General features: G+C 39.4%; 2 protein-coding genes across 3 annotated transcripts; both read left to right on the top strand.

The window, feature by feature from the left end:
- Nucleotides 1-27718: 27718 nt before the first annotated feature.
- LOC104107947 (E3 ubiquitin-protein ligase SDIR1-like) lies at nt 27719-32928 on the top strand. Its single transcript, XM_009616884.4, has 8 exons — nt 27719-27836; nt 28404-28458; nt 28553-28605; nt 28714-28942; nt 29098-29212; nt 31583-31631; nt 32124-32243; nt 32546-32928. Exons 1-8 carry the CDS (start codon nt 27834-27836, stop codon nt 32651-32653), a joined length of 732 nt encoding a protein of 243 aa, XP_009615179.1. The 5' UTR covers nt 27719-27833; the 3' UTR covers nt 32654-32928.
- A 3716-nt stretch (nt 32929-36644) lies between these two features.
- On the top strand, nt 36645-46840 carry LOC104101946 (zinc transporter 2). Of its 2 annotated transcripts, none has more exons than XM_033657589.2 (3): nt 36645-37160; nt 37755-37985; nt 44518-45158. In XM_033657589.2, exons 1-3 carry the CDS (start codon nt 36647-36649, stop codon nt 44832-44834), a joined length of 1062 nt encoding a protein of 353 aa, XP_033513480.1. In that variant the 5' UTR covers nt 36645-36646; the 3' UTR covers nt 44835-45158. The 2 variants fall into 2 exon arrangements, with proteins under 2 accessions (XP_033513480.1, XP_009607802.1); XM_009609507.4 differs by lacking the exon at nt 44518-45158 and adding an exon at nt 46180-46840 and having other exon boundaries at nt 36736-37160.
- Nucleotides 46841-72089: the final 25249 nt, after the last annotated feature.

The raw sequence follows: 72089 nt of genomic DNA, 5'->3' as shown, positions 1-72089 counted from the left end.
CTTAACCCAGGTAGAACCTTTTCGCCTAGGGGGATCCAGCTCATAGTTTTCGGGTAGAAGTACACTTTTCTCAAGATGTTTTACGTAGATTGACCCAGGAAGAATGTTTTTGCCTAAAGGGATCCAGCTCATATTTCCGGGTTCAAGTACTCTTCGCCTAGATTATTTTAATGTAGCTTAACCTAGGTAGAACCATTTCGCCTAGGGGGATCCAACTCATAGTTTTCGGGGTAGAAGTACTCTTCGCCCAAGTGGTTTTACGTAGCTTAACGCATGAAGAACCTTTTAGCCGAAGGGGATCCAACTCATAGTTCCGGGTAGAATTACTCTTTGCCCGGGCAGTTTTTCGTAGCTTAACCCAGGTAGAACCTTTTCGCCTAGGGGGATTCATCTCATAGTTCCGGGTAGAAGTACTCTTCGACCATGCTATTTTTCGTAGCTTAACCCAGGTAGAACCTTTTCGACTAAGGGGATCCAGCTCATAGTGTCCGGGTACTCTTCGCTCAGGTTATTTTAGGTAGCTTAACCCAGGTAGAACCTTTTCGCTTAGGGGGATCTAGCTCATAGTTTCGAGTAGAAGTACTCTTCGCACAGGATGTTTTACGTAGCTAAGCCCAGTTAGAACCTTTTCGCCTCGGGGGATCAAGCTCATAGTTCTAGGTAGAAGTCCTCTTCGCTCAGGTTGTTTTTCAAAGCTTAACCCAGGTAGAACCTTTTCCCCTAGGGGGATCCAGCTCATAGTTTCCATGTAAAAGTACTCTTCGCTCAGGTTGTTTTACGTATCTTAACCTAGGTAGAACCTTTTTTCATAGAGGGATCCAGCTTATAGTTTCCGGGTAGAAGTATTCTTCGCTCAAGTTGTTTTACGTAGCTTAACCATGGTAGAACCTTTTATCATAGAGGGATTCAGCTCATAGTTCCTGGTAGAAGTACTCTTCCCTCATGATGTTTTACGTAGCTTAACCCATGTAGAACCTTTTCACCTAGGGGGATCCAGCTCATAGTTCCGGGTAGAAGTACTCTTCGCCCAGGATGTTTTTACGTAGCTTAACCCAGGTACAACCTTTTTGCCTAGAGGGATCCAGCTCAAAGTTTTCGGGTAGAAGTACTCTTCGCTTAGGTTGATTTTCAAAGCTTAACCCAGGTAGAACCTTTTTCCCTTAGGAGAATCCAAATCATAGTTTCCGTGTAAAAGTACTCTTCGCTCTGGTTGTTATACGTAGCTTAACCTAGGTAGAACATTTTAGCATAGGGGGATCCAGCTCATAGTTTCCGGGTAGAAGTACTCTTCGCTTAGATTGTTTTACGTATCTTAACCCATGTAGAACCTTTTAGCATAAAGGGATCCAGCTCATAGTTCCAGGTAGAAGTACTCTTCGCTCAGGTTATTTTTCATAGCTTAACCCAGGTAGAACTTTTTTTCCTTGGGGGATCCAGCTCATAATTCTAGGTAGAAGTACTCTTCGGCCATGCTGTTTTTCGTAGATTAACCCAGGTAGAACCTTTTCGCCTAGGGGGATCCTGCTCATAGTTTTCGGTAGAAATACTCTTCGCTCAGTATGTTTTACGTAGCTTAACCCAGGTAGAACCTTTTAGCATAGAGGGATCCAGCTCATAGCTCCGGGTAGAAGTACTCTTCACTCAGGTTATTTTTCGTAGCTTAACCCAGGTAGAACCTTTTCGCCAAAGAGGATCCATCTCATAATTCCGGGTAGAAGTACTCTTAGCCCAGGCTATTTTTCATAGCTTAACCCAGGTAGAACCTTTTCGCCTAGGGGGATCCAGCTCATAGTTTCTGGGTAAAAGTACTCTTCACTCATGATGTTTTGCGTAGCTTAACCCAGGTAGAACCTTTTCACCTAGGAGGATCCAGCTCATAGTTTCTGGGTAGAAGTACACTTTTCTCAGGTTGTTTTACGTAGCTTAACCCAGGTAGAACCTTTTTGCCTAGGGGGATCCAGCTCATAGTTCCGGGTAGAAGTACTATTCGCTCAGGATGTTTTACATAGCTTGACCCAGGTAGAATGTTTTTGCCTAGAGGGATCCAGCTGATATTTCTGGGTTCAAGTACTCTTCGCCCATGCTGTTTTTCGTAGCTTAACCCAGGTAGAACCTTTTCACCTAAGGGGATAAAGCTCATACTTTCCGGGTAGAAGTGCACTTCGCTCAGGTTATTTTACGTAGCTTAACCCAGGTAGAACCTTTTAGCCTAAGGGAATCCATCTCAGAGTGTCCGGGTAGAAGTACTCTTCGCTCATGTTATTTTACGTAGCTTAACCCAGGTAGAACCTTTTCTCCTAGGGGGATTCAGCTCATAGTTCCGGGTAGAAGTACTCTTCGCCCATGCTGTTTTTCGTAGCTTAACCCAGGTAGAACCTTTTCGCCTAAAAGGATCCAGCATATAGTGTCCGGGTAATCTTCGCTCAGTTTTACGTAGCTTAACCCAGGTAGAACCTTTTCGCTTAGGGGGATCCAACGCATAGTTCCGGGTAGAAGTACTCTTCGCTCAGGCTGTTTTACATAGCTAAACCCAGTTAGAACCTTTTCGCCTAAGGGGATCCAGCTTATAGTGTGCGGGTACTCTTCGCTCAGTTTTACGTAGCTTAACCTAGGTAGAACTTTTTTGCATAGAGGGATCCAACTCATAGTTTTCGGGTAGAAGTGCTCTTCGCTTAAGTTGTTTTACATAGCTTAACCCAGGTAGAACCTTTTAGCATAGAGGGATCCAGCTCATAGTTCCGGGTAGAAGTCCTCTTCGCTCAGGTTGTTTTTCAAAGCTTAACCCAGGTAGAACCTTTTCCCCTGAGGGGATCCAACTCATAGTTTCCGGGTAAAAGTACTCATCGTTCAGGTTGTTTTACGTAGCTTAACCTAGGTAGAACCTTTTAGCATAGGGGGATCCAGCTCATAGTTTCTGGGTAGAAGTACTCTTCGCTCAAGTTGTTTAACGTATTTTAACCCAGGTAGAACCTTTTAGCATAAAGGGATCAAGTTCATAGTTCCGGGTAGAAATACTTTTCGCTCAGGTTGTTTTTCATAGCTTAACCCAGGTAAAACGTTTTTGCCTTGGGAGATCAAGCTCATAATTCTAGGTAGAAGTACTCTTCGCCCATGCTGTTTTTCGTAGCTTAACCCAGGTAGAACCTTTTCACCTAGAGGGATCCAACTCATAGTTTCCGGGTAGAAGTACTCTTCCCTCAGGTTGTTTTTCGTAGCTTAACCCAGGTAGAACCTTTACGCCAAGGGGGATCCAGCTCATAGTTTTCGGGTAGAAGTACTCTTCGCTCAAGGTGTTTTACATAGCTTGACTCGGGTAGAACCTTTTCGCCTAGGGGGATCCAGCTCATAGTTCCGGGTAGAAGTACTCTTCGCTCAGGCTCTTTTACATAGCTTAACCTAGTTAAAACCATTTCGCCTAGGGGGATCCAGCTCATAGTTTCCAGGTAGAAGTACTTTTCGCTCAGGTTTTTTTATGTAGCTTAACCTAGATAGAACCTTTTTGCATAGAGGGATCCAGCTCATAGTTTTCGGGTAGACGTACTCTTCGCAAAAGTTATTTTTCATAGCTTAACCCAGGTAGAACCTTTTAGCATAGAGTGATCCAGCTCATAGTTCCTGGTAGAAGTACTCTTCGCTAAAGATGTTTTATGTAGCTTAACCCATGTATAACCTTTTCACCTAGGGGGATCCAGCTCATAGTTCCAGGTAGAAGTACTCTTCGCCCAGGCTGTTTTTACGTAGCTTAACCCAGGTAGAACCTTTTCGCCTAGAGGGATCCAGCTCATAGTTTTCAGGTAGAAGTACTCTTCGCTTAGGTTGTTTTTCAAAGCTTAACCCAGGTAGAACCTTTTCCCTTAGGGGGATCCAACTCATAGTTTCCGTGTACAAGTACTCTTCACTCAGGTTGTTATACGTAGCTTAACCTAGGTATAACCTTTTTGCATAGAGGGATCCAGCTTAGAGTTTCTGGGTAGAAGTACTCTTTGCTCAAGTTGTTTTACGTAGCTTAACCATGGTAGAACCTTTTAGCATAGAGGGATCCAGCTCATAGTTCCTGGTAGAAGTACTCTTCGCTCATGATGTTTTACGTAGCTTAACCCATGTAGAACCTTTTCACCTAGGGGATCCAGCTCATAGTTCCAGGTAGAAGTACTCTTCGCCCAGGCTGTTTTTACGTAGCTTAACCCAGGTAGAACCTTTTCGCCTAGAGGGATCCAGCTCATAGTTTTCAGGTAGAAGTACTCTTCGCTTAGGTTGTTTTTCAAAGCTTAACCCAGGTAGAACCTTTTCCCTTAGGGGGATCCAACTCATAGTTTCCGTGTACAAGTACTCTTCACTCAGGTTGTTATACGTAGCTTAACCTAGGTAGAACCTTTTAGCATAGGGGGATCCATCTCATAGTTTCCGGGTAGAAGTACTCTTCGCTTAGATTGTTTTACGTATCTTAACCCAGGTAGAACCTTTTAGCATAAAGGGATCCAGCTCATAGTTCCGGGTAGAAGTACTCTTCGCTCAGGTTATTTTTCGTAGCTTAACCCAGGTAGAACTTTTTTTCCTTGGGGGATCCAGCTCATAATTCCAGGTAGAAGTACTCTTCGGCCATGCTATTTTTCGTAGCTTAACCCAGGTAGAACCTTTTCGCATAGAGGGATCCAACTCATAGTTTCCGAGTAGAAGTATTCTTCGCTCAGGTTGTTTTTCAAAGCTTAACCCAGGTAGAACCTTTTCCCCTAGGGGGATCCAACTCATAGTTTCCGGGTAAAAGTACTTTTTGCTCAGGTTGTTTTACGTAGCTTAACCTAGGTAGAACCTTTTAGTATAGGGGGATCCAGCTCATAGTTTCCGGGTAGAAGTACTCGTCTCTCAGGTTGTTTTACGTATCTTAACCCAGGTAGAACCTTTTAGCATAAACGGATCCAGCTCATAGTTCTGGGTAGAAGTACTCTTCGCTCAGGTTATTTTTTATAGCTTAACCCAGGTATAACTTTTTTGCCTTGGGGGATCAAGCTCATAATTCCAGGTAGAAGTACTCTTCGCCCATGCTGTTTTTCGTAGCTTAACCCAGTTATAACCTTTTCGCCTAAAGGGGGTAGAGCTCATAGTGTCCTGGTAGAATTACATTTCGCTCAGGTTATTTTACGTAGCTTAACCCAGGTAGAACCTTCTCGCCTAAGGGAATCCAGCTCATAGTGTCCGGGTAGAAGTACTCTTCGCTCAGGTTATTTTACGTAGCTTAACCCAGGTAGAACCTTTTCTCCTAGGGGATCCAGCTCATAGTTCCGGGTCGAAGTACTCTTCGCTCAGGTTGTTTTACGTAGCTTAACCCAGCTAGAACCATTTCGCCTAGGGGATCCAGCTCATAGCTTCCGAGTAGAAGTACTTTTCGCTCAGGTTGTTTTACGTAGCTTAACCCAGGTAGAACATTTTAGCATAGAGGGATCCAGCTCATAGTTCCGGGTAGAAGTACTCTTCGCTTGGGTTGTTTTTCGTAGCTTAGCCCAGGTAAAACCTCTTCGCCTAGGGGGATCCAAATCATAATTTCGGGTAGAAGTACTCTTCGCCCAGTCTGTTTTTCGTAGCTTAACCCAGGTAGAACTTTTTCGCCTACGGGGATCCGGCTCATAGTTTCCGGGTAGAAGTACTCTTTGCTCTGGTTGTTTTACGTAGCTTAACCCAGGTAGAACCTTTTAGCATAAAGGGATCCAGCTTATAGTTCTGGGTAGAAGTACTCTTCACTTAGGATGTTTTACATAGTTTAACCCATGTAGAACATTTTCACTTAGGGGGATCCAGCTCATAGTTCCGGGTAGAAGTACTCTTCGCTTAGGTTGTTTTTTGTAGCTTAACCCAGGTAGAACCTTTTCTCCCAGGGGGATCCAGCTCATAGTTCCGGGTAGAAGTACTCTTCGCTCTGGCTGTTTTACGTAGCTTAACCCAGTTAGAACCATTTTACCTAGGGGGATCCAGCTCATAGTTTCCGGGTAGAAGTACTTTTTGCTCAGGTTGTTTTACGTAGCTTAACCCAGGTATAACCTTTTAACATAGAGGGATCCAACTCATAGTTCCGGGTAGAAGTACTCTTCGCTCTGGTTGTTTTTTGTAGCTTAACCCAGGTAGAACCTCTTCGCCTAGGGGGATACAAGTCATAATTCCGGGTAGAAGTACTCTTCGCCCGGGCTGTTTTTCGTAGCTTAACCCAGGTAGAACTTTTTCGCCTACGGGGATCCAGCTCATAGTTTCCGGGTAGAGTACTCTTCGCTCTGGTTGTTTTACGTAGCTTAACCCAGGTAGAACCTATTAGCATAAAGGGATCCAGCTTATAGTTCTGGGTAGAAGTACTCTTCGCTTAGGATGTTTTACGTAGTTTAACCCATGTAGAACATTTTCACCTAGGGGGATCTAGCTCATAGTTCCGGGTAGAAGTACTCTTCGATTAGGTTGTTTTTCGTAGCTTAACCCAGGTAGAACCTTTTCTCCTAGGGGGATCCAGCTCATAGTTCCGGGTAGAAGTACTCTTCGCTCAGGCTATTTTACGTAGCTTAACCCAGTTAGAACTATTTCGCCTAGGGGGATCCAGCTCATAGTTTTCAGGTAGAGGTACTTTTTGCTCAGGTTGTTTTACGTAGCTTAACCCAGGTAGAACCTTTTAGCACAGAGGGATCCAGCTCATAGTTCCAGATAGAAGTACTCTTCGCTTGTGTTGTTTTTCGTAGCTTATCCCAGGTAGAACCTCTTCGCCTAGGGGGATCCAAGTCATAATTCCGGGTAGAAGCACTCTTCGCCCTAGCTGTTTTTCGTAGCATAACCCAGGTAGAACTTTTTCGCCTACGGGGATCTGGCTCATAGTTTCCGGGTAGAAGTACTCTTCGCTCTGGTTATTTTACGTAGCTTAACCCAGGTAGAACCTTTTAGCATAAAGGGATCCAACTTATAGTTCTGGGTAGAATTACTCTTCGCTTAGGATGTTTTACGTAGTTTAACCCATGTAGAACATTTTCACCTAGGGGGATCCAGCTCATAGTTCCGGGTAGAAGTACTCTTCGCTTAGGTTGTTTTTCGTAGCTTATCCCTGGCAGAACCTCTTCGCCTAGGGGGATCCAACTCATAATTCCAGGTAGAAGTACTCTTCTCCCAGGCTGTTTTTCATAGCTTAACCCAGGTAGAACCGTTTCTCCTAGAGGGATCCAACTCATAGTTTACGGGTAGAAGTACTCTTCACTCAGAATGTTTTACGTAGCTTAACCCAGGTAGAACCTTTTCGCCTAGGGGGATCCAGCTTATAGTTTTCGGGTAGAAGTACTCTTTATTTAGGTTGTTTTTCGTAGCTTAACCTAGGTAGAACCTTTTCGCATACGGGGATCTGGCTCATAGTTTTCGGGAAAAAAGTACTCTTCGCTCAAGTTGTTTTACGTATCTTAACCCAGGTAGAACCTTTTAGCATAAAGGGATCCAGCTCATAGTTCCGGGTAGAAGTACTCTTCGCTCAGGTTGTTTTTCATAGCTTAACCCAAGTAGAACTTTTTCGCCTTGGGGGATCCAGCTCATAATTCCATGTAGAAGCACTCTTCGCCAGGCTGTTTTTCGTAGCTTAACCCAGGTAGAACCTTTTTGCCTAGGGGGATTCACCTCATAGTTGCGGGTAGAAATACTCTTTGCCCATGCTATTTTTCGTGGCTTAACCCAGGTAAAACCTTTTCGCCTAAGGGGATCTAGCTCATAGTGTCCGGGTAGAAGTACTCTACGCTCTAGTTATTTAATGTAGCTTAACCCAAGTAGAACCTTTCCGCCTAGGGGGATCCAGCTCATAGTTTCGGGTAGAAGTACTTTTCGCTCAGGTTGTTTTACGTAGCTTAACCTAGGTAGAACCTTTTATCATAGAGGGATCCAGCTCATAGTTTTCGGGTAGAAGTACTCTTCACTCAAGTTGTTTTACGTAGCTTAACCCAGGTAGAACCTTTTAGCATAGAGGGATCCAGCTCATAGTTCCGGATAGAAGTACTCTTCGCTCATGATGTTTTACGTAGCTTAACCCATGTCGAACCTTTTCACCTAGGGAGATCCAACTCATAGTTCCGGGTAGAAGTACTCTTCGCCTAGGCTAGTTTTACGTAGCTTAACCCAGGTAGAACCATTTCGCTAGAGGGATCCAGCTAATAGTTTCCGGATAGAAGTACTCTTCGCTCAGGTTGTTTTTCAAAGCTTAACCCAGGTAGAACCTTTTCCCCTAGGGGGATCCAGCTCATAGTTTCCGGGTAAAAGTACTCTTCGCTCAGGTTGTTTTACGTAGCTTAACCTAGGTAGAACCTTTTAGCATAGGGGGATCCGACTCATAGTTTCCATGTAGAAGTACTCTTCGCTCAGATTGTTTTACGTATCTTAACCTAGGTAGAACCTTTTAGCATAAAGGGATCCAGCTCATAGTTCTGGATAGAAGTACTCTTCGCTCAGGTTGTTTTTCGTAGCTTAACCCAGATAGAACTTTTTCGCCTTGGGGGATCCAGCTCATAATTCCAGGTAGAAGTACTCTTCGGCCATGCTGTTTTTCGTAGCTTAACCCAAGTAAGACCTTTTCGCCTAGGGGGATCCAGCTCATAGTTTATGGGTAGAAATACTCTTCGCTCAGTATGTTTTACGTAGCTTAACCCAGGTAGAACCCTTTCGACAAGGGGGATCCAGCTCATAATTCCGGGTAGAAGTACTCTTATCCCAGGCTGTTTTTCGTAGCTTAACCTAGGTAGAACCTTTTCGCCTAGGGGGATCCAGCTAATAGTTTCTGGGTAAAAGTACTCTTCACTCATGATGTTTTACATAGCTTAACCCAGGTAGAACTTTTTAGCCTAGGGGGATCCAGCTCATAGTTTCCGGGTAGAAGTACACTTTTCTCAGGTTGTTTTACGTAGCTTAATTCAGGTAGAACCTTTTTGCCTAGGGGGATCCAGCTCATAGTTCCGGGTAGAAGTACTCTTCGCCTAGGCTAGTTTTACGTAGCTTAACCCAGGTAGAACCATTTCGCTAGAGGGATCCAGCTAATAGTTTCCGGATAGAAGTACTCTTCGCTCAGGTTGTTTTTCAAAGCTTAACCCAGGTAGAACCTTTTCCCCTAGGGGGATCCAGCTCATAGTTTCCGGGTAAAAGTACTCTTCGCTCAGGTTGTTTTACGTAGCTTAACCTAGGTAGAACCTTTTAGCATAGGGGGATCCGACTCATAGTTTCCATGTAGAAGCACTCTTCGCTCAGATTGTTTTACGTATCTTAACCTAGGTAGAACCTTTTAGCATAAAGGGATCCAGCTCATAGTTCCGGATAGAAGTACTCTTCGCTCAGGTTATTTTTCGTAGCTTAACCCAGATAGAACTTTTTCGCCTTGGGGGATCCAGCTCATAATTCCAGGTAGAAGTACTCTTCGGCCATGCTGTTTTTCGTAGCTTAACCCAAGTAAGACCTTTTCGCCTAGGGGGATCCAGCTCATAGTTTATGGGTAGAAATACTCTTCGCTCAGTATGTTTTACGTAGCTTAACCCAGGTAGAACCCTTTCGACAAGGGGGATCCAGCTCATAATTCCGGGTAGAAGTACTCTTATCCCAGGCTGTTTTTCGTAGCTTAACCTAGGTAGAACCTTTTCGCCTAGGGGGATCCAGCTAATAGTTTCTGGGTAAAAGTACTCTTCACTCATGATGTTTTACGTAGCTTAACCCAGGTAGAACTTTTTTGCCTAGGGGGATCCAGCTCATAGTTTCCGGGTAGAAGTACACTTTTCTCAGGTTGTTTTACGTAGCTTAATTCAGGTAGAACCTTTTTGCCTAGGGGGATCCAGCTCATAGTTCCGGGTAGAAGTACTCTTCGCTCAGGTTGTTTTACGTAGCTTGACCAAGGTAGAACGTTTTCGCCTAGAGGGATCCAGCTCATATTTCTGGGTTCAAGTACTCTTCGCCTAGATTGTTTTTACGTAGCTTAACCTAGGTAGAACCATTTCGCCTAGGGGGATCCAACTCAAAGTTTTCTGGGTAGAAGTACTCTTCGCCTAAGTGGTTTTACGTAGCTTAACCTAGGTAGAATCTTTTTGCATAGAGGGATCCAGCTCATAGTTTTCGGGTAGAAGTACTCTTCGCTCAAGTTATTTTACGTAGCTTAACCCAGGTAGAGACTTTTAGCATATAGGTATCTAGCTCATAGTTCCGGGTAGAAGTACTCTTCGCTTGGGTTGTTTTTAGTAGCTTATCCCAGGGAGAACCTCTTCGCCTAGGGGGATCCAACTCTTAACTCCGGGTAGAAGTACTCTTCGCCCACGCAATTTTTTGTAGCTTAACCCAGGTAGAACTTTTTCGCCTACGGGGATCCGGCTCATAGTTTTCGGGTAGCAGTACTCTTCGCTCAAGATGTTTTACGTAGTTTAACCTATGTAGAACCTTTTCACCTAGGGGGATCCGGCTCATAGTTCCGGGTAGAAGTACTCTTCGCTTAGGTTGTTTTTCGTAGCTTATCCCAGGTAGAACCTCTTCACCTCGGGGGATCCAACTCATAATTCCGGGTAGAAGTACTCTTCGCCCATGCTGTTTTTCGTAGCTTAACCCAGGTAGAACCTTTTCTCCCAGAGGGATCTAACTCTTAGTTTACCGGTAGAAGTACTCTTCACTCAGGATGTTTTACGTAGCTTAACCCAGGTAGAACCTTTACGCCTAGGGGGATCCAGCTCATAGTTTCCGGGTAGAAGTACTCTTTGCTCAGGTTGCTTTTCCTAGCTTAACCCAAGTAGAACCTTTTCGCCTAGGGGGATCCAGCTCATAATTCCGAGTAGAAGTACTCTTCGCCCAGGCTGTTTTTCATAGCTTAACCCAGGTAGAAGCTTTTCGCCTAGGGGGATCCATCTCATAATACCGGGTAGAAGAACTCTTTGCCCAAGCTATTTTTCTTAGCTTAACCCATGTAGAACCTTTTCGACTAGGGGGATCCAGCTCATAGTTTCTGGGTAGAAGTACTCTTCACTCAGGATGTTTTACGTAACTTAACCCAAGTAGAACCATTTCGCCTAGGGGGATCCAGCTCATAGTTTCGGGGTAGAAGTACACTTTGCTCAGGTTGTTTTACGTAGCTTAACCCAGGTAGAACCTTTTTGCCTTGGGGGATCCAGCTCATAGTTTCGGGTAGAAGTACCCTTCGCTCAGGATGTTTTACGTAGCTTGACCCAGGTAGAACCTTTTCGCCTAGAGGGATCTAGCTTATAGTTTCCGGGTAGAAGTACTCTTCTCTCAGGTTATTTTTCAAAGCTTAACCCAGGTAGAACCTTTTCCCCTAGGGAGATCCTGCTCATAGTTTCCGGGTAAAAGTACTCTTCGCTCAGGTTGTTTTATGTAGCTTAACCTAGGTAGAACCTTTTAGCATAGGGGGATCCAGCTCATAGTTTCCCGGTAGAAGTACTTTTCGCTCAGGTTGTTTTACGTAGCTTAACCCAGGTAGAACCTTTTAGCATAAAGGGATCCAGCTCATAGTTCCCGGTAGAAGTACTCTACGCTCAGGTTATTTTTCGTAGCTTAACCCAGGTAGAACTTTTTCATCTTGGGGGATCCAGCTCATAATTCCAGGTAGAAGTACTCTTCGCCCATGCTGTTTTTCGTAGCTTAACCCAGGTAGAACCTTTTCGCCTAGAGGGATCCAACTCATAGTTTCCGGGTAGAAGTACTCTTCGCTCAGGTTATTTTTCGTAGCTTAACCCAGGTAGAACCTTTACGCCTAGGTGGATCCAGCTCATAGTTTCCGGGTAGAAGTACTCTTCACTCAAGATGTTTTACATAGCTTGACTCGGGTAGAACCTTTTCGCCTAGAGTGATCCAGCTCATATTTCTGGGTAGAAGTACTCTTCGCCTCGATTGTTTTTACGTAGCTTAATCCAGGTAGAACCTTTTCGCCTAGGGGGATCCAACTCGTAGTTTCTAGGTAGAAATACTCTTCGCCCAAGTTGTTTTACGTAGCTTAACCCAGGTAGAACATTTTCGCCTAGGGGGTCCAGCTCATAGTTCCGGGTAGAAGTACTCTTCGCCAAGGCTGTTTTTCGTAGCTTAACCCAGGTAGAACCTTTTCGCCTAGGGGGATTCAACTCATAGTTCCGAGTAGATGTACTCTTCACCCATGCTGTTTTTCGTAGCTTAACCCAGGTAGAACCTTTTCTTCTAAGGGGATCGAGCTGATAGTGTCCGGGTAGAAGTACTCTTCGCTCAGGTTGTTTTACGTAGCTTAAACCAGGTAGAACCTTTTTCGCCTAGAGGGATCCAGCTCATAGTTTTGGGTGGAAGTACTCTTCGCTCAGGATGTTTTACGTAGCTTGACCCAGTTACAACCTTTTCGCCTAGAAGGATCCAGCTCATATTTACGGGTAGAAGTACTCTTCGCCTAGATGTTGTTTTCGTAGCTTATCCCAGGTAGAACCTCTTCGCCTAGGGGGATCCAACTCATAATTCGGGTAGAAGTACTCTTCGCCCAGTCTATTTTTCGTAGCTTAACCCAGGTAGAACCTTTTCGCCTACGGGGATTCGGCTCATAGTTTCCGGGTTGAAGCACTCTTCGCTCAGGTGGTTTTACGTAGCTTAACCCAGGTAGAACCTTTTAGCATAAAGGGATCCATCTCATAGTTCCGGGTAGAAGTACTCTTCGCTCAGGATGTTTTATGTAGTTTAACCCATGTAGAACCTTTTCACCTAGGGGGATCCAGCTCATAGTTCCGGGTAGAAGTACTCTTCGCTTAGGTTGTTTTTCGTAGCTTATCCCATGTAGAACCTCTTCGCCTAGGGGGATCCAACTCATAATTCCGGGTAGAAATACTCTTCGCCCATGCTGTTTTTCGTAACTTAACCTAGGTAGAACCTTTTAGCATAGAGGGATACAGCTCATAGTTCCAGGTAGAAATACTCTTTGCTTAGGTTGTTTTTCGTAGCTTATCCCAGGTAGAACCTCTTCGCCTAGGGGGATCCAACTCATAATTCCGGGTAGAAGTACTCTTCACCCAGTCCATTTTTCGTAGCTAAAACCAGGTAGAACCTTTTCGCCTACGGGGATCCAGCTCATAGTTTTCGGGTAGAAGTACTCTTCGCTCAGGTTATTTTACGTAGCTTAACCCAGGTAGAACCTTTAAGCATAAAGGGATCTGGCTCATAGTTTCGGGTAGAAGTACTCTTCGCTCAGGATGTTTTACGAAGTTCAACCCATGTAGAACCTTTTCACCTAGGGGGATCCAGCACATAGTTTCTGGGTAGAAGTACTATTCGCTCCGGTTGTTTTATGTAGCCTAACTTAGGTAGAACGTTTTAGCATAGGGGGATCCAACTCATAGTTTCCGGGTAGAAGTACTCTTCGCTCAGGTTGTTTTACGTAGCTTAACCCAGGTAGAACATTTTAGCATAGAGGGATCCAGCTCATAGTTCCGGGTAGAAGTACTCTTCACTTAGGTTGTTTTTCGTAGCTTATCCCCGGTAGAACCTCTTCGCCTAGGGGGATCCAACTCATAATTCCGTGTAGAAATACTCTCCACCCAGGCTGTTTTTCGTAGCTTAGCCCAGGTAGAACCTTTTCGCCTAGGGGGATCCATCTCATAGTTACTGGATAGAAGTACTTTTCACTCAGGATGTATTATGTAGCTTAACCCAGGTATAACCTTTTCGCTTACGGGGACCGGCTCATAGTTTCCGGGTAGAAGTACTCTTCGCTCAGGTTGTTTAATGTAACTTAACCCAAGTAGAACCTTTTAGCATAAAAGGATCCAGCTCATAGTTCCGGGTAGAAGTACTCTTCGCTCAGGATGTTTTACGCAGTTTAACCCATGTAGAACCTTTTCACCTAGGGGGATCCAGCTCATAGTTCCCGGTAGAAGTACTCTTTGCCTAGATTGTTTTTACGTAGCTTAACCCAGGTAGAACCTTTTCACCTAGAGGGATCCAACTCATAGTTTACGGGTAGAAGTACTCTTCGCCTAGGTTGTTTTACGTAGCTTAAACCAGGTAGAACCTTTTAGCCTAGGGGGATCCAACTCATAGTTCCGGGTAGAAGTACTCTTCGCCCAGGATGTTTTACTTAGCTTAACCCAAGTAGAACCTTTTCGCCTCGGGGGATCCAGCTTATAGCTCCGAGTAGAACTACTCTTCGCTCTGGATATTTTACATAGCTTAACCCAGGTAGAACCTTTTCGCCTAGGGGATCTAGCTCATAGTTCCGAGTAGAAGTACTCTTCGCTCAGTTTGTTTTACGTAGCTTAACCCAGGTAGAATTTTTTAGCATAGAGGGATCCAGCTCATAGTTCCGGGTAGAAGTACTTTTCGCTTAGGATGTTTTACGTTGCTTAACGCATGTAGAACCTTTTCACCTAGGGGGATCCAGCTCATAGTTCCGAGAAGAAGTACTCTTCGCCCAGGCTATTTTTCGTAGCTTAACCCAGGTAGAACCTCTTCGCCTAGGGGGATCCAACTCATAATTCCGGGTAGAAGTACTCTTCGCCCAGGCTGGTTTTCGTAGCTTAACCCAGGTAGAACCTCTTCGCCTACGGGGATCAGGCTCATAGTTTCCGGGTAGAAGTACTCTTCGTTCAGGTTGTTTTACGTAGATTAACCCAGGTAGAACCTTTTAGCATGAAGGGATCCAGCTCATAGTTCCGGGTAGAAGTACTCTTCGCTCGGGATGTGTTACGTAGTTTAACCCATGTAGAACCTTTTCACCTAGGGGGATCCAGCTCATAATTTCGGGTAGAAGTACTCTTCGCTTAGGTTGTTTTTCGTAGCTTATCCCAAGTAGAACCTCATCGTCTAGGGGGATCTAACTCATAATTCCGGGTCGAAGTACTCTTCGCCAAGGCTATTTTTCGTAGCTTAACCCAGGTAGAACCTTTTAGCATAGAGGGATCCAGCTCATAGTTCCAGGTATAAGTACTCTTCGCTTAGGTTATTTTTCGTAGCATATCCCAGGTAGAACCTCTTCGCCTAGGGGGATCCAACTCATAATTCCGGGTAGAAGTACTCTTCGCCCAGGCTGTTTTTCATAGCTTAACCTAGGTAGAACCTTTTAACCTACGGGGATCCGGCTCATAGTTTCCGGGTAGATGTACTCTTCGCTCAAGTTGTTTTACATAGCTTAACCCGGGTAGAACCTTTTAGCATAAAGGGATCCAGCTAATAGTTCCGGGTAGAAGTACTATTCGCTCAGGATGTTTTACGTAGTTTAACCCATGTAGAACCTTTTCACCTAGGGGGATCCAGCTCATAGTTTCTGGGTAGAAGTACTCTTCGTTCAGGTTATTTTACTTAGCCTAACCTAGGTAGAACCTTTTAGCATAGTGGGATCTAACTCATAGTTTCCAGGTAGAAGTACTCTTCGCTCAAGTTATTTTACGTAGCTTAACCCAGGTAGAAACTTTTAGCATAGAGGGATCCAGCTCATAGTGCCGGGTAGAGGTACTCTTCGCTTAGGTTGTTTTTCGTAGCTTATCCCAGGTAGAACCTCATCGCCTAGGGGGATCCAACTCATAATTCCGGGTAAAAGTACTCTTCTCTCAGGTTATTTTTCAAAGCTTAACCCAGGTAGAACCTTTTCCCCTAGGGGGATCCAGCTCATAGTTTCCGGGTAAAAGTACTTTTCGCTCAGGTTGTTTTATGTAGCTTAACCTAGGTAGAACCTTTTAGCATGGGGGATCCAGCTCATAGTTTCCAGGTAGAAGTACTCTTCGCTCAGGTTATTTTACGTATCTTAACCCAGGTAGAACCTTTTAGCATAAAGGGATCCAGCTCATAGTTCCCGGTAGAAGTACTATTCGCTCAGGTTATTTTTCGTAGCTTAACCCAGGTAAAACGTTTTCGCCTTGGGGGATCCAGCTCATAATTCCAGGTAGAAGTACTCTTCGCCCACGCTGTTTTTAGTAGCTTAACCCAGGTAGAACCTTTTTGCCTAGAGGGATCCAACTCATAGTTTCCGGGTAGAAGTACTTTTCGCTCAGGTTGTTTTTCGTAGCTTAACCCAGGTAGAACCGTTACGCCTAGGGGGATCCAGCTCATAGTTTCCGGGTAGAAGTACTCTTCGCTCAAGATGTTTTACATAGCTTGACTCGGGTAGAACCTTTTCGCCTAGAGTGATCCAGCTCATATTTCTGGGTAGAAGTACTCTTCGCCTCGATTGTTTTTACGTAGCTTAATCCAGGTAGAACCTTTTCGCCTAGGGGGATCCAACTCGTAGTTTCTAGGTAGAAATACTCTTCGCCCAAGTTGTTTTACGTAGCTTAACCCAGGTAGAACATTTTCGCCTAGGGGGATCTAACTCATAGTTTCCGGGTAGAAGTACTCTTCGCTCAGGTTATTTTATGTAGCTTAACCCAGGTAGAACCTTTTAGCATAGAGGGATCCAGCTCATAGTTCCGGGTAGAAGTACTCTTCGCTTAGGTTGTTTTTCGTAGCTTATCCCAGGTAGAACCTCTTCGCCTAAGGGGATCCAACTCATAATTCCGGGTAGAAGTACTCTTCGCCCAGGCTGTTTTTCGTAGCTAAACCCAGGTAGAACCTTTTCGCCTAGGGGGATCCAGCTCATAGTTACTGGGTAGAAGTACTTTTCATTCAGGATGTTTTACGTAGCTTATCCTAGGTATAACCTTTTCGCCTACGGGGATCCGGCTCATAGTTTCCTGGTAGAAGTACTCTTTGCTTAGGTTGTTTTACGTAGCTTAACCCAGGTAGAACCTTTTAGCATAAAAGGATCCAGCTCATAGTTCCGGGTAGAAGTACTCTTCGCTCAGGATGTTTTACGTAGTTTAACCCATGTAGAACCTTTTCACCTAGAGGGATCCAGCTCATAGTTCCGGGTAGAAGTACTCTTCACCTAGATTGTTTTTACGTAGCTTAACCCAGGTAGAACCTTTTCGCCTAGAGGGATCCAACTCATAGTTTACGGGTAGAAGTACTCTTCGCCCAGGTTGTTTTACGTAGCTTAACCCAGGTAAAACCTTTTAGCCTAGGGGGATCCAACTCATAGTTCCGGGTAGAAGTACGCTTCGCCCAAGATGTTTTACTTAGCTAACCCAAGTAGAACATTTTCGCCTAGGGGATCCAGCTCATAGCTCCGAGTCGAACTACTCTTCGCTCAGGATATTTTACCTAGGTTAACCCAGGTAGATCCTTTTCGCCTAGGGGATCCAACTCATAGTTCCGGGTAGAAGTACTCTTCGCTCAGGTTGTTTTGCGTAGCTTAACCCAGGTAGAATATTTTAGCATAGAGGGATCCAGCTCATAGTTCCGGGTAGAAGTACTCTTCGCTTAGGATGTTTTACGTTGCTTAACGCATGTAGAACCTTTTCACCTAGGGGGATCCAACTCATAGTTCTGGGTAGAAGTACTCTTCGCCCAGGCTATTTTTCGTCGCTTAACCCAGGTAGAACCTTTTCGCCTAGGGGGGTCCAGCTCATAGTTACTGGATAGAAGTACTTTTCACTCAGGATGTTTTACGTAGCTTAACCCAGGTAGAACCATTTTCGCCTACGAGGATCCGCCTCATAGTTTCCTGGTATAAGTACTCTTCGCTCAGGTTGTTTTATGTAGCTTAACCCAGGTAGAACTTTTTAGAATAAAGGGATCCAGCTCATAGTTCCGGGTAGAAGTATTCTTCGCTCAGGATGTTTTACGTAGCTTAACCCATGTAGAACCTTTTCAGCTAGGGGGATCCAGCTCATAGTTCCGGGTAGAAGTACTCTTCGCTCAGGTTGTTTTTCGTAGCTTAACCCAGGTAGAACTTTTTCGCCTTGGGGGATCCAGCTCATAATTCCAGGTAGAAGTACTCTTCGCCTAGGTTGTTTTACGTAGCTTAACCCAGATAGAACCTTTTAGCCTAGGGGGATCCAACTCATAGTTCCGGGTAGAAGTACTCCTCGCTCAGAATGTTTTTCTTAGCTTAACCCAAGTAGAACCTTTTCGTCTAGGGGGATCCAGCTCACAGCTCCAAGTAGAACTACTCTTCGCTCATCCTGCTCATAGTTCCGGGTAGAAATACTCTTCGCCCGGGCTATTTTTTGTAGCTTAACCCAGGTAGAACCTCTTCGCCTAGGGAGATCCAGCACATAGCTCCGAGTAGAATTACTCTTCGCTCAGGATATTTTATGTAGCTTAACCCAGGTAGAACCTTTTCGCCTAGGGGGTTCCAGCTCATAGTTCCAGGTAGAAGTACTCTTCGTTCAGGTTGTTTCACGTAGCTTAACCTAGGTAGAACCTTTTCGCCTAGGTGGATCCAGCTCATAGTTCCGGGTAGAAGTACTATTCGCTCACGATGTTTTACGTAGCTTAACCCAGGTAGAACCTTTTCGCCTAGAGAGATCCAGCTCATATTTTTGGGTAGAAGTACTCTTCTCCTAGATTGATTTTATGTAGCTTAACCCAGGTAGAACCTTTTCACCTAGGGGGATCCAGCTCATAGTTCTGGGTAAAAGTACTCTTCGCCCATGCTGTTTTTCGTAGCTTAACCCAGGTAGATCCTTTTCGCCTAGGGGGATCCAGCTCATAGTTTCCGGGAAGAATTACTCTTCGCTCAGGTTATTTTTTGTAGCTTGACCCAGGTAGAACATTTTCGCTTAGGGGGATCCAACTTCTATTTCTTGGTAGAAGTACTCTTCGCCTAGGTTGGTTTTCATAGCTTAACCCAGGTAGAACCTATTTGCCTAGGGGGATCCAGTTCATATTTTCGGGTAGAAGTACTCTTCGCCCGGGCTTGTTTTTCGTAGCTTAACCCAGGTAGAACCTTTTCGCCTAGGGGAATCCAGCTCATATTCCGGGTATAAGTACCCCTGGTTTCATTTTCCTTTCCAGTAATACAGGGCGCCAACCCCTGGTTACATTTCCTTTTCAGTTATACAGGGCGCCAACCCCTGGTTACATTTCCTTTTCAGTAATACATGGCGCCAACCCCTGGTAACATTTCCTTACCAGTATAGGGTACACCAATCCCTAACTGTGTTCTCCAACATAAGGTACGCCATTCCCTAGTTTATTTGATCTTAAATGCAGGGTGTACCACTCTCTGATATCATTGCCAATATAGGGTATACCATTCCTGGCCACATTTTCTCAACATGATCTTTTCAGGGTACACCATTCCTGATTTTTTATTGCTTTCAATAAAGAAGTTGTTTAGAATTTTGTTACAATAACTCACGAAATTTTCCTAGTGAAAACTGAGGCAGAAAATTTCATTCGTTTGTTTGTTTTGGTGTCTGAGTAGGTTGTATCTTGAGGAACATGGTTCGAGATGACCAAAAGAAGATTTCTTAATCCAGAATAAAGAAAAGAAAAGGAAAAGAAGTGAATCCAAATGCAGAAGCAAATGGAAAGGATATGGATTGCTCAAGACATGACTGAAGATACGAGCTTTACATTTCTCGTTTTGCTCAGAAGAAGCCGTAGAAGAATGAACTAGCACCTACAGCTAGCAAGCATCAAGGTTCAGATCAGAGTCTGCATGAACAACCCGTCAAGACTCATGATCAAACTTCAAAAGACTTATAGATAGGAATCTTGTAACTCAGAGTTGATAGGCTTGTTTAGTTTCTTTCGATTTTGATGTAATAGCACGATCACGGAGCCTCGACGGAACCTCACTCGACTCTCCAACTCATCATTCCATCACTTTCCTTGAACTACACGCGACCTGATTTCCCTATAACCCGGGATATGTAGGCTGTCTAAACCAGGACTCGGTTGCACCCTATCTTTTATTTTCTTCCCTTTTGAATAATGGTATAACCAAAAATTAGTCATATCGCTCATCTTTTCTTTGCCTGAAAACTTTTCATGTTTTCAAATAAAGAGGGGCATGCTGTGAGCACCTAATTTTTGAACGTGTTTAAATTTTTTCCCACTCATCTCACTTTTCACTTCATCTTTCCCACTCCACTTTCCCTTGTCCCCACGCTTGTCCCCATTCTTGTCCCCCACTCACAAACCCCATACCTCATTTTCAGCCATTAAAACACACACATAACACACAAAAAAGAGGAAGACAGAGGGAACGAAAATGGAGCTCCTTTCCTCTTCTTCTTTCTAACCAAACTCCATCTTCTTCCACAAAAAACACCTCCATTAAACCCCCACCAAAATGCAGCTCCAAAAACAGCCTTTTTCCTTAACGAAAATATCTCAAAATTGGCACCAAATCCCAGTTGCAACACCCCCGAACAACCACCAAAACGAGCAGTTTTTCTCCTTTCAAAATGAACTCAACCAGCCCCAAGACGATGCCATGTAGCAGCAACAATTTTCAGTCGAGCTCAATGCCAAACACTCCACCTTTTTTCCACCAAAATAAGTAGTGAAACTTTGTCCAAAGATCATTCAAAACTCGCTCTGTTTTCTAGCCTAAAATCCAGCAAAAATCAGCCATGAAATCGCCTTGAAACCAACAACTTTTCCTCTCCGAAATCCAGCAGATCTTAACCAAAATGGAATAGATCGAGTGAAGTTTTCTGAAATTTCATTCGAGTTAGAAGTTTTCGGGTCAAGGTCCTGTTCTCGTTTTCGGTGCCGGCGCTTTGTCGGGCTTCGGTTCCCTCTGCATTTTCGCTTGCTGAAGGTTTTCAATCAATTTTGGAAAAGAAATTCTCCAAGGTGCATTTCAATTCCATTATGTGTATTTAATTCACTAAATACCTCAAGCTTTGTTGTTTGATTGTTTGTCTAGTTAATGAATAGCTTCTGCTTGTTTAAGCTTTCAAATGCATGTTTGGAGGGGTTTAGTGGATGCTCATGGCATTTTGCTTCAACTACTAATGTTAATTGTTTATTGACCAATGACGTGAATAGGCTGTTAGTTAATTTGATTTTTTAGAAGTTGAATAAGTTATGATTTATAATTGATTTGGGATTATTGTAGATGAAATTGTTTCAATAAGTTATTAATCGTGTACACGTGACATAATTTTAGCACACTAAATAAAATAGATTCACAGACACGTGGTTCGTTTCAAAATAATTTTTATAAATCTAATCAAGCAATAAAAGCAGACATAGATAAAACATGGAAACCAATAAATCACAGTTTATTCAAAATTAATTCAAGCCAAGTTGTAGTCAATTAAGCGATCGTGCTAGAACCACGAGACTCGGGGAATGCCTTACACATTCTCCCTGGTCAACATAATTCCTTACCCGACCTTTATTTTCGCAGACCAATAATAATAGAGTCAAATCTTCCTTTGACTAGGGATTCAAATAAAAGGTGACCTGGAACACCCAAAAAATCAATTTCAAGTGGCAACTCTGTAAATAAAATAATCCCTATTCAAGTTTGTCACTTTAATTGGAGAAACTCTTTAACCCACAATCCATAAAATATATATATTTTGTGGGGTATAAAAGAAGTGTAACAATGATGTTTATATGTGTAGGAGTCAATTTAAAGTGATTTGGCAAGCTTGCATGCAAAGTGAAGTAAACACGGAAGAATTTGGAGGGAGTATGAGTTTGGTGCCCAGGTTAGTGCCAGGCACTAACCAAAACGCCAAAGGCAGAATAGTGAAAAATTTCGGCGTCCTGATTGGTGCAAGGCGCCAAGCGAGACGGCTAAGGCGGATTTCGTCCTATTTTGGCTAGGACTTAGTAGTTTCGACCCTACATGCCCCCAACATCTATAAAAGGGGTTCTAAACCTATTTCTTGGGGGATATACATTATTGGGGAGGAAAAAGGCGACGGGAACACTTAGAAGTATCGAATCACAAGAGTTTTTTCTCTTCCATTCTTCCTTAATATGTATTTTAATGCTTTCAATTATTATCATGATTGTTAGTATAGTTATGGGTAGCTAAACCTTCCTGTCTAGGGTTTGATGGAACCTCTTGAAGGATGACTTTTTTACTGCGTTTAATATGAATTTGCCATTTACTTTTCTCTACTTGTTCAACTATATGATTATTGTGGTTGATTGAATGACCCTCAATTGACTGTGCATATTTAGTGTGTATTGCTTAGAAAAGGGTATACATTTAGGTAGTTGTTGACCAACATCACTCCTAACGTATATGAGGAATCAATACGGAAGGTTTAAAGGTGGGATTAGGAATAACGAAACCTTGGGCGATCTTAGTGAGCGGTAAACTAGTGCCAGGTAGCGTAGTTCGGAAGAATACGTCTAGTAAATTATTGTATTTGTTCGGAAGAGAATTACGACACCCAAAGTGCTCACGATCGGTAGAGAATATCTAGGCGAATTTATATGAGACGTGGCGGGGAGGATTCCGACGAGAGGGAAAATCGTAACCCTAGACCTTTCCAATCTTGTCTACAACATTTGCCTTGTTAGTATTAAAATTACAGCTTTTTAATTACCTTGCCTTTAGTTAGTAAACACTCAAACCATTATTTAATATTTTCGAAGGTTGGTTACTTGAATTCGTGTGAATCTAGTGGTTGTAATTAGTAGGTTAATTCCATGTGGGATTTGACTCCGGACTTATAAATCGGATTATATTTGCAACGACCGCTAGACCTCTTAGGATGCATAGTTGGCCGTGATCAGTACGCGTACACACTACCTTCTTCGGCCCTAACTTGTGATACTACACTGAATTTGTTATTGTATTATTAAAATGAATAAACTTTATCAACTATACAATAAAGTCTTAAACGTTATTATCCATACATAATCTAGTTATTATGTTAAGGTTTTGTAACTTTTATAACTTTACCGTTATGGTATGTAAAGTTTAATTACTTTAAGGATCTAAGAAAAATAGTCTTGTGACTATAACTTATGTTACGTAAAATTCAATTATTTTAATGTGATAAAGATAAATTGATAAAGATAAATTTGTAACTTAGGTAAAGTTTAGTGATCAGGTACTGAAATTCATGTTTGAATTGAAATTGGAAATAAGAATGTTTAGCCGTAGCATTCTGTATTTCGGAGATGATTAATTAACTGCTGTCTGCACCTTAATAACAAGTATAAACGTTGTTTTGGTGCGTAACCAGGTATTTTCCGATTGAAACTCAAAATTCAATTTTTCGCTAATTATGCCGGAGATTGGAAACAGGATGGCGACGCCAGTGCTCCATTGCTGCATTCTATTTCTGCTCTTGCCTTTGGCTCTCATCGTTGTAAAAATCCAATCTTTTTCCCCTTATGATTTGGGGTTTCCAAGTGTTAGTCCCAGATTTCTCTCAAGTCTATCTGGAGTCACTGATGTGTCTTAGTTGTTGATAAAACTAAAATCAAAATTATGCAAGATCAATGTTCCAATCCCCGCAAAAAAGCTTAGGTAATTTCTTTCTATTTTAAGTCTTAATAGACAGACTACTTTCTATTATATGGGGACAATGCTAGTTTGTGTCTGTGTGTGCATTTTATAAAAAATTGTCCTTAAATTATCTACATTGTTCGAGCTCGAGGCAGTGGTGCACGTGCACCCACTGCTATATGGTGGTTCCGATACCAAGATGCTTGTATGCTAATTTCAAATATGGTGGGGCAGTTTATGCATTTTCAATTTGTATTGGTAGTTTTGTTTTCTTCTCAGGAAACTGTGAGATAGCTATGAGATGTTAGAGGCTGATCTAGTATATGAAAGTAGCACCACTTAATATATAATGTGTTTTATAAAAATTGTCTTTGGATTATCTATATTATTGGAGCTCGAGGTAGTGGTGCACGTGCACCTACTGCTTATATACTGGTTCCACAACCGAGACGTTTGTATGTTCATTTCAAATTTCGTGTAGCAGTTTATGCATTTTCAATTTATTACTTCAAACACTTTAGTTACTTGGCCATGTATCTTCCTTTGTGAAACAAATGTGGAAACAGCCAACCATCTATTGTTACATTGTGAATGTGAATGGTCTGATGAGATGTCAATGTCTAGTCTTCTCGTTGAATTCGATATTGATTAGTGTTGGATGAGATGGTTATATGAATTACAATCAAAATTTGCTAGATTGATATCATTCGTTTATGGAGTTTGTTTCAATAATTATCACGCTTTCCTTTATCATTGACACAGAGTTTCATTTTATGGCTTTGCCCTGCGCATGCTGGCTTTGGATGCCTCATTCTTTTCCTGCCGGGTTATCTTTTGCTTTGAAAATTGAAACAGAATAATTTATTGTAAAGCTGAAAGCAATTATTGAGGAAAATTTTCTCGATCTGTTGGTTTTCTTGACAGTAGACTGTAGGACGTTGAAGGCGGATCTATTATACAAAGGATAGTGGGTGCTAAACATTTTCTTTAAATCATTACACACATATATGTTGTTTGAACCTAAGGCAGTGCTGCGTGCACACATTCCTTATATTGTGGCTCTACTTCTGAGACATTAATATATTAATTTCAATTGTGGTATGGTAATTTATGCATTTTCAACTTGTTACTTTAACACATTTGTTGCTTGGTCGTGTATATTTAATGTTTAGATTTTAGATTAGCAGCATGTATAATAATGAGATGTCAATGTCTCGTCTTCTAGTTGAATCTAATATTGGTTACAGTTCAATGATAGGTTATTTGAATTGTAACCAAATTTGCTAGAATGATATAATTCTTTTTATGAAACTTCGTTTCAATAATTGCACTTATTGTTAATGTAGACACACCGTTTCCTTTTTTGGAAATATATGGGTGAATTTTTCCCTTGGTCCATAGTAAGACTGGTAGCAACATTTCTGCTTTGCTGAAATGTAAGCCTAATGAACAGCACATTCTTGGTAATTGTTTTTCTAGTTATTCAAATTTGCAAGGATTTGAACTAACAATACTTGTCTACATTCGAGTGTTTCTTTACTATGAAATCCCATTTGTGAAGAGGGGCTTGGAGATGCTGAAGATTAAACAGCATATCAACTTGGGACAAAGGAAGTAAGGAACTACTTTTTCACCTTCAACGCTAATCAATTGTCGCTCGATTGTTTTGATTGAGTTTGATTCCCACTACACCTCGTGCTTGCCCTCCCCCCTCTTTACATTTGTTAAAGAAAAATCACTTTGTCTTCTATTTATTGTTTGAATATTTTTAATTGCTCATCTGCCTGAAAAAGAGTCAAGGATGCACCACGTCTGCTAAACTGGTCAATGAACTAATTATTAATTGCATGTTGATAGCGCTTCGTGCGCTCTTGCCAAGCGTATGGTAACCACTTTCTCTTTCTGTCTCTTGTTTATCTTTGCATAACAAATTTTCTTGAGGAGAAAAAAGGGAACACAGAGGATAGCGGAGATAAACCTTTTCATTTATCTACTGCTGTTTATCTTATTCGAGCGAGCATGCTTTTACCATTTCTCTTACAAGCTGGAATTTCATCATGTTCTTGTATCCTTTTTATTGAAGAGATTGCAAGTATGACAAATGTCTACTTAGGTTGATAAGTTAATTTATAGTTATTTAATATTGGAGTGAAATAGACCTGGATAGAGTTGAATGGATATAAAGTATTCATACTCTCAAAATAGGAAAAAGAAGATATAAAGTATTCATATAGTTGACCCCAACTAAATTGAGATTGAGGCAGTGGAGATAACTGTTTCAACTATTGTTGACTTTTTATCTTATTCGTCTGAGCACATTCCTTGTGGCTTTTAGTAAAAGGGGATAAAATACCGTTTCCTGTACATGCGAGTATTTCCACATGTCCTTGTATCCCTTTTATTTAAGAGATTACAAGTGTGACAAATATCAACTTAGATTCATAACTTAATTTGTGATTATTTAGAATTGGGATGAAATGTATCTGAATAGAATGGGGATATGGAGTATACATATGGCCGAATCTGGTTAATTTGGCATTGAAGCATAGTTGATTGATTGATTGATTGATGTCTTGATACAATATTTGTATATTCGGAAACACTATTAATTGCCAATACAGGCATTTCTGGATTAGCCATGGTTTGCCATGGAAGACATTGGATTCCATGCTCTAAGAGAATATTATTAGTTTTGTGGAGTAGTTAATTTATCTTTCTAAATCCTGTATTCAATATTCTTATTGCTTATGGAAATTTTCGTGGCAGTTTTACTTCTAAAGCAATGCTGACATGTCGGCCATTGGTGATCTTGAAGATAAGATTCATGCAAAAGAAACGTTAAAGCAGCGAATCAGACAAAAAGAACAGTGTACCACCACCGACAACATCAATATATATAGTTTAGTTCGGATTCCTCGATGCTGCACTTCTTTGTGGCTTTTGCATTGGAGGTACTCTTCCTTTTTCTTTTCAGGTTTACTAGATTTCCATTCCCTTTATTGCCATTCCTCTTTCTCATTTTTTCCTCTTCAATTTTGCCTTACAATTGGTAAATCATCCTATGTTATGCCTGAATAGTTCTTGTGATTTCTGATTCTTCTATTTGATTATGTTTGTACTTCATTAACAAATCATGGGGATACTTGAAATTGCTAGTTTCCCTACCTGTGATTTGGCAGTTTCAGTAGTTTACTAGTGGCATGCTACCCCCTCATGCAAGGATTTTTTTCAGAAAAGAACCTGTTTGAGCATGTTGAGTGTCACCATGCACTAGGCGAAGATGGGTGATTGCAGTATAGGACGAAGAAAACAGAATCCACAAAACTTAATCAACTCTTGTGTAGAGTTTTCTTTCGTGCTATTGGTATCTCACAGAATGGCTCAATTTGTCAAGTTCGGTGAAATCAGAGGTCTTTTATTAATGAATTCATTGCACGATGCTAGAAGGGCCATTCCCCCTACACTCTTGCCATTAATTGGATTCTCTTTATGTCCAAACTTCCATACTGAAGATTGAAATACATATTGAAAAAAGGAAACACATTATTTCAATTGAACTTCCTTTTCTTTTTACCGAACTTCTTATTGACCATATCTAAAGCAGGCCAAGCTGCTATGTTTATGAGCTAGTCCCTTCTTATTGTGTAGAAAACCTATCAATTATAGCATTTATTTGAGTTTTCCTTGTATCTTAATGGTTAACCAAGTATATCCTTAAAGTAAAAGGAACCATCAACTGTTTCCTTGGCTGTCCGCCCATCCAAATTTAGTTGTTAGAACCTCGTAGTGGACAATTCAAATACCCTAAAGCAAAGCTTTTGTATATAATTAGTTGCTTGAAGTCGCCTATATAAATGTTAATTATATATATTTGGTATCCTTCAAGTAGTTTTCCTTTTGGTTGAAGCCTCTAGAATTGTCTCTATCCTCATCAGTTCAGATTTCATTACATATGTCTAAGTTCTAAAAGAGACGATTTATCATTTTGAACTATAAGAAGATGGTTCAAATGTCGAGATTGACTTAAACATAATTTCAGGAGAAGGGGCGTTCACAGCATAACTCTTAAACTTCTGTGCTTGAATATGAAATCATTCTGGTATAATCTGCAAACGTTATTATTATAGCAAAGGCAGATCAAGCAACCTTATTATTAATAGCTTCTGATGCAATTATTGTGTAATATGCTATAAAGGACTTGAACTTTCTGATTTTCTCAAAATGGGACGGTCAATTAGATAAGGGCAGCACTAGGAAGAACAAGGCCCCAAATTGAATTAGTTAGCTGGTTTAACTGAAAGGTCCTCTTCACTTCTGTCTTATTTTATCTTTACTCATGTGCAAATACTTATCTCAATGTTTAAAGATCTGATCTACCTTTTTGTGAAATACCAACTGAGGTCGGGATGATCATGCTTGCTTTTGAGAAAAGGGGGTAGTGAGAGGGAGCTTCATATGGGCTAACAATCTTGCAGTTTGAATCCACAGACATCTTCGCTCTTAAAGGACGTGAGGAGTCTCATTGTAAGGCTTTCCTGAAGCCTCGACAGATCTTGGCAATTTTGGGAAGTAGCAAGCAACAAATATTATCTCGACAATGGTAATCATAATTTTCAGAATTAGTAAAATTACAACTCACCATTCATCTCTTCTAGAAGTTATGACAGTGAATATTAGTATTCTTTGTTTTGACTTGCACTCATCTTTATCAAGTGCTTCCTTTTAGCTCCACAATAGTTTTGACATCTTAAATTAAGCACTGGTATGTTTCTGTGCATTCCTTTGAGCCGAGGGTCTGTCGGAAACAACCTCTCTACCTCACACAGGGTAGGCGTAAAGTCTGCGTACACAATACACACTGCCCTCCCTAAAACCTACTTGTGGGATTACACTGGTATGTTGTTGTTGATGTTTCTGTGCATTTGCCATTTGTCTACTTTGAATCAAGCAGTGAAATTCATGCAGCCATGAGTGCAAGATGTGTTGCAGTGCGTCCTTAGTGGCTGTGGTACTACTTGTATTATTCTTATCTTGCATGTTTTCCAGAATGGTGATCCTTTTCGGGTACACCAGAGTAGTTGTTCTTTGTACTTGTATAAAGGCCAAGAGAGACTTACTAGTACTTAATCTAGTCTTGTCTTGACACTGGAACTTTTTTCCTTACCAGCATAAATTTTTTACGAGTCCAACAAAAACGGCCTGCATCGTTCTGGCTATCCTAGGTAAAGTTTCTGTGTCATCTTTTTGATTCTTTTCTTGCAAATTTGTTCTGTGATTTCTGTCTACTAATTAGCCATCCATTAAACTGTTTGGCAGTTCTTTTCCTATACACTTTAAGCCCCGCTGATGACACGTCAATGGTCTTCATGGTAACTTCTGTCCTAATACCTAAGCTGAATATTCGTGAGCATTTCTATTGATTGATTTTAAGCTTTCTTGGTGGCGTATTTTGAGATAATGTTAATTTTCACGTCCAGGGCTGCGTTTTTGTGCATGTAATCATGATAATAGCATTTGCTATGATATATGAAATTTGTTCAACACGCCAAGCTCGAGGCAGAACAAGTAGCACATCCGTTAACCACTTGATTGGTTGCGATACACTCCATCAGTATGTGCCTTCATCAGAAGCTTTTCCGACCAGAAGAAGATTGCAAGAGCTGAGGCTCCAAGTTGCTCTTCTAGACCGTGAACTTGTTGAGTTTGGTATGTTTGCTATGCTTATCTGTTAAAACTTTTCATAGCAATACTTTTGCTGTCTATATGTCCTTGGGATCAGTATCATAGACTGACCTTTGAAGATTCTTTCAAGCAACTAAAAATGATCTCTTTTCTTATTATATGGTTGTTTCCATGTGTAGAAAACTTAACCTTAAGTGAGTTGCCTTCTGCTAGTGTTTTTGGAATTCCTTCCATGAATGAAGAAGAGATAAATGCCTTACCTGTTCACAATTACAAAGGCATTGGTCTAGAGAGGTAAGTTACAAGCATTCTAAGTTCATGCTTTTTCCTTTCAAGCCTTCGATTTTCTGGCATTCTTGTGCACCTAAAGAATGATGATTGAACAACTGAAGGTAGCCTGTGATTTAAATTGATAGAACTAGCTAGTGACAGAATGGATAATATTGAAAATATGTAATGACATGGGATGAGTGAGTTGCAATTCTATATTTTCTTTTCCTTCATTTTCTTTTTGGTATTTTCTTTATAGCAAGCAAGGGTGGGAAAAGAAATTGATGGAGAGCTATTGCTTGGATGCAAATTTGTCTTTTCAACTGTGTTTGGCACTACAATGTGATCTTTAGTCTTCTGTGGCATTCCTTTGCTTGGTGCTATTTTGACCAAGGTCCTTTGGTTGAGGCCAGCATGTGCGTTGCCGTTTATCGGTGGAGGCAGAGACACATAGCATTGCTGCCATTGGCCGATCCTTGGCCTTAGCTGTAGATGCTTCATTCAGAACTAGGTTAATCCTTATTGAATCCTCATGTCTTTGTGCATCCTATTCTCTGTCGACCATGGTTTAGTCCACAAGTGGGATTTAACTTTTACCACTCTAGAGTCACAAGGAAATATTTTGGTCATTTGGATGTCTTAATAGCATGCATTATATGTCAATACTTGCGTGTGTGTCCCAAGCCTGTCATCACTTGGAAATAGTGGGGAAGTGCTAGTTACTATAAGTGATTATGGAAACTAACAGTCTAATATTTACTTTTGGTAAAAAATGTTTTTGGCAAAAAGACATAGTTAAATGAATTACTTTTCTTTTATTTGTGTTCTTGGTCCAGTTGAAGTGTTATTACATGGTAAGCTTATTTTGGTTTGACCTAGTCAGGATCAAATTTAAAATTATGGAAATTTGGAGACTAAGTATGAACTCGAATAATGTTGAAGTACGTCATATTCCTCCTGTTTGGATTCCGACTCAGTGATAAGGACACAGCTTGGGATCTGTGGATTGAGCACACGTCACAAGTTCAAACCCATGTCATTAATAGGAAGCTTGGTATTTAAGTGGGAACATGACAGAGGGTGGACTGATACTCCCCCGAGTTTGACATCCGTGGACCATGGTTTGGCCAGTTAACTCACAGGGGACTTATCGGTTATCCAAATAGAAAAAAAAACAAATACTAGTTCGTATGCTGAATTGCATAATTGTTAGAATCAGTGTTGTGAAGAGTGTGAAGCGAGGAAAAGCGACAACCCCCATTTCGCTTAGCGAGAAGCGAAGCGCTCGCTTTTTTGAAGTGAAGCGGAATTTTAAAAAAAAATTTTAAAATAAATACTGCATAGACAACACATGTAATTGTAAGCAAATGTTCAATACTTCAATGTAAAGGATATAAAAATTAGAGGAAGGGCAGTTTTTCTCTGTTAAAAACTGGGCAGAGAAAGAAGAACCCAAGGATTGGCATCAATTCTGAGAAAGAACCGAAGGTAAAAAAAAATTTCGCCAGCATTTCGCTGCTATTTGGACGTTGCAACAAGAAGAAGAAGAAGGAGAAGGAGAAGAAGAAGCAGAAGGAGAAGGAGAAGGAGAAGGAGGAGGAGGAGGAGGAGGAGGAGCAGGAGCAGGAGGAGGAAAATCAGAACATACCTGTTGCTGTTGAAGACTTGAAGTTGAAGTTGAAGTTGAAGTTGGAGGAGGAGGAGGAGCAGGAGGAGGAGGAGGAGCAGGAGCAGGAGGAGGAAAATCAGAACATACCTGTTGCTGTTGAAGACTTGAAGTTGGAGTTGGAGGAGGAGGAGGAGGAGGAGGAGGAGGAGGAGGAGGAGGAGGAGGAGCAGGAGCAGGAGCAGGAGGAGGAGGAGGAGGAGGAGGAGGAGCAGGAGCAGGAGGAAAATCAGAACATACATGTTGCTGTTGAAGACTTGAAGATGAAGTTGAAGAAGAAGAAGAACCCTAGTCTAATGCTCTCAGATGCACTGCTTTAAAACCCTAGTCGCTGTTGTTCGTTTAATAAAAGACAGAACAACTTCGTTTTTAATTAAATAGCCTGGGTCTCTTTAAAAACAAAGAAGTGGTCGCTTCCTTCGCATCGCATCGCTTGGTCGCTTCTCGCTTTTTAGTGGGAAGCAGTCGCTTTTTTATACCTGAGTCGCTTCACCCATGTGAAGCACTTCACATCACTTTTCGCTTAAAGCGAGGAAGCGAGCGCTTTTTTAATCACTGGTTAGAATGTAATGATCCTCTTTCATTTACTTTTTTAAAATCCCGCATTCTATTATTATAGTTATTATAAATTACCTTAAACCTAGCCCCCGGAGATTTGGTCTAGTGGTAAGAGCGAAACACTGGTTAGGAACCAGTTGTAATTCGATTCCATATTGGTCTTTTTGCAGTGAGGATGCACCACTGGAACAAGGTTCATTTTCTGCAGCCTCAGCTAAGGTACTTTCTTTCAGATGCTCAAGGGTTATGCCACAATGCTCTATTGCTTGGTGACATCTTCACTTATGGGCTTAGATATCCATTGTTTTTTTTTCTTTTTCAGCTGCTTGTTGCCTTCTCTTTGTTGGATAACTATAAATTTGCTTGAGCAGAATAATGATCCGAATCCAGAAGCAGTGATATAAAAAGAAATTCTCCCCCAGCTGAATTTCATTAAGTTTCAAGAGGGGGAAGGGGGAAAGAGCTAAAAATCTCATGATAAATGTGTTTACAGCCCGTGAATGAGAATTCTAACAGTATAATTTTTCTAGCTTCACGATATACTTGTCCTATCTGGTCATATGAGATGAATCTTTGCTATGCTTCTTCCCGTGCTTGGCTTTTCAAAGTCCTTCGTTCACTTGCTTAAAACATAAGATTTGTTCTTAATATTTTCAGTGTGCTCCTTTCAAATGAAGATTATTTATATACTCCCATCTTCAAATGAAGCAGGGATATTGGAGGATAGGTATAACAGAGGAGGATCCCTCATGTGACGAATCGACATGTAATATTTGTTTCGAGCAAGTTATAAAGGGAGACCTTGTTCGTAGCTTGCCATGTTTACATCAGGTTTCTGCCTATTCTATCTGATTTTTTCTTGCCTCTGAAATACATTTTATTCTTCCATTTTCCTAAATCATCTTATGGCAGAGATTGATCTGAGTTAAAGCTCTATGTCAATGGTTGTGAATGAATGAATAACTCAGTGGAATTGACTTTAATTACCATTGCCTTGTCTTTGGTGCTTGAATAATTACCAGAAATGCAGTGATTGAGAAAACTGGGCTACTAGTCTCCTAGCAGCAGGGCAAATGTTTCCAAGTTCTGATCTTAGCACTTTCCCTAATTCTAACCCGCATTTTTTTTGGCAGTTTCATAGCAGATGCATTAACCCGTGGCTCGCAGTGAATGCTTCATGTCCAATCTGTAAAATTATGCTGGGGTCAGGAGCGCAACAAAGCATCGAGATTCAAGAGTGAGATTAGTGATGATGAAATGGTCTGAGCGCTAGAAAAACTTTAAGATATGTTTGAATTCTATTTCCAGTCTGCTTTTGAGAATAAAAGAATTCTTACAAGAATTCTCACTGCAGTTTTAATAACTTGTTGCAGCAGTATGTAAATAATAGATAGAAGACTCTACTATGTGTTGCACTTTTCTCTTCGTTTCTAAGTTCTGTGACCCTGAGGGTTCTGTTACTGTGAAATGCATGTTAAAACTTGTCTTAGTAATAGTAAACCATGCTTTTTGCTAATTTTTCATGCTAAATCATACACAAAATGTTGCATTAATTGCTTTTCCAGCAATCTCAGAGGAAATAGGTTTTAATTGTACTCTAGGTTTGAGATTGTACTCGGGAACAAGATTAAGCTTTTAAGCATGCAGATGAGTGTTTGTTGTCAGCGTGAGTTCCGTGGTTATACTGGCGCATCACTCTATGCCATTTGTAGCAGTCACATATGCTCAAGGGTGGTTGGTTGAATACCTTTAGCCGGAAAAATTAGACTGTGTATATAGGGCATATATTACTTTCTAAATTCGTATATATTAAATCTTGAGCATCTTTAGCAAAATTTCTGACTTCGTCATTGTATGCCATTGAATGTTTGTTGGTGCAAGAATGGCGGCCTGAGCAATGCATCTACTTTTGAAGTTACGACTTTCTGCTTGGAAGGTCATGAAGGTGGGAAAATTGTCCCATTTTTTTCCGCCCAGGAATATAATAATTATGCTGAGCAGTCAAGAACTCACATTTTCAGAAGATAAAAGTAGCAGAAATAAGGATGCGTAGATGAATGTGTGGGCATACTAAGAAAGATAAAATTAGAAACAAAGATATACGAGATAAGGTGGGAGTTGCCTCCGCGACAGACAAGATGGGGGAAGCGAGGTTGAGATTGTTCGGACATGTGAAGAGGAGGAGCACAAATGCTCCAGTGAGGAGGTGCGGGAGGTTGACAGTGATAGGTCCAAGGAGAGGTAGTGGTAGACCGAGCAAGAATGAGAGAGGTGATTAGATATGACATGACACATCTTCAGCTCACCAATGACATGTAGATAGGATAGCATGGATGTTGAGGATTAGGGTAGAAGGTTAGTAGGTAATCGGCCGATTTCTCTTTTTTTTTTTGTGGGAGAATATGGTTCTAGTTTAGAGCACCTTATCTGCTCCCTCTTCTCGTTTATCAGTATTATTGTTATTATTCTATTATTATCTTATTTTTCGGATTTATTACCATTATTTTTTTTATTGTAGTTATCTTTACTATTTGTTGTCAATACTTTTTTCTTGTATCTTTTAAAACTGTTTTGAAAACGTTTTTCTTGAGTCATGGATCTATCGAAAACAACCACCCTACTTCATACAAGATACTTGTGGGAATACATTAAGTATGTTATCATTGTTGTTGTTTGAATATATTAATTATGAGGCTGCATTATCTAGGTTGAAGGTTCTGCGTGGCAAACCATGAAATAATTCAAGATACTAAATTAGCCTTCCATAAAAGAGCATGATCTGTATAATAGAGCCAAGACTGCTTGCAGTTGCCGTCATTCATGACGAAACAAGTTTTTTGGACATAGTCTGCATGCCCAAATGTCTAAGGTTTATTGATGGTACTGTCTCTTTTCGTCTTCTTCAGCCGAGGGTCTATCGGAAACAATCTCTTTATCTTTCGGGGTAGGGGTAAGGTCTGCGTACACACTACCATCCCCAAACCCCACTACTGAGATTTCACTGAGTTGTCGCCGTTGTTGTTGTAGTCTGCATACCCAAATGATTGAACCACATTTCATCCTATAAAACTAATGTTATCTCTCAACACGTTGTTTGTTTTATTTTTTAGATATAATTTTTGATAGTTACCGATCTTGGATATGACAGCTCCGATCACATCCATGAATATATACTTTCAAATGACTAATGGGGCACAAGGAATCAACACCTCATTAGCTAGAGTCAGGGGCGGCCCAACCTTATCGGAGGCCTAAAGCAAAATCTTAATAAGATGCTCTTATATATATATATATATATATATATATATATATATATATATATATATATATATATATATATATATATAATTTAAGGAACATTGTTTTTAAAAAAATTAGACAAGTGAGGATGTAGAATTAAAAAAATGAGAACTTAGTTTTATAAAATACAGAAAATTAAATGAATTTAACGTTGATTGCATCACAACTGAAATGGGAGAACCCAGAAAACATAAGTGACTCCTTTTTTTAAGTAAGTCCCTTTCTATATTTGGTAACAATTCAACTTTAGATTTTTCTTTTTACCATTAATGAGATGATTTCTAGCCCAAAAACTTCTATGATTTATTTAAGATTACAAGTTTCAAAAGTCTTCCTTTATTTCATAAAATCCATGTCCAGTCAAATACTTTCATATAAATTGGGACGGAGAGAGTATAATTTATGTAAGAAAAATAAATAATAAGTTAGATTATTAGATATAGTTACGTGACCAACTAATGAATAGAGAAATATTTAAGTAAAAAAGTAAAATAAGATTGACAGAAAACTATTTTAGTTATATTAATTAGAGGAAGAAATCGAATTATTAAAAATTAATATGACAATAAAGAAATAAATTTATCAATAATAAAAGATAATTATATAAATAATATACTACTATATATAGAGAATACTAGTAATTTTGGGCCCTTAAATTTTTGGGGCCTAAAGCAAATGTTTCACTTGCTTTAGGGTTGGGCCGCCCCTGGCCAGAGCTGATTATTCGGTGGGATGAGTATGCTAATGGCGAAAAGTAGATCTTATGCCTTGGCTCATAGGGCTAAGAAATACTTGGATAATGTGAGGGACACACAATACATATTTTTGATAAGCCTATGAATTTTGGTGATAAAACATGTGGTATTTAGTTGGAAGAAAAGATTGTTAGTCGTGCCAACAAAGTCCAAAATTGAAAGTTGGTAAGAAAAAAAGCTACATATAAGATGTCGAGTGCGGGCTTCATGGGCGGCTCAATAAACATAGGCCTAAAACAAAACTTCATGAGAGGCCTTATTTTATTTTTTTATAAATAAAAAAAGAAGAAAAATTCACATATAATTTCATATAAATTCTATTTTTCTAATTTTTTAATGCAAAGTTATTAATAGTTTTATCTAATCCATTTAGTCTCTTTCGAGACATACTTTCTAATTTAAGGTTTCTGTTGTTTGTTAAAATTTATCCATGGCAAAATTTGAAATTATATTAAAGTTCCAACTTTTTTTTGAGTTATGAATTATTAATCGAATTTTTTCTCAATTTATGGCTCAGAGAGTGATTCCCAAAAAGACATTTTTTTCCAATTTATGCTCAACAATTTAATCTCACTTTTTTATTATGAAAATTTGTATCTTTTTATTTAGAACACTAAATATTCTTTTAAAATTAAATTATCATATAACCTATTATGAAAATTTGTGGCCCCATAGCTGCTTTAGCAGCTTCACCCTTGGGCTGGCACTGGCGGGCTTAGAACCAAACTGACTCCACCAAAACGGTGGAGAGGTGGGGGGTTGGGGCAACCCCTTTGAGAAATCTGTAAATGGGTTTTGCCCATCTTATTGTCTAATATGTTATGAGCAGCCAAATGCACAAAGTATCCCGCTTTCAAGCAGGGTCGGGGAAAGGCCGTACTATAAAGGGTGTGATATAGATAGCCTACTCTAATGCAAGCATTAGTGACTACTTTCACGGCTCGAACCCGTGACTTATAGATCACACATAAACAACTTGCCGTTTATTCCAAGGCTCCCCTTCACTAATATGTTATCTTATCCTGCTTCCATTTTTAAACATCTTTTTAGAAGTTTATGTTCACCACACTGCTATATTATTTAGTTTTCTCCGCAGATGTTACTCAATATAATTTACAATATCCATGAAGTTGTCAACTCCTAAGAAGCCGGCCAATCTGCAGTTTAATTTGTACAAACATGTTTGTACTACAACCTCATCCAAAGTCAAATTTGTACTGCAAAAATACTATCATCAAAATTCTCAGTCTAATCATACCTTCTTCTTATAGAAGATTAACTAACATGACTAACTTCATAGCACAACACAATAACAAGAAAATGATCATGGCTTCTATCAAGAAGTCAACTACTCTTTTAACAGTAGCTCTCTTCTTGTTCTTGCAATTTTTCACTATCAATGGTCATGGTGGTGCTGATCATGATTCAGATCATGAGAATACCAATTTGCGCGCAAAGGGATTGATTCTTGTTAAAGTTTATTGCTTGATCATACTGTTTGTGAGCACATTTGCTGGTGGAGTTTCGCCATATTTTTATCGATGGAACGAGAGTTTTCTCTTGTTAGGGACTCAATTTGCTGGTGGTGTTTTCTTAGGGACTTCTTTGATGCATTTCTTGAGTGATTCTGCTGCAACGTTTGCTGCACTTACTGAGAAAGAGTACCCCTTTTCTTTCATGTTGGCTTCTGCAGGTACCTTCTTTTACTTTTATTTTTGCTACTAAATATTGATATTATATAGTACTAATATTACACAGCGTCATATTACACCTAGGAACTTTAATTTCTAGTGAAATTTGCTCCTTTGAAGTCTAGTACACATATAACATTTTGAAACAGAAGGCTTCTTTTTCATTCCCCTTAAACTAATTTTTGCAATGTCGTCAGCATCCTCGTTTCAATCCCTATATATATGATCAATGTCAGTTTAGTCCCAGCATAATCACGAGAGACCTATAATAACAACTGCGTCGTAATTCCAAACAAGTTGGGAACGGCTATATGTCACTTCTACATTTAAGTTTAACTTATATTGTCGTCATACCAAATAAGATAAAAGTGAAAAATAAGTGAAATACATACATACATACATCCATATATATATATATATATATGTGTGTGTATAAATAATAGCCATAATAATGATAATGAGAATAACATGAGAATAATCTATCTTTACCTAAGTCTGTATTGATTACGAGAATGAGAGACTTGCAATTAGATAAAATATGTGATTTTTTTTTTCATTATGTGATTCTAATAAACTGCATTTTTTTTTTTTGGCAGGCTACCTTCTCACCATGTTTAGTGACTGCATTATCATGTTTGTGACAAAGGGTCATGAATCAAGTGAGGCCAAAGTTGAAGTAGAAGGAGGAATGTCAGCTAATAATACTGAGAAGGGACATGGGGAAACAAATCCTTTTCTCAAGACAACTTCATTTGGGGACACAATACTTCTCATTCTTGCATTGTGTTTCCACTCTATTTTTGAAGGCATTGCTGTTGGGGTATCAGGTAATTAAATTAACTACTTCTACTAGTATATGAATTTAGGGAATTGAAAATTTTGACTTTCTTGCTTTATTTGTAGTATAAATTTCCTTTCATGCATTGTTTGGAGGGAATATTTCTAGGAAATTCTAACTATTAGTTATAGACATTGTTATGACGAAAATCCGAAAATAAAAAAGATAAGGAATATTAAATTTTAATGTGAAAAAACCTTCAAATCGGAGGTAAAAATCATGGGATACAAAAATCCATAAAACTTCACTATAACAATAAAAGAGTTACAAAAGTTCTCCAAATTGGCTACATAACAAGTGTCAAATACGGAGCAACAAAAGCAAAAATAAATCGAGAGAGATCACCCAAAGTCGAGCTACTGTTTAGGGCTTATAATCTGATTCTACAAGCCTCCAAGTTCAATCTCCACCACTAAAATCAACTAGCAAGATGTTACGAATACCCAATTAAAATTTTAGCCCGATCCAGTGGTGCCCAAATTGAAAAACATAATTTAAAGCTGGCTGGTCGGAGTAAATATCTATAGCAAAAAGAACACTTTTACTTCTCTCTTCTCTCTTGATGGATGCTCTTCCGAAAATCTATCTTATGTGCTAAAGTCTTTCAAAGACTAAAGACAAAGAGCATAAAAAAGTTCTCTAAAGTTGATCTATATATAGGTAATGAATGGTGCTTTCTCTTAAAGCCAAAATTAATTTCAAATAGGAATAAAAACCAAAATCTAATTTCAAATAGGAGTGAGAATCAAAAGAGAATAGGATTAGGCCATTGGACCTTGGGCTGGACAATAGTCAATGGTCCAACAAACTCCCCCTCTAGCCAACCAGCCAAATATGTCTTCAAGTAGAGCAATTATTGCCAAGTTTCATGCTTGCCAATTTGTTTTTAGCAAAACACAAACTTATCAACTTGCTTAACTACGAAACTCTCAGGATGCTCCATATAAATCTCTTCATCTAAATCACCATAAAAAAAGAAATCTTGATAGTCATCTTCTCAACCTCTAAATCTCGACTTACGGCTAAGTCCAGAACCACATGAATAGAAGGCAACTTCACAACATGGGGGAAAATTTCATCAAAATTAACTTTTTTCTTCTGTCCAAAATCTGTAACAACTAACTTTGCCTTGTACCTAGGCACAGAAGTATGTTGATCTTGCGTTACTCTGCAAATCCATTTGTTTGATAAAGCTCTCTTCCCTTTTGGCAATTTCACTAACTCATGTCTGAGTGACTTTATCTCATCTTTTATGGCTTATACATGCTGCTTTTTGTGAGTATCTTACATGGATTAATCATAACTTGTGGTTCTCCCATGTAAGTTAAAAGTACATACTCACGAGGAGAATAATGTGTGAATTTTTATTTCTCCCTTGTAGATCTTCTAACAAAGGTTTCAAGATCATTCAAAGTAGTTACCTGAACAAGAATTAGTTGTTGTTCAACCACAACATCATCAACTAGAGAATCTATAGGATTTACACACTGATGATTATTTTGATCTGGATCATCATCTTTATTATTGTTTTGGGTTCTTTCATGAATATAGGTTCCTTAGTAATAAGAACTGGATCAACATCAACTAACCATCATTACTCAGAGAATTTATCTTCTAAGTTTTGTCAATATCTTCTATAGTCGGTCTTCAAAGAACACTGCATCAGGACTTCAAATAAGTTTCTTATCAACTGATCGTAGAAACGATACCTAAAATTATCTTTGACCATGATCGATGAAGATGCACCATTTAGTTTTGACATCCAGCTTTGATCTCTCATCTTTAGGAATAGCACACAAATGTTACACACTAAAACTCTCATAAAAAATGGCTTTGGAAAACCAAACTCAGTCTGGGACACCACCATCCAAAGTAATTGTATTAACTATTTCCGCCCAAAGGAATTTGAAAGTTTAGCTCTAAAAGAAAGCATATAATTCTTTCAACTAGAGTTCTATTCATCCTCTATGCCAAACCATTCAATTGAGGCATCTTAGGCGTAGTTTTCTAATGATGAATTCCTTAAGAGGATTATAAAAATTCTTACAATAAGAGGATTATAAAAATTCTTTAAATTGTCTACATACAAGCGCTAAATATGGAGATATTATCTAAAATAAAGCTACTATTCAAGGCTTGAAATTTGATGTTACAAGCCTCCAAATTCGATATTCACCATTTAAATCAACGACCAAGATGTTAGAAATACTTTTTAAAATTTTATCCCGATCCAACATAAACGAATCGAAAAACATAATTTGAAGCTGGCTGGTCGGAGTAAAAACCTGCAGCAAAAAGTACCCTTTTTCTTTTCTCCTCTCTTGATGGATGCTCTCTCAAAAATCTCATTTATGTGGCATGGTCTTTCAAATACTAATGCCAATAAGCATAGAATACTTCTATGAAGTCGCTCTATTTATAAATAATAATGTTCTTTTTCTTAAAGCCAAAAATTAAAATTAAAATCCAATTTCAAATAGGAATAAAAATTAAAATTCAATTCCAAATAGCGATGAAAATCAAAAGAGAAGAAGATTAGGCCTTTGAGTCTTTGGTTGGACAATGGACAACGACCCAACAAACATTAACACCGTAAATAATTTTTACACAACTATTTCAATTTAACCAAATATAGCAGGTTATTACTTCAACTTAATCTGATGGTGTATAAATTTTATATACTATCAGTGCACAAAATTTATAATACTCTTAAATAAACTCAATTTTACCTGGAAATAGACCTATTACCAAGATTATTTCCAGCTAAGCTCAATTCTCAAGGTATAGCTCTTTTGAGAAATCAAATATGGAGCATTCTTACAAATTTTAAATGATAATTATTATTGTTGTAAATTGTTATTAACCTTGAATATCCAAGGACTTTATTACACATGGAGGACAAGACAAATAACATAAGGCCAACTCAGACTTTCTCTCTCTAGGATGAGAATTTCTTTTAGTGACAACTGAAATGGGGAGGTCAGAAGATCCAAGGTAGTCAGACAATGAATTTAGTGAGAAAGGGAGTACTGCAATCGGGAGATGCGAAGAAAGTAAAAAACATTAACGCAATCCAAGGGATTATACCTTTGGATGTTAATCAATTGTCCAATCCAGCAACACCACAGGGAGGGAACAAGAGAAATACTGAAATTGAAGTGTCGAACAGGGCATCATGGGAAAACCTTGTAGAAAAGGAAATAATGGCGACCAAAACTGCAGGTTCGACTAAAACCCTAGAATCAACTACTAAGTCATGGAGTAATGTTATGGGTTCAATATCGATATAGGAAGGGCTGGACCTAATTGAGGATAGTACTGAAATGAATGTAAAAATTACAATGGCAGACATTAAGGATGAGGTTGAGTATTGGACAATGGTGGTGGTGTGCTATGTCCTAGGGTCTAGTCCAACACAGGTAGTTATGGATGAATATTTTAGGCGAATCTGGGGTTCATTTAGGATTGACAAAGTAGTGCAATTAAACAGAGTGGTGTTCCTGGTACGATTTCATAGTGTTGAAAGCAGAAGCAAAGTAGTGGAAGAAGGAGTCCAAATATTTGATAGAAAACCTGTAATTATGAAGCCATGAAAGCCAGATATGTAGATCACAAAGGAACAAATGGAGAAGATTCCTATTTGGGTACGATTGATAGGGCTAGACATCAAGTATTGGGGGCAAGCAGCTCTTACAAAAATAGCAGGTCTAATTGGGAAACCTCGCAAGGCTGATATTGCTACTACTAAAAAGGAAAGGCTAACGTATGCAAGAGTATTGGTGAAAGTGAAATTGAATCAAAAGTACCCGAAAACCATTAGATTTGAGAATGAGTATGGAAAGATTATTGAACAGGTAGTTCATTAAAAGTGGAAGCTTGTATTATGTGGGAAATGCAAGAATTACCGGCATGAAATGATCGAGTGTCGAAAATTCCTACAGGAGGAAAGAGTGAAGACTGAAAAACAACAAGAGACAAAGGAACACATAGTGGTAGACTAGCAGAGAGAGCGAAAAGAGACACAAAAAGATCCAGCAACACAAAAGGGTGAAGAAATACAACAGAAGGATAAATGGGTGGAAAGCAAGCAAATAGAGGTGGGCCGATGGGAGAAGAACCAAACCAATAATCAAGGTTATAAAGCTGGAAAGTATGTGAAGAAAGAAGTGGTGGTTCAAGAAATACCACTTAAGGTAGGCAATACATTTGCTACTTTAGGACAACAACAAAGTGAAGAAAGGGCAAGTACTAGTCATGCAAGGCAGCAGCTAGTAACACATGAGCTTGGAAATATATGCAAACGAGGGGCTGAAATTGGCAAGGGTGGGGGAAACCCACCAACACATGGATAAAATTGGATCTTGAAATACCAAGGGACTAAACAATCCAGGTAAATAAAAGGAAGTCCATATGTTTATGCATAACTCTCAAGCTGGATTGTTTGGTCTCTTGGAAACTAAGGTTAAGAGAGCCAAGACACAAAGAGCTGCTCTTAACCTATGTAATGGATGGTCGTATAGTACTAATCTAAGTCATCATAAAGGAGGAAGAATTTGGATTTTGTGAAAGCCTATGGCATTTGATGTTAGTATATACAAAGTCACAGAATAACTAATACATTGTGGAGGACATCACATGGGTACAAATAAGAAGCTACCAGTTACAATGGTATATGGGTTCAATGATACTGCATTGAGAAGGAAATTATGGAAGGATATCAAGGATATTCATGACCATATGTCAGAGCCTTGGGCAGTAATATGAGACTTCAACTGTGTCCTGAATAGAGGGGAAAGAATTGGGAGTCTAGTTACAATGTCAGAAATAAGAGACTTCAAGCAATGTGTAGAGGATTGTACATTGCAGGTATGAAAACTTCCAGGGCCTTCTTTACATCGAACAACAAGCAGGGAAGTACAAATATGGTTTATAGTAGGATTGACCAGGTTTTGGTGAACAATGAATAGATAATGGCTCTATAAGACTCAGAAGTATACTATAGGAGTGAAGGGACATTTGATCATTGTCCTGCAATAATAAGATGGGCTGGGGAATAAAAGAATCAACATATGTTCAAGTATTTAAACACGTGGAGTTTAGTACCAGAGTACAAGGAGAAAGTTAAACAAGGATGGAAGACAAATAAAACTGGGACCAAAATGTATGAGCTGGTGGGAAAACTAAATAATTTGAAGGGAAAATTAAAGCAGATAAATACAGATAAGTTCAGTCATATAAAAAGGCAGAAAGATAAAGCACTGGAAGAACTAATGCAATGTCAAGGTAGATTGTAGAAGAGTCCTCTAAACCAAGAGCTACAGGAAGAAGAAGCAAGGCTGAGTAGCAATTACAAGAGATTGAATGAAGCTAGATATCAATATCTAAGTCAAAAAAATAAGGTGCAATGGCTGAAAAAGGGGACCTAAACACCAAGTTCTTTCATAGTATGATGAAGGCCAGGAGGAATATGAATATAATATTTTCTATAACTGATTCATAAGGAGTAAATATAACTGAGATGGATGCAATTGCAAAATCTTTTATTGAGTTCTACACTACGTTTTTGGGTACTAACATGAGGGAAAGGGAGTATGTAAATAGTAGCTTAGTTCGACAAGGACCCATAGTTACTGAAATACAAAGGAGATTGTTGGAAGAAAAGTTTACAGAAAGAGAGGTTAAGACAGCTTTGTGGAAAATTAATGGAGAAAAATTACCAGGTCTTGATGGTTATGAAAGGAAGTTCTTCAAAGTTAGTTGGGAAGTGGTAGAAAAAGATGTAGTGGATGCTGTAATGGAATTGTTCAGAATAGGAAAAATGCTAAGAGTGTTGAATCACACAGTGATTACCATTATACCTAAGAGTTCTCATGCCACTAGTGTGGGAGGCTATAGACCTATAACATGATGTAATATTGTCTATAAGGTGATATCTAAAATGTTATGTAATAGGCTCAGAATGGTACTGCCAACTCTAATCTCTACAAACCAAAGTGCCTTTGTTGCAAGGAGAACCATTGTGCAAAATATTCTGATTTGTCAGGACTTGGTAAGGCTGTACAACAGGAAGAATACTACTCAGAGCTGTTTGATCAAGATTGACGTCAAAAAGGCATATGATACTGTAGAGTGGTCGTTTGTGGAAGAAATTCTCCATGCAATGAATTTCCCTCAGAGATTCATTAAGTGGATAATGGCATGTATAACTACTACTCCATATAGCATAGCAATAAATATGGGGCTATATGGGAGTATTACAGGGAAGAGAGGTCTCCGACAGGGTGATCCAATGTCACCCATGCTTTTGTAGTGTGCATGAAATATCTTACTAGAATCTTGAATAAGGTAGCTGAAATGAGAGACTTTGGGTATCACACTAAATGCAGAGGATTGAAATTGAATCATCTATATTTTGCAGATGATATACTATTATTTTTGCAAAGGCAACTATCAGTCAATAATGCTTTTACTAAGAGGACTGCAGTCTTTCTCTAACGCTTCAGGCTTGAGCACTAATGCAGGAAAGTCGAATATTTTCAGTGCTAATATGGAATCCCAACTATTAGAAGATTTATATGAGGAAACTGGTTATCAGAGAGGAGCATTACCATTTCGATACCTGGGGGTGCCTATCTCAGCAAAGAAGATCTCCACCATGGACTGCGAAGTACTAGTAGATAAGATTACTGCTAGACTAAAGATCTGGAGCTCGAGGAACATTTCATATGCTGGTAGAGTACAATTAATTAATCCAATTCTTTTACAAGTACACACATACTGGTCATCAATATTCATCCTGCCTAAGGCTGTGTTAAAAAAAACTTATTGCAATAAGTAGAAATTTCTTATGAGATGGAAGAGAACAGACTAATAGAGCCCCTTTGGTTGCATGTGACACTGTTTGTAGTCCAAAATAAAAATGAGGTCTAGGGATAATAGATTGTATGATATAGAATGAGGCAACAATAGCAAAATATGTGTGGAACATTGCTCAAAAAGCAGACAATTTGTGGGTGAAGTGCGTTGATCATATTTACATAAAAGGTACCAGTTGGAAGCAATACTTGCCACCGACTGATTGCAGCTGGTACTGGAAGAGAATATGCAATGTAATAGAAAAGTTCAAGGGGGGATATGTGGGGAATGAATGGCAACAAATAGGAGGAAGGTATTCCATACAAAAGGGATATCACTGGAGGAAAGGGGAGGTGAATGATTAGCCTTGGGCTAGATGGATTTGGGATTCACTAAATGTCCCAACGCACAGTTTTATAAGCTGGCTGGCAGTACATAAAAGATTGCTGACAAAGGAAAAGCTGCAAAAAATTGGAGTATGCCAAGAGACAAGATGTGAAATGTGTGGAGCAATCATAGAAACAATCCAACATCTGTTTTTTGAATGTCATTTCTCGAAGGAATTCTTGGGGCTTCTGATGGAGTGGCTAGAAATGAGGATAAATACACCAGATATTGAAGGGTTGTGAAAAAAATTGACAAGGAATATCAAAAGTAAAATGTGCAGGAAGTTTATATTGGCAACCTTGGCAGCGTTGGTGTACAAAATCTGGCAAGCAAGGAATGATGCAATCTGGAACAGCTGAGTACCTAGTCCAATGGTGGTATGTAAGCAGATTATACAAGAGTGTAAAGTTAGATTGGATATGCAAAATATTAGAAGAGAGGATAGGGATAGTAGAAAAATGGATGGAGGAATTGTATAGCACACAGAGATAGGAAAAATCGATTAGCCAGGAGAACTTTTGCGACTAGATTGAACTTTCCTCTAGTTTGTACAAATTTGATTTGTCTGTATATTTGGTTGGTTGGAGATTAATAATATTTTTTTTTACACCAAAAAAAAGAAGACAAATAACATAAGAGTTCTACTTCTTTGGTTTCATTTCATATATGCTTTTGTAATCATTAGTTTTGCTATCTATTTACTTTCTGTGATCTTCTATGATAATGTACTTCTCTGCAGCATAAATCCTTAATATATGTATATAAGTCTTATGCGCTGATCATGTAAAGATTTTTGCACTATTTTTATCAGGTTACCAATTATTATCTATTATAAAAATTCATATGTAGTTACCTTATAAGTGATCTGATAGTGTAAATACTTTAAACCGTCAATGAATAAATTCGTAAATTCAATTTGCATTCCTTCAATTGTGTTTCAGCTACAAAGGGAGAAGCATGGAGAAATCTATGGACAATTTCATTGCACAAGATATTTGCAGCCGTTGCAATGGGAATTGCACTTCTAAGGATGATACCTAAGAGACCATTTCTACTTACTTGTGCTTACTCTTTTGCCTTTGCTATTTCAAGCCCTATAGGTGTTGGAATAGGAATTGCAATTGATGCTACAAGTGAAGGAAAAACAGCAGATTGGACTTATGCCATTTCCATGGGAATTGCTTGTGGAGTTTTCATATATGTGGCAATAAATCACCTTATATCAAAAGGTTTTAGGCCACAGAACAAATGTTATTTTGACACTCAATTCTTCAAGTTTTTTGCTGTGTTTTTAGGAGTTGGGACTATTGCTATAGTCATGATATGGGACTAAGATCATTCGTTTTCTGTAATTTTACCGGCTTTAATTTGTAATTTTTTTTTGTGTTTTTTCTTCTTTTGAAATTCAATTATGTTATCGGAAACAACTTCTCTATCTCCACAAGGTAGGGGTAAAGTCTGCGTACATATTACTCTTCCCATACCCCATATATAGGATTACATTGGATTTTTTTATTGTTGTTGTTGTTGTTGTTGTGTTGTAAATTCAATTATGCGTGGATGTACTTTTTTCAGTATAAAAATAATTGTTGTGTTTTTATATACCGATTTCTTGAGCAGAGATCTTCTCATTTATTGTGCTATCACAAATCATATTCATCAATATGCAACCAGTTTGAAAGGGAAAAAATGATGCTTTGCAAAAGGAGATTTTCTCAAAGAAAATAACATTCTTGAACTATTAAGAGAATGGACTGTAAGCCTTACTCAACTCAAAGCTAGCTCGATTGAGAATTGTCAAAAAATCACAAAAACTCCAGACCAATAAGACTTTTATACACCCTCGCACTGCTAAGGTAGTGTGGACAACTTAATATTGAGGGCCCAACATCGTATAAACCAAGAATAGAGAATATGCCTATCTCGGATACCATGTTAAGAATTAGACATTGAACATAATTCAACCCTAAAATAATAATAAAAAAGAAAGTAGAAAGTAAATAATAATAAAAAAGAAGATAGAGAAGTCAAGAGACCCAGTTAGCGCTTGGAGGTCGAAATATATATTAGGTAATTGAAAACTACTACTTCACTTATTGGTTGTGTATTCCACAATTATATAGCTTAAAGACAAAAGCCAAACATATTGAATTACTAATTATACCATAAAAAACAAAAGACCTTGTTACCTCGTAAAATTAACTGCCAATTATGGGTTTCTCCTAAATGGTGGGCGGAGATAGCTGAGGTTGATAATAGTGGGCTATGGTGGTTAACGATGATACTGAATGCTCACGGCCCAAACTTCCACAGGAGCCATGATGGTGCCTAATAATGTATGTTAGGTAAGCAAATAGTTTCACAGCAGAACTTAATAATCTCAACAACAAAATATCTAAAAAAATAACGATGAAACAACTACAACATTTCCAAAGATCTGGTGTCAACGAGTACATGAGCACTACATAATTTAAAAATACATAGCCAAATACTCAATATAAACTGTCTGAACAATAGAACAATGATATCAGAAATAAAAGAAAGAGAACTTCAAGGTCTGCGAATGACATAGCAGCTACATCGTAGTCTCTACAAGCCTGTACCAGTGCGAACTCTAGCAATCACCACGCCTGGAAGTACCTGAATCTGTACAAAAAAATGCAGAGTATAGTATGAGTACAACCGACCCCATATACTCAATAAGTAACAAACCTAACCTCGGGCTGGAAGCGGTGACGAGCTTGGAAGAAAGTCAGGGTCTAACACCAGTAATCAATAATAACTCATAATATAATAAAGACAGTAAAAGTAAATAACTCAAAAGATATCATGTTTAGCTTGTTCACAAGTATGAAAAATTGGACATACTTTCCAAGTATAATAGTCAAGTCCAATCTTTCATCGAAATTTCTAAAATGTGAGTTCATCAAGGAAACTATGATTTTCCAAACTTTTAACAACAGATAAGACATTTTATTTACCAGCTAGCATGAGAAAAAAACATCTCTATGCCTACATGTCAAATATACATGTCAAGTCAACAATAACAACAACAACAACAACAACAACAACAACAACAACAACCCAGTATAATTTCACTAGTGGGGTTTGGGGAGGGTAGTGTGTACGCAGACCTTACCTTTACCCTGAGTAGAGAGGCTGTTTCCGATAGACCCTCGGCTCCCTCCCTCCAAGAACTCCCCACCTTTCTCTTGGGGTGACTCGAACTCACAGTCCCTTGGTTGGAAGTGGAGGGTGCTCACCACTAGAGCAACCCACTCTTGTCTCAACACACTCACGATGCATGACATAAATGTCCCTCACCATCACATACACAACCAAACTTAGTATTGTACGGGTGCCTGACACAAATGCCCCTCACCAAAGCACATATATAACTGTGCCTGCGCTTACTGTAATATTAGACTCCGAAGGGGTGGATCCTGTCTCAAGCGCTAATCAATAATCAATATAACCGTTGCATTATACAACCCGATCCATATATCAATCCGTTGCGACGTGCAACCCGATCCAAATATCAATCTGTTACAGCGTGTAACCCATTCCAAATATAACTCATAACACGGCTCTATGTCCCACACCAAACATCAACCGTTCAAGTCTCAATGGCTCACATCTCATAGAAATCTACCCAAAAAATAATACATATAGAAGGCAATAACATCATGAGATATAGAAAACAAATAATGTACAAAGACTGAGATATAATATGCGGATGACGAATTATGACTGAGAATATTACTACAATTAAGGCAAACAATTCAAAACAACAAAAATAGCCCTATCATGTCTCAAACAAATAAGTACATAGCCTAGACATGATTTTAAACACGAATCATAGCTCAAATGCTCATACAAATAGAGAAAATACGGATATAATAAGGCATGAAAGCACTCAAGTATAATAATAGCCTAAAGCCTACCCTTATCATGAACACCTCGGTGTACGCACACACTCCCGTCACCTAGCATGTGTTTCATCCCCAAAATATCTCAATTATCATAGTTCATATGGATAATTACCCTCAAACCAAGTTTAGATATGTTACTTACCTCAAAATGCGGGAATCAATACTCCAAAAATCCCTTCCCACGCGAATTGGCCACTGAACGACTAAAATCTAGTCAAAACAACTTAATATCATCAATAAGCGCTGTAGGAAACAACCCCAAAAAATAAAGCTAAGATCTTGATCAAATATGCAAAGTCAACCCAAAAGTCAACCCTAGGACCGCACCCCGAAACCCGACCAAACTCACAAATTTCAAACACCCATTCTGAAATCCGACCAAACTCATAAATTTCGAACACCCATTACGATACAAGTCCAAATTTATGTGTTTTAACCAAATCCAACCTCAAATCAACCCTCAAATTATCTATTTTTACTCTCCAAAATCATAGTAAAAAATCCCCCAAAATTACCTTTAATTCACATAAATAAGGTGTAATATTCATGGGTAATCAATATCTAATATCAAAATTAAGTAAACATCACTTACCTCTTCAATTGTAGTGAAAAGTCTTCCAAATATCGCCTCCAACCCAATTTCACAACTCAAAATAATGAAAAATGACCAAACCTTTCGAAATATAAAGTCTGCCGAGCGATTCCACATTTGTGGTAAAAAACTCGCATATGCGAGTTCCACTTAAGTCCCAACCTACCACTTGTGTGGTCAATCCCCTCGCACCCGCGCACCCGCTTTTGCGATCCCCTTGCGCAGGTGCGGGCCCACTTCTACGCTATGCCTCCTGCATTTGTAGCCCCATGCTACTCCATCCAAATTCCACTTCTGTGGTTCCTAGACTGCATCTGCAGACTCGCACCTGTGGTCCATCCATCGTAGGTGCGAAAGCATCGGCATTGCCAACATAGTCTAAAGTGATCCAAAACCAATCAGAAATACTCCCGAGCCCCTCGGAACTCCGTCCAATCATACCAACCAATCCCAAAACATAACAGAGACCTATTCAGGGCCTCAAATCATACAAAAAAAATATCAAAACTACGAATCGTACCTCAATTCAAACCTAATGAATTTTCAACTTTCAAAACTCATGCCGAACCATATCATATCAACTCGGAATGACCTCAGATTTTGCATACAAGTCCCAAATGACACAACAGAACTATTCTAACTCCTAGAACTACAATCCGAACCCCATACTATTAAAGTTAACTCTCGGTCAAACCTATCAACCTTCCAAACCTTCAACCTTCCAAACCTTCAACCTTCTAGCTTTCGCCAATTCAAGCCAAAATGACATAGCGACCTCCAAATCCAAATCCAGACACATGCTAAGTCCTAAGTTACCATACAAAGCTATTGAAACCATCAAAACACCATTCCGAAATCGACTACACAAAAGTCAAACTCTAATCAATTCTTACAATTTAAGCCCTTCCACCAAAGGACTAAGTGTCCCAACTCAAATGAAAACTTTCCCGAAACCAAGACAACAAATCCCGGCAAGTCACGTAATTACAAATACACATATGTAAAGAATCAATAGGGGAAACGAGACTAAAATACTCAAAATAATCGGCCAGGTCATTACATTTCCCCCCTCATAAACAAACATTCCTACCTCAATAGGACCAATATACCTAGGGCTCAACTTGACCTTCCTCCCGAACCTCATTACACCCTTCATGGGTGAAACTCTGAGTAAAACCTTCTTACCCACCATATAAGACACATCACGAGCCTTCTCGTCCGCATAACTCTTCTGCCTGTACTGTGATGTACGAAGCCGCTCCGAATTCAACTTCACCCTCTCCTAAGCATCACAGACGAAATCAGTGCCCAACAACTTAGCCTCCCTAGGCTCAAATCAACCAACTAGAGAACGAAATCACCTCCCATATAAGGTCTCATACGGAGCAATTTGGATACTCGACTGATAACTGTTTTTGTAGGTGAACTTTGCTAACGGTAGAAACGGATCCCATGATCCTCCAAAATCAATGACACATGCTCGTAACATATCCTCCAAAATCAATGACACATGCTCGTAACATATCCTCCAATATCTGAATACTGCGTTCGGACTGCTCGTCTGTCTAGGGATAAAATGTTGTACTCAACTCGACATATGTGCCCAACTCACACTGTATTTCTCTCCAAAAATGCAATGTAAACTGCGTGTCTCGATCAAATATTATAGACACAGGCACATCATAAAGGTGAACAATCACATGAAGATAAATTCGAGCCAGCTGTTCTGAAGAGTAGGTAGTCATGACTGGAAGGAAGTGTGCAGACTTAGTCTATCCACAATAACCCATACCGAGCAACATACTCAACAATATCCTTCTTTATCCTCCACCACCAATAATGCTGCCTTAAGTCATGGTACATCCTTGCGGCACCCAAATGAATGGAATACGAACTATGGGCCTCCTCAAGTATCAACTCACGCAACCCATCCATATTAGGCACAAAAATACGACCCTAAAGCCTCAATACCTCATCATCACCAATAGTAACCTCCTTGGCATCCCCGTGCTGTACTGTGTCCTTTAAGATAAGCAAATTGGGATCATCATACTGACGCACCTTAATGTGCTCAAACAAAGAAGATCATGATACAACACAAGCAAGAACTCTGCTAGGCTCCAAAATATCCATCCTCACGAACCTGTTGGCCAAAGCCTGAACATCCAAAGCTAACAGTCTCTCTCGTACTGGAATAAAAGCAAGACTCCCCATTCTCTCAGTCTTCCTACTCAGTGCATCGGCCACCACATTAGCCTTCCCTGAATGATAAAGAATGTTGATATCATAGTCCTTTAGTATCTCTAACCACCTTCGTTGCCGCAAGTTCAGATCCTTTTGCTTGAATAAGTGATGGAGACTCCTATGATCTGTGAACATCTCGCAACATACACAGTAAAGATAATGCCTCCAAATTTTGAGCGCGTAAATAATGGTTGCCAACTCCAAATCGTGTACTGTGTATTTCTTCTCATGGGGCTTCAAATGATGCAAAGCACAAACAATCACTCTCCCCTCCCTCATCAACATGCACCCAGTGCCAATCTGTGAAGCATCACAATAGGCTGTATAAGAACTCGATCTCAAAGGCAAAACCAAAACTGGAGTTGTGGTCAAGGAAGTCTTGAGCTTCTAAAAGCTCTCCTCACACTCATCAGACCACCTGAATGGGGCACCCTTCTGCGTTAATCTAGTCAATAGGGCTGTTATAAATAAAACAAACCTCCACAAAACGACGATAATACCCAGCCAACTCAAGGAATCTCCGAATCTTAGTAGCAGAAGACGATCTCGGCCAACTCTAAATTGCCTCAATCTTCTTCAAATACACCTTAATCCCCTCACTGGACACCACATGGCCCAAGAATCCCACCGAGTCTAACCGAAACTCGCACTTGGAGAATTTAACATATAGCTTCTTCTCCCTCAAAGTCCGGATCACGATCCTCAAGTGCTGTTCATGTTCCTCCCAGCTACGAGAATACACCAATATATTATCAATGAAAACTATGACAAAAGAATCAAGATAGGGCTGGAATACGCTGTTCATCAAGTGCATAGAATCTGCTGGTGCATTGGTCAGCCCAAAAGATATTATCAAGAACTCATAGTGACCATAACGGGTCCTAAATGCCATCTTCGGAATATCTGAAACTCAGATTTTCAACTGATGGTATCCCTATCTCAAGTTAATCTTCGAGAATACCCTAGCACCCTGAAGTTGGCCAAACAAATTATCAATATGCGGTAGTGGGTACTTGTTATTAATAGTAACCTTGTTCAACTGCCTGTAGTCAATGCAAATCCTCATAGAACCATCCTTCTTCTTTTTCACAAATAGCATCGGTGCACCCCAAGGTGACACACTAGTCTTGACAAAACCCTTATCAAGAAACTTCTGTAACTATTCCTTCAACTCCTTCAGCTCTATTGGTGCCATGCGATTCGGTGGAATAGAGATGGGCTGAGTGCCTAGTACCAAATCAGTATCCCTGTCGGGTGGGCATGCCTAACAGGTCTGTAGTGTAACACCCCAGAAAATTTCGAAGAACTTCAGCGTTATTAAGAAAGTTGATGTGCGCTAATTATATTATTTTGTGTGCAGACAAGGACTATTATATGAATTATATCAATTTATCATGATAATATATGTATGAGGTGCATTAATAATGGTTTATGGTCTAAGAAGAGCCCCAAGGCTAAGTCAAGTTGAAAATTTTATGATGGGATAAAGTTTCAAGTAAATTCGCACAAGATCTAACTTCAAATGAGTATAAATATCTTGATATAAAGATTTATATTGTGTATTACCTATCAAAATAAAGGTCTATGTGTCTAGTTTCTAACGCTTCAAACCGTTCATCATTTGGAATTCCTACAAGAAGTTATGACCAAATTACGAAAGGCTGGCAGAATGCGATTCTACGACCAATTCTGCGATCGCAAAACCATTATGCGATCGCAGAAGTGGTTATGGGACCGCAAAATGGTCGCAGATCTGGCCAGTGCAGCCCAGTTTTGGGCATCAATTCTGCGATGCATTGTGCGACTCGCATACCCATTCCGCAGTCCATTATGCGACCGCAGACCTGATTTTGGAGGGTTAATTTTTCCATTTTCATAACCCGACCCCAATTTGATAAATAGGCTTTGGGGCTTATTTTGGGGCAATCATCTGAGGTTTTTAGAGAGAAGTGAGAGTGTTCTAGAGAGATAAAGTAGATGAAGTGTTTTGTTTATCAAGATCTTGCCTAAGCTTTGAAATCCAACAAGGAAATATCACAAGATCTTCATCTAAGAGGTAAGATTCAAACCCCTAATCTTTAATTTCGAGTTTGGGGTAAAAGATTGGTGATTGGGAGTATGATTCTTGGGTGTAAGAGTATTATTTATACATCCTTGTACTAATAAGGTTTGTGGGAAGATTGTTGAGCTCAAATAAGTAAAGATTGGATTGTAGAGTGAAGGAAATGTTGTAGAAGAACCTTGTAGTTAAATTTGCACACCTAGTGTTTGACAAAATGCTCAAATGAGCTGAGACCATGATTATCTTCCTAATTATGGTTTAATTTTTTTATGTCTCAAAATAGATTGGGATTGCTAGAATTTCTGGAACGTTGTAGTAATTTAAGGAAAGTTCAAAGCAAGGCATATTGGCTAAACAACTCTCTTATAATTGAATTCAATGATGTTATCATAAGTTTCAAGTATGGTAGTCTCAAGTTCCTTATTCTATGTTCCGAGATGTTCCCAATAAATTAGATTGTCCCGAATAAGCAAAGTGTCGAGAATTATGTATTCAAAACGTGTTACGAATGTTCCTATCATATTATGTTATCCTTTGGGAATGAGTTCAAGAATGATATATGCATTAAAATGCTATGTCTTTGAGTCGTGTTTCAAATGAAGGTTATGATGCCAAATTGTGTGAGAAAATACCAATATTCTTGAGACTCTGTAATGATCCAGTCAGTCGTTTTGAGAGTAATAGCCCCGATTCCCTATTTACTCCCATGTCTATTTCTGCTATTGTGACTTGCCGGGAGGTTTCGTTTTGGGTTTTGGAGTGTTTTGGGATAGTTAGTCCCTAAATGGAGGTTTAAGCCTTAGGATTTGGACTATAGTTGGAATTGTGTGAAGACGACTCTAAAATGGAGTTTTTCCGATTCCATTAGCTCCGTTGGGTGATTTTGGGCTTAGAAGCGTGTCCGGATTGTGTTTTGGAGGTCTATAGCTCATTTAGGCTTGAAATGGCGAAAGTCAAATTTTTGGAGATTCTAACCGGTAGTGTACTTTTTGATATCGGGGTTGGATTCCAATTCCGAAAGTTGGAGTAGGTCCGTAAGATTGAATATGACTTGTGTGAAACATTTAGGGTCAATCGTACGTGATTTGGTTGGTTTCGGCATCGGTTGTCGAATTTGGAAGTTTCAAGTTCTTTAAGTTTGAATCGGAGGATGATTTGTGATTTTAGCGTTGTTTGATGTGGTTTGAGGGCTCTAATAAGTTTGTATGGTGTTTTAGGATTGATTGGTATGTTTGGTTGAGGTTCCAAGGGTCTCAGGTGAGTTTCGGGTGCTTAACGGACTAGTTTTTGGACTTGGAAGATAACAGATTTCTGGTGTTTTTGTTGCAGACAATCCTTTATCGCGTTCGAGAGAGAGGTCTCACGATCGCGTAGAGCATCTGGGAAAGGCAGCTGAGTTGTTCTTCACGTTCGCGACTTCGTTCCCACGTTCATGAAAGAATGGAACACTAAGGCTACGCGTTCGCGATAAGGACCTCGCGTTCGTGTAGAGTCAACGGTCAGATGGGTTCCAGGCATGTTAGCCTACGCGTTCGCGATGAGTGTCCCGTGTTCGCGCAGGATCAGGTTAGTTGAGTTTCGCGTTCGCGACCAGTGCATCGCATTCACGATGAGTATATTTTTGGTTTGAAGCAGCTTGTGCTTCGCGAACGCGAGGCTTTGACCGCGTTCGCGAGGAAGGATGACCTGGGCAGTACTTAAACATTTCAAAATCGAGGGTTAACCAGTTTTATCAAAACTTGAGTTTGGGAGCTTGAATTTGGTTGAGATGTTGAGGGATTTTCAAAGATATCAATTGGGCAATGATTCTTAACTTGATTTTGATTATAACCCACTAATCTATCATTAATTTTATCATTTAATTTCGGATTTGGGGTGAAAAATTGAGAAACATTGAGAAAAGTTCTTAGACCAAATTTTGGGGTTTTGATCGAGATTTGGGTATCAGATTTGAGTGAATTTGGTATGGTTAGACTCGTGAGTGAATGGGTGTTCGTATTTTGTGACTTTTACCCGATTCCGACACGTAGGCCTGGGGAGGCTTTTTGAGCGATTTTTCAATTTCTTGTGTTAGCTTTGATTTCATTAGCTAGGTTAGTTTCTTGTAGCTATATTTATGTTATGTAATTGGTTTTGGCTAGATTTGAGCCATTCGGAGTCGGATACTCGTGGAAAGAGCATTGTGACGGATTGATTTGAGCTTGGTTCGAGGTAAGTGGCTTGCCTAACCTTATGTGGGGGAACACCCCTTAGGATTTGGTACTGTTTGATATGTGAGCGCCGTGTACATGAGGTGACGTGTACGTACATGGGCTATTTGTTGTAAAACTCCGTTTTTCACTAAGTCATAACTTGTTTTCTCCTTATTTGAAACATGCTAGCATATGTAACTATCCTATTTAGACTAGAATAGCATGCCTACTTGTTTAACTGCCTATTTGAACTCTGTGCAGCATGTTTAGTGAAATTACCTTCTTTTCCTTGACTTGAACTTAGTCTAAACTGTAGGATTTCTTACTATTGCATATTTATTTTGGGACTACGGAACGGTATTCCGGGAGATCCCCCTATTTTGCATATTTATTTTGGGACTACGGAACGGTATTCCGGTAGATCCCCCTGCACATTTACATTTGGGGACTACAAAACAGTATTCCGGAAGATCCCCTTGTACTGTATATAATTCTTTTTGGGACTACGGAACGGTTTTCCGGGAGATCCCCCTGCATATTTACATTTGGGACTACGAGACGGTATCTCGGGAGATTCCCATATTGTTATCACTATGTTCTGACCTGTTGTCTTTCATTGATTCTATTCCTGTTAGATTTCCGTATTTATTTTACTGCGATATTTCATTCTGTATTATTTCATTATACTTATACCAGTAGGGCCCTGACCTAATCTCGTCACTACTTGACCGAGGTTAGGCTTGAAACTTACTTGGTACCGTTGTGGTGTACTCATGCCCTTTCCTGCACATGTCTTTTTCATATGCAGATCCAGGTTCATTTTACCAGCCTCATCACTAGTTGCAGTCGCTGCTGCTTATTGGAGATTTCAAGGTACATCTGCTCGCGCCCACAGATCCTCGGAGTCCCCCTCTATCGCCTTATGTTCATTTTTCCTTCTTTCTGTAGAAATGATGTATAGAACGGTTAAGACTTCTTAGTAGCCTGTGACTTGCAGTATTCCGGGTTTTGGGAAATTGTTTTTACATTTTCAGAAGTGATAATTGTATATGTTGAATGACATTCAATTGCTTATTAGATATTTGTTACTGTTGGTAGTTAATGTTCGTGTTTTTGTTTCATTTTCGCAAAGTGTTAGGCTTACCTAGTCATAGAGACTAGGTGCCGTCACGACGGTTCACGGAGGGAGAAATTGGGTCGTGACAGACTCTTAATTGCTCATATGTATACCTAAAGTCTTGATTGGAAATGTCTTATTGTTGATAATCTATAAAGATGGTTGGAAGTTAAATAAGTGAATTGGGGGTATGAAGTGTGGCCAATGTGCCAAGAGTGAAAGTTATACTTGTGGCCAATGGTGCCAATGAAATGAAATGACGTGAGAAAGGTTATGAAATGAGCCTTGATTCAACTATTCTAAATTGACTTCGAAAATAGAATTGCCTAAAAGCTTATGAACTCAAGTCATGCCCATATGTGGGTGTTCTAACAAATGCTATGCTTTGTGAGTATTTTCAATATATTTTGCATTCTTACATATTCGTGAGTGAAAATTGTGTATTGCCCTTTTTGGGGAAAAAGTATTTCAAGAATAAATGGTGTATTACTTGTGATGATTGTAACTTGCGCATCAATTGCCAATTGTTTTACTCTATTTCTCGGAAAGAAATCTATTGTGCTTCAATTGTTCATTTCTAATGAACTTAAGGTTGTGATTTACGGAATAGTATATATGTTGATATGTGATGGTGATCTTTGAATTTGAAAGAGGTGAAAGTGTGGAATATCAAATACGGCCACCGTGCCTTGAATAAAGAATCTTGTGAATGGCCAAAAGAGCCAAGGGAATATTATTGTTGTTATTGGTTGAAAATACTAGTGGATATTCATACAATGTGACAGATGAGAGGTAAATACATTTGTACATATGTTATTTTTGTGAATTATTTCCCTTATTTGGGATGAGATTGTTATGATTAAATTATTCCCCTTAATTAGGATGATATTGATTGATATAAAAAGGTTGATGTCTCGAATAAGACAGCCTAACCGATCGGGTCATGATCGGACTCCGTGCTAAAATTACGGTAGTATTGGTATTGATAGTAATTGTGGTTGATGTTTCTAATGAGACAGCCTAGCCGGTCAGGTTCTGATCGGACTCGTACTACAATTACGGTGGTATTGGTATTGATAGTAATTGTGGTTGATGTCTCTAATGAGATAGCCTAGCCGATCGGGTTGTGATCGGACTCCGTGCTAAAATTACGGTGGTATTGGTATTGATAGTAATTATGGTTGATGTCTCTAATGAGATAGCTTAGCCGGTCGGGTTGTGATTGGACTCCGTGCTAAAATTACGGTGGTATTGGTATTGATAGTGATTGTGGTTGATGTCTCTAATGAGATGGCCTAGCCGATCGGGTCGTGATCGGACTCCATGCTAAAAATACTGTGGTATTGGTATTGTGAACATTGGTATTGCGGATAGTGGTATTGCGAAAAATGCTATATCGGTGCTAAAGATCTCCCAACCAAAAATAATATTATCATCATAATTTGATTATCACTTCACAGTGTTATCTTCATATTTTGGAAATTATTATGTTTTAACTTGGCATTCGAATATCATTGATTGTGACTTGTTGTTTATATGGATTTTCCTTTCTTAAATTGGTATTCTATTTTGAAAGAGGACAGTTAGCTTTACATACTAGTACTATTCCATATGTACTAATGTCCCTTTTGCCGGGGGCGCTGCATCTTCAATGAATGCAGGTGATTCATCAGCGGTGCAGCTTTGTTCCTCGTTAGTAGTTGCTCCCTATTCAGCAGGTTTTGGTGAGCCCTACTTTATTCCGGGCCCGATGTCACTTGATGTTACACTTTATGTCTTGAGGTATAGCCGGAGCTTTGTTGCCAGCACTTCCAAACTATTCTTCTGTCATATTTAGAGGCTCCGTAGACAGGTTGTGGGTGGTGTATGATGTTGGAAATTGAACTAGAAATGTTGCTATTTGGCAAACATGTTTTTCATTATACCTATAAACTTATAATACTTTGAAAATTATGAACGAAGTTGCTTATGGAATGAATGGGAGTTGTTAATAAAATATTTTTAGTGTTTGATTAATGGAGTGCATCTCCTTTTTATTCATGGATAAGTTTGGGTAGAAGAAAATCTAATAGGCTTTCTCGGATGGGTTCACTCGGTTGAGCTTCGGTCGCGCTCCCCGAGTTTGGGGCGTGACATACTTGGTATCAGAGCCTAAGGTTTTAAAGTATCCTAGGATGTCTCGGAGCCGTGTCTAGTAGAGTCCTTCTTATCGGTGTGTTGTCGACCACATCTATAATGAGGAGGCTACTTGGACATTTAGGAATTTCACACTTCTTTGATACTCCAGATCGTGCGATAGAGCTCAAGATAGGAAACTAATTTCCTCATCATGTCTCATTTTCCATATGAGTAACCCGCAAGTTCGAGGCAGTGAGGAGTGAATGAAAGAACTAGTTGCTAGGGAAAGTGTCCCTGTTTTTATTAATGTCACCCCACCACCGGTTTATGTTGTGAGAGAACCTAAGAAATGAAAGAGGATTATTGGCATCAATAAGCCGAAATGTTTGATATGAAAGAAGATCCACTCGTGTTTAGCCACTCGGTTTTATGTTGGATGATTCTTAAAATATGTTATGGTTGTGGAAAGAGGAGGCACAAGAAGAACAAATGCCCTTAGGTTGGATACACCCATCCCGGTCTACCCGATATGCGGGAAAAAATATTTTGCTTCATGTTGTGAGTATGCTCAGAAGCGTGTTAGGGGTGGTAGATTTGGGCAATTCCAAAAGTCCATACAACGAGCTATTGCAGAGATTGTTACTCCCACCATGAAGGCTTGGAAGAAGACTGAGGGGAATGCTTATGATGTATGCAAAAACGGTAAATATCAGGTAAGCGGGGCGAGTCAGTTTAGCGGACCCCATCCTCATTGTGTGAAGTGTATGAGATGTCATTCGGGGGTATGGCACTATGGTACTAATGTATGTTTTGGATGTGAAGTAGATGGGGCATCAATTAAGGTACTGCCCTGTCAATCTAAAGTCATCAAGTATGTCACTCCTTAGTACATCATTATGAACACCACATTATTTTCCTTGTTGTATATGTACATCCATATTGAAGGGGCCTACATAAATAAGGTCTTAACCAAAACGTTGAATCATAAAACATTTCATGTACTTACTTTCTAAACGAGATGCATTATTCGTGAAGCTACTCTATCACAAATTCTCTTATTTACAACCTCTTGAGGAATTGAGCTCTATAATTATGTCCTTGAATTGAATTATAACTCTAGGATTAATACTTCCCACTTGCTTCCCTAAATTCTCAACAATGGACTATACCTGATGAATTTCTTACATAACATTTTGATTCAAATGGATAACATCTGCTCACTTGTGCCTATGCACGCACCACCATAATATTTACCTACGTGGTATCAATTCTAATGTAAAGCAGCCTAGTATTGAGATCCTTCTTGAGCCACTCTTTTTCTCTCCGCTGTTTTTGGCTCCTATGGTTTGAACAATCACTTTGTTCCTTTGTGTATATTATCATGAATCCTTTTCACTATCTAGTAACATGAGGACATATCTCAACACCTATTATATGTGTCCGTGTCAATTGAAATGGTCACTTGTTTGTATAAAGTTTCTCAGGAATCTGAGGTTTTCGTGAATTTGTCACAAGAAGATCTTTCTGTTCACCCATCTCAGTATGACTTTCATGTCTACCTAGATAATGCCTCAATGATTAACTCACATTGTTCCTAGTATTGTAATTGCCCATGACGTGGCCTGGTATTGTAGTTTGAGAGTGTTTATGGCAGAAACATGTCTAGCTCATAGCAAAGTGTTCATTCTCTCTAACCAATACGTGATTTCATCCCAATATAAAGATGTCCTAGCTACATGATTTCACTTGTGTGAGGTTGAAAGTTAAGCAACCTTATGATGAGCATATTAAATTGAAATACAAGTTCGTCGTATCTCTAGTCCTCTCACATAGGATCAACTATTGGAAAAGGTTAAGTTGTGAGAATGATAATAATCTCACAAGTGTTCAACTTCTTTTTCATCCTCATGGGCTTGTGACATAGATTCCTTGTGTTAGTTAATGTTAAGAATGTAATGCAATTTCATGCATTTTGAAACCCATATCACATTGGAGGTGCTAGAATATTTTCATTTCGAGTTAAACTGATTTTCCCTACACTCCAGGAGACGACTGGTGTCATGTACTTGGATATTTCTCTTAGAGGCCTACTATTGCCAAACAATGCACATATGGAATGAAACAATTGTTGTTATCCTTTTCATGAATAATAGTCTTCCAAGAATAACTGGTGCTAATGTCTTTATCCTTCCGATTATGCCTCCCATATGTCACATGTCAAAGAAGAAGCGTCATCCCATGATCAAATATATTGGATAGGAAATTTTATGGTCATATTCAAGCTAGCACATCTTAGACTAATTGTTGGAGGTCGCCAAAGGTTTAGTTTGGGTGTTCGGCGTAGAGATTTAGAGTTGAAGAAAGTGAACGGGTTATTCTCAATATTTTCTCCATGAAGATGCTATGTGAATTGTTAATAAAGGCAAAGTATATGTAGTCACATTAGGACTTATGAAATCTTAAAGGAAATAGACCAAACTATGAGTATGATGTTACCCTATTATTGTTCTCCGTGTACCCGGTGTTTCATGTGTATATGTCTAAGAAGGTGAAGTTAATGGATAATTGGATTATGAGGAGAAACTATTTGCTATCCTTGTTAGATAAGTCTGGAAGTTAAGATTGCCTCCGTTAAGTGCTATGGCTAAGTATGTGAGTCGAGGAGATCACCTCGTAGGCCAAAAGTGTTGAGGAAAGGAAATATTCTCACTTGTTTGTAGAGCCAAATGGTTGTGGTTCAAAAACGTACCTTCTATGTATTATGGTTTAAATGTGTACATTTCGTGTCAAGATACCACTTTTGTTATTGTAATGCCCTAATATTGAGATAGGTGTTGTTGATATATACTGTGATGTATTGTTGAGTAATAGATATATTGTTAGGATTGATTTCTGGGATTCTCTGACAGGTGGATAGGCCCAGTTACAGGGGAAACTCTGTCGAAATTTTAAGAATTTGTAAAGATAGACAAATCTTAAGGTCCATAAGTAAGTTGAAATTTTGGAAAGGATGTATAAGACTGATGTAGTCATAAGTGCCTATGTATAATGGTTAGAGGAAAATGATGGTAACTCTATTCTTAGAAGATACTTGTAAAACATTCGAGGACGAATGTTCTTAAGTGGGGGAGAATGTAACACCCCAGAAAATTTTGAAGTACTTCAGCGCTATTAAGAAAGTTGATATGCGCTAATTATATTATTTTGTGTGCAGACAAGGACTATTATATGAATGATATCAATTTATCATGATAATATATATATGAGGTGCATTAGGAATGGTTTATGGTCTAAGAAGAGCCCCAAGGCTAAGTCAAGTTGAAAATTTTATGATGGGATAAAGTTTCAAGTGAATTCGTATAAGATCTAACTTCAAACGAGTATATATATCTTTATATGAAGATTTATATTATTTATTAACTATAAAAATAAAGGTCTATGTGTCTAGTTTCTAACTCTTCAAACCGTTCGTCATTTGGATATTCCTACGAGAAGTTATGACCAAATTACGAAAGGCTGGCAGAATACGATTCTGCGACCAATTCTGCGATCGCAGAACCATAATGCGATCGCGGAAGTGGTTATGCGACTGCAAAATGGTCGCAGACTTGGCCAGTGCAGCCCAGTTTTGGGCATCAATTCTGCGATGCATTGTGCGACTCGCATACCCATTCTGTGGTCCATTATGCGACCGCATAACTGATTTTGGACGGTTAATTTTTCTATTTTCATAACCCGACCCCAATTTGATAAATAGGCTTTGGGGCTTATTTTGAGGCAATCATCTGAGGTTTTTTTAGAGATAAGTGAGAGTGTTCTAGAGAGAGAAAGTAGATGAAGTATTTTGTTCATTAAGATCTTGCCCAAGCTTTGAAATCCAACAAGGAAATATCACAAGATCTTCATCTAAGAGGTAAGATTCAAACCCCTAGTCTTCAATTTCGAGTTTGGGGTAAATGATTGGTGATTGGAGTATGATTCTTGGGTGTAAGAGTATTATTTATACATGCTTGTACTAATAAGGTTTGTGGGAATATTGTTGAGCTCAAATAAGTAAAGATTGGGTTGTAGAGTGAAGGAAATCTTATAGAAGAACCTTGTAGTAAAATTTGTACACCTAGTATTTGAAAAAATGCTCAAATGAGCTGAGACCATGAATATCTTCCTAATTATGGTTCAATTTTGTTATGTCTCAAAATAGATTGGGATTACTTGAATTTTCGGAACGTTGTAGTAATTTAAGGAAAGCTCAAAGCAAGGTATGTTGGCTAAACTACTCTCTTATAATTGAATTCAATGATATTCTCATAAGTTTCAAGTATGGTTGTCTCAAGTTCCTCATTCTATGTTCCAAGATGTTCCCAATAATTTCGATTGTCCCGAATAAGCAATGTGTCGAGAATTATGTATTCAAAATGTGTTACGAATGTTCCTATCACATTATGTTATCCTTTGGGAATGTGTTCAAGAATGATATGTGCATTAAAATGCTATGTCTTTGAGTCGTGTTTCAAATGAAGGTTATGATGCCAAATTGTGTGAGAAAATCCCAATATTCTTAAGACTCTTAATTGCTCATATGTGTACCTAAAGTTTTGATTGGAAATGTCTTATTGTTGATAATCTATAAAGATGGTTGGAAGTTAAATAAGTGAATTGGGGATATGAAGTATGGCCAATGTGCCAAGAGTGAAAGTTATACTTATGGCCAATGGTACCAATAAAATGAAATGACGTGAGAAAGGTTATGAAATGAGCCTTGATTCAACTATTCCAAATTGATTTCGAAAATAGAATTGCCTAAAAGCTTATGAACTCAAGTCATGCCCATATGTGGGTGTTCTAACAAATGCTATGCTTTGTGAGTATTTTCAATATATTTTACATTCTTACATATTCGTGAGTGGAAATTGTGTATTGCCCTTTTTGGGGAAAAGGTATTTCAAGAATAAATGGTGTGTTACTTGTGATGATTGTAACTTGCATATTATTTGCCAATTGTTTTACTCCATTTCTCGGAAAGAAATCTATTGTGCTTCAATTGTTCATTTCTAATGAACTTAAGGTTGTGATTTACGGAATAGTATATATGTTGATATGTGATAGTGATCTTTGAATTTGAAAGAGGTGAAAGTGCGGAATATCAAATACGGCCACCGTGCCTTGAATAAAGAATCTTGTGAATGGCCAAAAGAGCCAAGGGAATATTGTTGTTATTGGTTGAAAATACTAGTGGATATTCATACAATGTGAAAGATGATGAGGTAAATACATTTGTACCTATTTTGGGCCCGATGTCACTTGATGTTACACTTTTTGTCTTGAGGTATAGCTGGGGCCTTGTTGCCGGCACTTCCATACTATTCTTCTGTCATATTTAGAGGCTCCGTAGACAAGCTGTGGGTGGTGTATGATGTGGCGAATTGAACTAGAAATGTTGCTATTTGGCAAACATGTTTTTCATTATACCTATAAACTTGTAATACTTTGAAAATTATGAACGAAGTTGCTAATGGAATGAATGGAGTTGTTAATAAAATATTTCCAGTGTTTGATTAATGGAGTGCATCTCCTCTTTATTCATGGATGAGTTTTAGTAGAAGGAAATCTAATAGGCTTGCTCGACCGGGTTCACTCGGTTGAGCGCCGGTCGCGCTCCCCGAGTTTGGGGCGTGACATGTAGGAAACACATTGGGAACTCCCTCACTACTGTAACTCACTCAACAATAGGAGTATCAACACTAACATCCCTCACAAAGGCCAAATATGTCCAACAACCCTTCTCAATAATCCGTTGAACCTTCAAATATGAAATCACTCTACTAGGAGTGTGGTTAAGAGAACCTCTCCATTCCAACCTAGGCAACCCCGGTATCGCTAATGTCACGATCTTAGCATGAAAATCAAGAATAACATGGTATGGAGATAGCCAATCCATACCCAAAATCACCTCAAAATCAACAATGCTGAGAAATAATAGATCAGACCTAGTCTTATAACCCCCAATGGTAACCGCACATGACTGATATACATGATCCACCACAATAAAATCACTCACCAGTGTAGACACATGAACATGCATATCTAAAGAATCACGAGGCATATCCAAATAACGAGCCAAATAGGATGACACATTAGAGTAAGTGGTACTAGGGTCAAATAATACTGAAGCATCCATGTGGCACACAAAAACCATACTTGTGATCACGGCATCTGAAGAAATTGCCTCTTGCCTGGCGGGAAATGCGTAACAACGAGCCTGCCCACTTCCTGACTAACATTCCCCTCTAGGGCAGCCTCGCCTCGTACGACCTCCACCCCGAGTTGGCTGAGCAGGTGGTGTAGCAACTGGTGCGGGAGCCATAGTCTGACCTCCTTGCTGAGGGAACTCTGAGAAAACGGGGGCAATACCTCCTCACATTCCCTAACTCCCCACACTCGTAGCAACCTTGAACTAGGGATGATAACTTGGCCTGAATCAGACCCCATGAGCTAGAATAACCGCTGGAAGAGCCGATACTGACGAACCCTAAATTGATGGAGTGTGATAAGAGCGCTAAGATTGAAGTGCACTGTAGGATGACTTAATTGGACGAGCACTTTATGAACTGTGGCTAGCTGGTGAACCGCGAGGAATCTGACGGGCTGCTTAAGCGGACTTAAGAGAACAACCTCTGTTGTGATGTGACTGACCTCCAGCGAAGTACCACAAAACCATCTGAACAGTATCATACTCTCCTGAGCTAAGCTCGTATACACACTCAATATCTGAGCCAAAGTCTCCTAAAGATTAGGTATAGCAATAGGCACCACCGGTGTCTAAGCTGGTCCTACCGACTCAACACTATCCAGAATTTGCTCCTCTACTGGAGCAACTGGTGGCTCCACAAGTGCTGCTCTAACTGTAGTGCGAGCCCTACCTCGGCCTCGGCTTCTCACGGCCCAGTCCAGTGGCATTGGTACCTGTCTGCCGATCCGGCTGAATGTGTCCTTACCTTCTGTGACAGAATAGAAAAGTAAAGGTTCAGACTTCAAAATTAAAACATCCACACGACAAGAATGCATGAAAGTGAAGTTTCCTAACAGATTGGTAGCCTGTCGAAGATAAGTATAGACATCTCCGTACCGATCCGCAAGACTCTATTAAACTTGCTCGTGACTCGCGAGACCTAGGCAACCTAGTTCTCTGATAAAAACTTGTCACGACATAAACTCCCACCATAGCCATTACGGTGCCTAACACTGCATGCTAGACAAGAAAATAGTTTTACAATAACAATAAACTCAATAAACATAACTTAATAATCTCAACAACAAAAATATCATGAAATATCTGACAAAACAACGATAACACAACTACAACCATCCAAACAATCTGGTGTCAATGAGTACATGATTACTACAAAATCTCAAAATACATGGCCATATTCTCAATACAAAATAGTTTGAACAATAGAACAGTGATATCAAAAATAAAAGGAAGAGAGCTTCAAGGTTTGCGAACGACATAGCAACTACCTTTTAGTCTCTAAAAGCTGTTACCAATGCGAACTCTAGCAATCACTGTACCCAGAAGTACCTGTATTTGTATAAAAAAAATACAGAGTATAGTATGAGGTCAATCGATCTCATGTACTCAATAAGTAACAAACCTAACCTCGGGCTAAAAGCAATGACGAACTTGGAAGAAAGTCAAGGTCTAACACCAATTATCAATAGCAAATCATAATATAGTGAAGACAATGGAAACAAATAACTCAAAAGATATCATGATTAGCTTGTTCATAATTACGAAAAATTAGACATGCTTTCCAAGTATAATAATCAAGCCCAATCTTTCACCAAAATTTCTAAAATGTGAGTTCATCAAGGAAACTGTGATTTTCCATGCTTTCAATAAAATATAAGACATTTTATTTACCAGCTAGCATGAGGAAAATACATCTCTATGCCTACATGTAAAATATACATGTCAAGTCAGTAACATCATAGTGAAATCATCAAGTACACTCACTCACAGCACACTCACGGTGCATGACACAATTGTCCCTCACCATCACACAAACAACCACACTCAATATTGTATGTGTGCCTGGCATAAATGCCCCTCACCAAAGCACATATATATAGCTCTATGCCTGCTTACTATAGTATTAGACTCTGAAAGGGCGGATCTTGGCCCAAGCGGTAATCAATAATCAATATAACAGTTGCGGCGTGTAACCCGATCCAAATATCAATCTGTTGCGGCGTAAAATCCGTTCCAAATATAACTCATAACACGACTCTATGTCCTACATCAGTCATCAACCGCTCAAGTCTCAGTGGCTCACATCTCATAGAACTCAGCCCAAACAGTAACATATATAGAAGGCAACAACATGTGATATAGCAAACAAATAATGTACAGAGACTGAGATATAACATGTAAATGAGGAATTATCACTAAACATATGACTATAAGTAAGGCAAACAACTCAAAACAACAAGAATAGCCCTATCATGTCTCAAACAAGTAAGTACATAGCCTAGACATAGTTTTTAACATGAATCATAACTCAAATGCTCATACAAGTAGATAAAATATGGATATAATGAGGAATGAAAGCACCCAAGTATAATAGTAGCCTAAAGTCTACCCGATCATCAACACCATAGTGTATGCACACACGCCCGTCACCTAGCATGTGCGTCATCCCCAAAATATCTCAGGTATCATAGTTCACAGGGATAATTACCCCTCAAACCAAGATTAGATATGTTACTTACCTCAAAATGCGAGAATCAATACTCCAAAAATCCCTTCCCACATGAATCAACCACCGAGCAACTAGAATCTAGTCAAAACAACTTAATATCATTGTTGGGTCCAAACTCACACGCAAGTATACGCGGTCGACAAGTAATAAAGTGATAAGAAAGTATCGTTCTCACAAGGATTTATGATCAACTATTCTCCAATCTAAGCTATTTATATATTTAATACTCAAGTGAGTGTGAAGAATATGATTGTGATTTTTATAACTAAATTACTATGAACTAATAAGCAAGAAATAAAATAAGATCGCAAGTAGAACCAACAAACACTTAAGAAGAATTCAATGAGATGGGGATATTCTAGGGTTATGGGATTAACGTCTCTCCTATTGCGTTTATCAGTTGATGTAATCACTTGACTTGTCTAATTTGTTGATTAGCAGGGTTTATTATGCTCACGAAGTTCTTTCGACGCTTTGCTTGCCTATTCAAGCCAACCTAAGACTATATGTCTATAGAATCAAACTTGACAAGAACACATGTATATTTACTGCAAAAATAACCAAGTAAGACAACTAGAATATGTCTATCCTAATCACGAATCTATTCTCCAATGCCTGGATTCAAGAACTTACTCTATTAAATCATATATGCAATCTATTAAATTGCCTCCGAATGATTCTTACACATAAAAATACCACTAATTAGCACAAATCATTACATTACACATCCGAACTCTACGAAACATGAGTCAAATGCGAGGCAATATGCATATAAATATACATACTTTAAGCCAAAGATACCGCCAATCAGGCATGAACCTAAGAAATTCACATTCTTCCCTTTTTAAACATGCCCAAGTATACACGATGCAATTCAGCCAATTCAAACAAACTATCCACAACCACCCTACCTCAAGAGCCGACTTGTTACCACTAAGCACCCTCAACTCGCACACTCACCAATTAGTAAGAGTAGGAGGTGTGTGTTTTTCTTCTTTTTGACCATCAATATTATTTGTCTATTTTTATTATTGAAACTTTCTTTTCTCTCTTTTACACACACTCCATACATTAAGGTTCATCGTCTAGTGGTAGTTTTGATGACTTTAGCGCACCTTATGGGCCCTTCCATGGTTCCACTTGAAAGCTACTTCCCAAATCTCTCACCTTCTTTTAGCTCCTAAGTGCCTTCGGAGGTAAAGGTTCACAAGCTCAAATTAAGAACAAAATAGGAATACGACTTGTAGTGTGGGTGCCAAAGAAAAGGTTTGTAGGCTCAAATGGGCTAGCAACGGAAAAATTCTATTTGTAAGTGACCAGCACCTGTATGATCAAGCAAGAAATGCCTACGTCATCTCCTAGACTAGCACAACTTAATGATTTCGCTTCGATTAACACACGAGGCAAGTTCTAGACTACACAGGATAGCACAGAATATTATGAATCCTTACACACACATTTCACATGGCTCAATCAAGACGGTTATGTTCAACTCTCAAGTCAAGCAAGCACATATAGTTGAAAATTTTTAAGCAACACTGCACTTGGTGACATACAAGTCAAACAACTGAGAAAAAGGCGTCACCGAGTTGGCTACATATTTTACTTAGGCATTACAATTTAGATCAAATATGCATGAAGACAGAGCGCATGTCATTGCCTAATGTGCCAGCACCAAACATGTCAACAGGTATCTCAAAGCAACTCAGTTTGTTTTCTATCCTACTCCAAAAAAATAAAAACAAACACCCGGTCCAAGATACACCCTTTGAAAAGAACCAGCGTCCAAAGAAAAATCAAGGAATACTACCTAACTATCCTAACAAAAATAAAAGAAAATCTTTCTGGTATTTTTTTTAATCGAACTTTAATCCCTCAAGAAAACTGTCCAAAAGATTCATCGTCGGGAAAAGTCCGAGCTTTTTCTGTTTTGTTTTTCTATTTTCATTTTGTTTCATAACTACTACTAAATAATTAGACTACATGAGTTCTAAACTAACCAAAAGAAAATTTAAAATTAACATTTTATACAATTACAAGTCAAGAAGTAGTTACCTCACCCCACACTTAGATAATGCATAGTCCCCGATGCATAAAAATATTCCAAACAAAGTAAGGCGGAAAGAAGAACTCCCTGCTAGTCGGACCCATGTGGGTCATACTCAGATCCTTCATCCTCCAAATGCCCTCCAGCCGCAGCCCCGGTCTCATCTTCATCATCCGCTCCTAGGGGCACCAAAGCCATGGGCCCCGTGACTTCATCACCAATCTCATCCTCATCATCTGAGCCTTTGTGTGTGTTCTCATCCTCTGATGGGTCAATGGGACTTCCAGGTGCAATCCCCAATATTTCCTTGGAAGAACTGTATGGATCATTGCATAGATGCATACGCTCCTCATCCGTCACCCCCAACTTGCTCATTATCACATTCAGGGAGCTATAGAGATACCTGTTGAAGTTTTTTTCCCTCTCATTCAACGCCGCTTGGCTCAGTTTTGATATAGATTCCAATAAGGAAGTGATGTCATTCAACCCCTTTGGTGCCTCCACCACCTCATCATACGCGGGTACTCCGGTACCTCACGGGAGAGCATGTACTGCGTTAATAGGTTGACAAAGAAGAATATTTTGATTTTTCGCCCAAAGCGAGTGCGGGCCATCTCCCCTAACATGATCTCACTCATATTGATGGGTCACCCGGTCATCAGAAAAAATATCAAACACATTTGTGCTCGAGTGCATTCACTATTGTGCTCAACTGGCATCAGTCTGGCCTGCACGAAGTTTTGCCACACCTTGACAGTATTGTTAAAGTCGAAATGGATCATCTCAAGATGGTCATCCCCTTTAGTTTGTGTCCACTTTGCATTAGAATCGACGCCAAATAGAGTGTGACATATAGATTGGTAGCTTGGGAATTTGACAAACTTTTGCAGCCTCCGCGGGTTAGGGCTATCAACTCCCAAGAATTTGCATATGGAATCCCTATCCATTGGCACCTCCTTTCCATGGACCCATGACATAAACATGTCCCCATTTCATTTTGCATAGAGTTCCCTCACCATGCTCAAATTTACATGTCTCGGGCACTCTAAAAACTTATCCATCTTCATTCTCTCAGCCGGGGAAGCACATCTGGGAAGTTCTTTTCTAGACTTTTCACATTAATTCCCAATTTGGAATAGTACTGCCCATATGGCACAAAGGTATGATATAATTGGATGGCATCCTCATGAACTAGATCCAAATGAGGTCGTGGTTCCGATGGTGCCTTCCTCGACCAGCTAGCAACTTGCTTCCCTTTAGCTTGACGAGATGAACATTCATCGTGCTTGCGTTTTTTGGGAGGGGAGCAGTAGTAGAGGACTTCCCCACTCCTTTTCCCTTGGTAGCACTGTCTCGAGCCATAGAAACCTGTGATTTTTTGAGATGAAAGCAAGCGAAAATGGAGAACTTAAGAGAAAGAGAGAGGAAGAGGGAAGCGGGCGAGAGAGAGATTAGAGAGACGCGAGTTTAGAGAGAGGGAGAGGGAAGTTGGACCTAGGTTTATTTTAATTAGATTGGGTAATGGGTATGGGTTAGGAGGTGAGGATAAACGGATATCCGGGTCGGGTTAAGTATTAATGGGTTTAATACAAGGAGTAAAATGAAAAAAAAAAAATTACCCGACCCCCCATCCCAACACGTCGCGCTAGGCCTGGCACTGGGGGGTGTTTTTGATTCTGTAATGTCCACCACAAGTAGCGTGGGGCGCTGGCCTGGGCGCTAGTTTCCGTTTTTCTTTTTTTTGAATAAATAACCCCACCAACCTGAGCACTTAGTACATCCATTATA

This window comes from Nicotiana tomentosiformis, chromosome 2 (assembly GCF_000390325.3).
Source record: "Nicotiana tomentosiformis chromosome 2, ASM39032v3, whole genome shotgun sequence".
In the NCBI taxonomy this organism is placed as follows: Eukaryota; Viridiplantae; Streptophyta; class Magnoliopsida; order Solanales; family Solanaceae; genus Nicotiana; species Nicotiana tomentosiformis.
The sequence above is the reverse complement of the archived record's forward strand: the minus strand, read 5'-3'. Positions and strand labels throughout refer to the sequence as shown.

Coding starts and splice junctions, on each gene's coding strand:
- LOC104107947 (XM_009616884.4), top strand. Junction 28,943..29,097: donor CCGTGAACTTGTTGAGTTTG/GTATGTTTGCTA, acceptor TTCCATGTGTAG/AAAACTTAACCTTAAGTGAG. Junction 31,632..32,123: donor TTTCTGCAGCCTCAGCTAAG/GTACTTTCTTTC, acceptor CAAATGAAGCAG/GGATATTGGAGGATAGGTAT.
- LOC104101946 (XM_033657589.2), top strand. CDS start 36,647: ATGTTTGTACTACAACCTCATCCAAAGTCAAATTTGTACTGCAAAAAT. Junction 37,161..37,754: donor TTTCATGTTGGCTTCTGCAG/GTACCTTCTTTT, acceptor TTTTTTTGGCAG/GCTACCTTCTCACCATGTTT. Junction 37,986..44,517: donor CATTGCTGTTGGGGTATCAG/GTAATTAAATTA, acceptor GCACTAATGCAG/GAAAGTCGAATATTTTCAGT.